This window comes from Rhinolophus sinicus, chromosome 4 (assembly GCF_057876585.1).
Source record: "Rhinolophus sinicus isolate RSI-liver-muscle chromosome 4, RSI-T2T, whole genome shotgun sequence".
In the NCBI taxonomy this organism is placed as follows: Eukaryota; Metazoa; Chordata; class Mammalia; order Chiroptera; family Rhinolophidae; genus Rhinolophus; species Rhinolophus sinicus.
In genome coordinates, this window is record NC_142504.1 from 32,474,881 (window position 1) to 32,546,969 (window position 72,089).

Sequence of the window (72,089 nt, forward strand, 5' to 3'; positions counted from 1 at the left end):
ATCAGCCAACCTCTGATTTCATAGGTATATGCTATATAAGGGCTGAGGCTGCATGTTTAGTAAGCAAAGCGGTTATGGTAGTTCTTTTGGTTATTATAAAAAAGAAAATAGGGGCTCCAAAAAATAAAATGGCATGTGGGTCTCAGGGATGGGATGCCTCCTCTTCCTTACCCCACGTACCCTGCATCACAGCATGGCCATCCATTATAGCACACCTTTCTCAATGTCCTAGTATAATATGACACATCAGAGTGTCCCGCAAATGGAGTATGAGTTGGATTGTACTTATCAGAAATTTAATAGAAAACAAACCAGAAAAGACATAGAAGTAGCTATATAATCTGCGGGGGGAAAGTCATATTCTGTTTTTATCATGGTATAAAAATGGAAAAATATTATCAAGTTAGAAATTAAAAATAAAGGAAAATGAGGAGCCTCACTTCATGAGGTGACCAACTTCCCATTACAGATTGTGCCCCCTCATCATTTTTAAGTTATTCCTTGTCTCTTCCCAGAAGGTTTCTGTGTAGCCATGCTAAAGAAGTCAAAGCTTTTCCATCCTTTAGCCAATCCTAGTCAGTATAACATGCTAACGTTAAAAAAGAAAGACATCACTTAAAGTCAGATTTGGGCCCCCCAATTTTGTTTTCTGAGAATCAGATATTTTGTTGGATCTTCAGAATAACTAACCAAAGCATTCTTGGCCTTGTCTTTCAAAATGAGCAGTAACAATCCCACCGTCTATATGTTCATTACAGCCCGACCCCCTGTAGAGAGTTAGATGCCGTGCTGACCCACTGCTTTTTCCCAGCCATTCTCAATACACAGTGCAGAGCCATGTCATGCCCTTATTCCAGTGAGGTCCCTCAGCAAAACCACAGGCCCCTACCAACCGTATAATCTGCCAGATCATGACTTTGAAAGAATGCTCCTTTAGGGATTTACTACAAATGATTTTAAAAGAGGTTTTTTCTGAAAACAGGAAGGTTTAGTTCCAAAAGACTGTCTTCCTTTTTGTAAACATTCTCAGAATTTTTATATGGAAATAATCCATACCAGTTTAATGTTCTCAGCATTTATTTATGTTTGTGGATTTCCTCCCCACTCCCACACACATTTCCCATACCTTGCTTCTCCTAAAAAGTAGAATATGCTAGGTTTGCTCAGTGTAGAGCATAATGGAATAATTGTTTCACAGTTCCTGTAAACTTGGCTTTCAAGTGGGTCCTCCAGACTCTGCCCTTAAACCATGGTCTTTGTGGTCTCTTGCAGTCCAACCAGACTCAGATTCTTCTCTCACACGGCCAGTTGCCCAGCCCCTGACCCCCACCATGTATGGCTTCTCTTTCTCTTTCCTTGCACTTTCCAATAGTTTCTTATGCTGTGTGTTCTGATCATGTGCCAGCTCACCATGCTCAGTTGAATTCTAATCCTTCCCAGAATGAAACTAATGAGCATGTTCACATCAAATGTCTTAAATCAAGAGCTACTCCAGAACCCAAAAGGATAGAGGTAAAAAACTAAGGCAGAAAAAACTCACAGAAACAGTTAGAAATAGCAGTGCAAAGGCCAAAAGAGTGACCCTCTCTTATTTGAAAAACATCTTGTCTTTCTCTCTGTTTCCCCCATATATTTAAATCTAATTTATTTTCCCTCAAAAGGTGGTGAAGCTTTTAACACTTAGCAGAATTTGCTTCTAAGGCATTAAAGTCAATATTGGCAAACATTGGAAATCCAGCTTTACAGTTTATATACATTATTTTATTTGATATTCATAACTACTTAAGTAGGACCCAGACAAATATTTATTCAACAAAAGATGCAATGAAAATTCCCGATGTGCCAGAGGAAGGGACAGTGATAAAAGGCCAACAATTTGGGACGCTCTATGGAAAATGGATTATAGGGTGCAAGAGGGGCTGTGGGCAGAAGAAGCAGAAGAAGCTGTTCTGGTGTAAGTGCAACACGATTGTGGTGTGGGCCAGAGTGGTATTTGTAGCGGTGGTGGAGAAAGAAAGGAGAGGCAGCTTTGAAAGATATTTTGGATGTAAAATCAATAGTCCATGTTGAAGAACTGGATTTTGGGTTTGGGTAGGATACCATTTCCAAGTGTAGGCTGTCAAGGTTTCTGGATGCGTTAACTGGGTGGATGAAAGTATTGACCATGAAACTAGGAAACGGAGGAAGAGAACATTTAGGTGAAGCAGATCATTACTTTGGTTTTACGTAGACAGATTGAGTTTGAGGTATGCCTAAATTATCCCAAAGGAGGTATCGGATAGGCAGTTAGATATACAGGTCTGGAGTTGAGAGGAGTAGTCTGTTCTGGAAATACAAACATGGGAGTTGCCACGTATGGCTGTTATTACTATGAAAATAATTGTGGTCATTGGATTAGAAATTATAGAATGATAAGAGTTCCTAGGAAAGTGCTTCCAGGTAGAAAAACAATAAAAAAAGACTGAGAATATGACCGCAGAGCTAGACGGCATCCGGGGAGACTGCAATAAAACAGATAATAAAACAGATGCTATAAATATCAAAGAAGCAATGAAAATGTGTCTAATGATACTGAGAATTCACATAAGAGTTTTTTGTATTTATGGGCATGAACTTAAAAACTGCTGCTTTTTGTTTGTTTGTTTGTTTTGTTTTTTTGTTTTTTTGTGACATATAAGTTTCAGGAAACTAGAATGGACAGATGAAGAGTGGAGTGGCTGAAGTAATGATGTTCCAGGCAACTTCCAAGTTCTTTCCAGACATAATCTTATCTAATCGTTAACAGTAACTCTTTCAGGTGAGGAAACTAAAGTTCAGAGAAGCTAAGATGACCTGCCCAAGCTTGCTCAACTCTGTGAGGCAGGAGAACTAGAACTCAGCTCCCAATGTTAAAGATCCATATGAGTATCTGATTCGAGTTTTGTTGTTGGTAATTGTTTTTAAATTAGGAAGAAATGCTTCTTTCTAAGAGTGAAAGTAGAATAAATTTGCAAGTTAATTTTGAAATATTTAAAACAAAGAAATAAAGCACTATAGTCTTTATTTTAAGCCGTTGTTTCAACTTATCGGTACATGGACATAGCTTAAAGGCGTTACTATAAAAGCACCTGTACCTTGACCCATCCAACCCTATTTTCACTCACAGAGCAATCATTTTGGATCCTTGCAGCTGTGTGTTTGCTCTTGGTTATGTTGTTGCATTTATTTTCATATTCCTAAATAATATGCTTATGTTATAGTTTCTGAATTAATAACTTTTGGATGCTAACTGTGCACTTCCTGTTAGGGTAGCTGTAGCCCAATTACACATGCCCAATCCCCCGTCTCTTCCTAGCCAATATAATTATATTGTGATCTTAGTTATAGAAAATCATATTACATGTACATTAGTGTAACTTTGTAAAAAGTGTTCATTAGAGACATGTTGTATTATGTTTATTTTTCTCTTGAGTTAATAATTGCATCATTTTAACTTGCATACTTTTTTATAAACCTATTCCTAATTTTCCACCTTACTTCCCTCCATAAGTCAATCCCTACGAAGTTGTTTCAAAATGCTCAAATTTGTCAGCTAAGCCCTCCTGTTTCCCAGCCTTTTCACACCTAGTTATGTTTTTATTCTCCCTCCACTTTACTATCTGTCTTCTGGCTTCCCCTGGAGGTGTACTCTTCTCTTAGGCTCTTAGCCCATCCTCTTTCAAATGGAATCTATTATCAGAGGACAAAACAATCTGATATTTGTCCCAGGTCCTTGACACTTGGAGGGTTGGATCCCTCAACAGTGAAAGGTAAGGATATGTTTCCTGCAGAAGTTAGGTGACTAAAGGACAGAGTGATCCTTTTTCCACCCACCCCAGAAATCAGCCTAAAAGGCCACCATGTGTCACTGTGTGAAGTTGCCTCATTACTCACAAGCACTGGCATGTTGATTTAAGACAATGACCTAACTTTTCGTGAAGACCCTCCCTCCACAAGACTGGTGCCATGATCACTCTTAATTACAGAAAAATTCCAGTGAAAGCTGACTTCAAAACAGTCTATAAACTCTACAATCTTAATCTTGCATTAAACAAAATAATTCCTTAAAATGTAATTTATGTTCAGTAAGCTCTTTTTCCTCGTTGTTAAATCACATTATGAAACATTTTATAACCAATTTCTGTCACTATGTCAGAAATATAATAACAACAGGGAATTTTACATTCATCTTAGGAAAATAATTATGCATTAAGTTGTAGAGCAAAGCAAACCGGTTTACAGTCACTATTCACTTACTTATGCAAGGACTATTGTTGTTTTAGAAAACTTAAACAATCCTAAATATGTACAAATGAAAACTAGATACTATTTATTTATTTATTTATTTATTTATTTATTTATTTATATTAGTTTCAGGTGCACAAGACAAAGCAATACTTAGATGTTTATCATTTATATCCCTCAAACTGTGTGAACTCCCTTCCCCCATCCACTATCCCTCTGACATCGCACAGAGCCATTACATTTCCACTGTCTCTATTCCTAATTCTGTACTCTGCTTCTTGTAAGTATATACATACATCTATATACATATATGTATATATGTATATAGATGTATGTATATATTAATTATATATATATATATATATATATATATATATATATATTTATAGTTGGCATTCATTATTGTTCAGCTTCAGGTGTATAGTGCAGTGATCAGGTATCTACATCATCCCTGAGGTGGTCTCCAATATGGGACAAGTGTCCATCAAATACCCTACAAAATCTTTACAACATTATTGATTACATTCCCCAAATTAATTTTCAAAACCCTGTGGCCATCTTGTGGTTACTGACTGTTTTCTAATCCCTTCACCTTCCCCCTTATCCCCATCTCCCGCCCATCTAAGAACCCTCAGGAAAACTAGATACTCTTAAATGTATTAGTTGGGTTGTTCAACCTAATTGCCACTCTTAATACTATAGATCTAAGCTGGAATGTATAAAGGGCCGTATTATCTTGCTCTAAAGACAATGACAGCTCCTGGTTAGGATGACCCTTAGGCCACAAAGCAGTAAGTGATACAGATTGTTTTAGTTGTGAGATTTCTGCTGGTCAAATTTCACTGACAAAAGTTATTAGCCTAGATCTGTTATTCTCAAAGTGAAGTACCAGCAGCAGCAGAATCACTTAAGAATTTGTTAGAAATGCAAATTCTTAGGTCCCACCCTAGATTTACTTAGTCAGAAATTCTGTGAATGGGGTCTAAAACAGTAGTTCTCAGACGTTAGTGGACACCCCATATTGAGGTCAACCCGAATTCAGTAGTGTCCAGGTGAGCTGGTGCTGCCACTCAGGGGGTTACACTTGAGAGCTAATGACCTAGGAAAATGAAGCCATGTGAACTAAATGGGTTACTAAATGGAATGTGACAATCTTTGTCCTATGATCTTGTTTGGGGGAGTTTATCTGACTTTCTTTGGATATATATGTATGTAGGGAAGAGAAAGGGAGAGTCATCCCCAAACATACATTTATTGACACCTACTGTGTGGCAGGCATGAGAAAGACAAGGAAACTATCCCTAGAGTTGACACAGCAGGGGACGCAACAATACACCATAAATAACACGACAATAAATTTTAGTTATGGTTGTTTTACATGCTTTGAAGTGCTAAAAAAATTAATGCTGTGCAAATAAAGTGTCTAAGAGGGGGAGTTGACTGACTACTTGGGGAAATCAGAAAGTAATTTTCAGCTTTAAAATTAAATCTGAAGGGTGATGTAATAGTTTCCTATTGCTGCTATAACAAATTACACAAAGGTAGTGGCTTAAACGACCCACGTTTTTACAATTCTGTAGGTCAGAATTCTGGCATGGATCTCACTGGATAAAATCAAGGCATAGTAGGGCTCTATCCTTTCCTGCATGTGCTAAGAGAGAATCTGTTTCCTCACTTTTTCCAGTTTCTAGAGGCTGTTCTCCTCCTTGGCTCACAGTCACCTTCCTCTATAGTCAACACCAGCAACATTGCAGCTCTGTTTCTTTCTTCAGAGTTACATCCTCCTCTAACTGACTTTCCTTTCTCCTCCCTCTTCTACTTTTAAGGACCCTTCAGATTACATGGGCCCACCTGGATGATCCAGGCTAATGAAGGCCACTAATTAGCAACTGTAATTCTATCTGCAAATGAATTACCCCTTAACATGGATGCATTCACAGGTTCTGGATATTAGGACACTGACATTTTTAATAAATAGCATTCTGCTTACTACAGATGATATGAATTTCACAGAATTAAAAGATGGGAAAGAATATTCTCAATACATGTTGTCCCATTAACAGCATATGTGGCAACCCAGGGAATGACAGAAGCATGACATTTAAAAGGGTTAACATTCATAAGGTATATAAATGCCTAATCACTATGTTGTACACCTGAAACTAATATAATATTGTATGTCAACTATAATTGCAAAATAAATACATTTTTAAAAAAGGTGAACAAATTTCAGTGTGACCTGAGGAAGTAAGGGACAATATAGGAAAAGCAGAAGGTAGTGATTAGGACGTAGGGTCTTCAGAAGAAATAAATTTGCGAACAAATTAATGAAGATTATAATTTTGGCAGAGGAGATGACCAAAAACAAAAGTAGTCACCAAAAATACGCTGAAATCATATTAAAGCAAATATGCCCCAAAACTTTTATCCAAGCAATCTGCAGACATATTGTCACGCGGGGTGTCAGACAGGGTCTCAGCTCCCACTCCCCACACAAAAACACAGGACATGGTGAGGCCAAAAAAGAACACCCACGGAGCCATAGATAGGGCAGTCATGCCACTATATTCTCACAGGCGGCTGGGTTGGAGACACAGGAAGCAAACATCCACCAGCACCCCAACAAGGGGTCTTCCTGCCCGCGTTCACCAGTTCACCAGTCTCGCTTGAAAGCTGCAATCCGCTCTCTGCAATCCGTAATCCACACTCCACCACGCCATACCACTACACCACCGCTTGCTAGCTCAGCCACCATCTTCTTGCTAGCCCCCATTTTCTGCTAGTGTAGCCACCGCAGTTATATTAGTGGCCAATGGCTCACTGGTTACAGCTGACATCCAACTATCCACAGCTGATGGCCATGCAATCACAGTTGATGGCCATTTACTACCTGAGCCAGCACCTTTCTATGTGAGACCGAGAGCCTGGAAACTGCTCTCTGGGGCTCTGTCCCCACACATATCCAGTCCTCAATTTTAAAGTGAATATTTTGCTGTATAATAATGATTCATGTATTTCTGGGAATGCTTAAAGTTATACTCAGGTTGCCTAGATTTCTGCCAGAAATAGCAAATAAAAGAAAGGTCGCTGTTCTTGAAAGCTACGTAATAGATGGAGAGCTTTTAGCAGGAGAAGAAAATGTTTCCATGTTATCTTTCTTATCCACTCAAACTAACTTTTATCTACTTGACGTGATAATTCTTAAAGGATAATTTATCATTATCAGCCAATGTTACTTGGAAATTGCAATGTAGACATATTATTTTCCTTCTGGGATATAAAATGTCCTGAGAGATACTTGGAAAGATCATTAGTACATAAGATAATTTTGCCTTTGGAAAGACCCTAGAAGGTAATACTGCTTTGAGTCTAAATTAATTCTCTGTGCTAGAGCAGGTTCTGAAAGTCCTGACATTACCTGCAAAGTTACCCGGTAGGTCCACTTTCTGTGCCCATCTGGGGTGGGAGTGGGGGGAAGATGATTGTGGCTTTAATCAAAGAATTATCTGACTTTAAAAAGTGTAAGATTGTTAAGGCAGTGAAACTCTTCTGTATGATATCATAGTGGTAGATACATGTCATTATACATTTGTCTAAACACAAAGAATGTACAACACCAAGAGTGAACCCTAATGTAAATTATAGACTAAGAGTGATAATATGTCAATGTAGGCTCAAAGAGGTGCAATAAACATGAAAGCAGAAATACCATCATGAGTGATAATCACTGTTCACATTTTGGTAAATATCTTTCCAGAGTCTTTTCTTTCGTTCTCTAAATGTGCACATATGTGCGCGTGCACGCACACACACACACACACACACACACACACACAGCATGTATATATGTTAAATGTATGTATTTACACATGAATAAATAACTGTCATAAAAGTAATCATTATGATACTAGCACAATTTATGTATTGGTTAATCTCCCTGTGCTCTTTTTCTTTTGGCATTTTTTAAATAATGATAAAATGAACATTATGGTGCTTACATTTTTTGACACTCATTTTCTCCTGGGAAAAATGTCAGGGTGTTATTTCTGACTCAAAGTATAAAATCACTTAAAATTTTGATACTTATTACTAAAATGTTTGCCATCCAGGTTTTATTGGTTTACATTTCCATCAACAGTATATTTCTCTCTTCAGTCAGCCCCAAACACTTCAATTAAAATTTTTTTTTTTTACTAATCTCACAGGCTACATATCACACCCTGTTGTTAATACATGATACATCTGTAGCTAGGTTGAATATCAGTAGTTTGAACAGTATACCTTATTTAGAGAATTGCCTTTATCCTACTATTTATTGAAATATTTTTTTTATTTGTTGAGCTTTAAAACTTATTTCAGATTATAATAATTTATTAATGTATTTTGGCAATATACATTCTCAGTTTATAATGTGTATTATCTAGTATAGACTAATTTATTGCAACAACTAGAACCCTAAATTGATAATGGCTTAATTTAATGAAGAGGTTTTTAGGCCGAGATGCCTTTGATCTTATGACTTTCCTGTCTGCTCCTGCCTTATCATCATATACATCTAGCTGGAGATGAGAATACAACATGGAGGAAGCATGCTTACCTTTTCCTTGGTCCAGAAATTACCATGCATTACTTATACTCATATTTCATTGGTTCTACTCCTACTGGCAAATGAGAAGAGGAAATTTAGCCCTTAGCTGGGCTGTTTCCCATATACAACTATATACTGTAGAAAGGATGAACAAAAGTTCGTGGACAGATACAATTTCTGATATAACTTGTTTGAGATGTTTTCGCAAGCAGAGGTTTTTAAGTTTTATAAGGTTAAATCAATCATCTTTTTTTCTTGCAAATTATTTTCTGATCATTGTCTGGGAGCATGGAAACTGAGCAGAAAGTGGTAGCCTAGAACCTGCAACAGTCTTCTTGTTGGGCTGGGAGACAGAAATGGGAGTCCAGAGCTTCCAAGACAACCAGGACTTGTAGGACCAAGGTCCCAGAAAAAAAAGGGACCTGCAGAGAAGTGAGCCCTGTCTTCTGTGTGTGATCTGCCTTCAGTGCATTTGCTGACCCCTTCCCAGTGCAAGTGTGGTGAGGTGCTCTGAGAAACCATGCAGAGAGCAGCTTCTAAAAGGCTAAGCTTTAAGCAGAGAACACAGTGTTTAAATGGTGCCAGGAAGACAGAATTTTGAGTTCACCAAAGAGAAATGGCCCAGGTCCAGGAAGAATGAGGGCCTCAAGGGGCTATGCTCTAGGACTAATGGCAGATCAAAAATAGAATAGTTTAGTTGGATATAACTGCCTACAAGAATAAAATTAAATCTCTTGAAAAAAATCATATCCGGCTATTCCACTGAAAAGCTCTCCATATCTATTTATGACTAGAGTGATAAACTAGTTACAGGAAACCCAGAATGACACAATATTTTTCTCTCTCCTCCCTTTACCTTTCGGGTTTACTTGGAACACTGAAAGAATGCTGGCTAACTGCCGTGGAGTGGTAAGGTTGCTATTAATTAATCATTGTTTTTCTCCCACGTATGCTTGTTCTACCATGAGTTAAGAAGCCTCTGTGGGATATTAGAAAAATGTTTTTCTTTCTTTCTTTTTATCTTTTGTGGGCTTTGGAACTCCTACAATTCTGGAATAGTTGGTGGTTCATGTTTGACTTGGCTTTGGTTACAAATTGGAATTTTTACAAACGAACAAATTATTTGTGCCATTTAAAAACAAATTGTAGAACAAGCAATCGATTTAGGTACTTAACATGAAAATACAGTCCTGTTACTTTATTTTAATGTAGTTGTACAACTGGGGACAAAAATACATTCTGCTTCTCAACTGTACATGCTCTGTACTTGCTCTTTGTCATCAACACTGAGTGTACTAATTTCCGTTTTTAAATCACATTTTTTAATTTAAACAAAAACTGACTTTTATTACTTACTGCAAATACCTTCCATTTAATTTTTTTTAGGAAAAATCTAGAGAGGGAAAAGGCCATAGAATCTAAATATTTTTATGCTCCTAACAAATAAAAAGGGAAGAAGCCTGCCTTGTACAAGATGGTTTGTTTGTTTTTGTGTGTGTGTGTGTGTGGGGGGGGTTAATTTCTAAGTATATTTTAGTAAATATACTTTATTTCTTGAGCAAAATGGGTTTTTAAAAAATATAATTGAGATTCTGGAAATGAAAGGTGCAGCAAAAAGAATATATGCCCCTTTCTATCGTTATGTTGGCATCCTATTTTATTTCAGCTTGTGTGCAGATATTGTAATTAAATTGTGTGTGCATGTGTTATGTGTGTAGAAAGTAAGGATCCAATATAAAATTTAGGCTAATTAGTGGTATCAAAACAAGTTTCCTGGTCTGAAATGGAAACCATTCCCCATACCTTCACACACAGAAATTAGAGTATCCAGGCATGTGAAATACAGCTTAAAATAACTGGGCATTTACATAATCATAAAAATATGTTCTATAAAAGTGGACTAAATCTTCTGGGGCATGAGGGTAGAAAATAACTACTTTTGTTTTATACTTTTGCCTTAAGGATATTCATGAACGCGTTTTTTTTATTGTGAAGGTATTTGAAACATTTCATAATTAGTTTCTAAAAGAACCGTTAAAGTCACCATAAAGTAGAGAAAATAAATACATTCTTTAAATTGTGGATTTCTGTTAGATTTAGATTTTAAACGTCTAAGCATAGTTTGACAATTTCACTCCATTCTTTAGGTAACAGAGCCAGTTCAGAAACTTGTGGTGCACCCGTTCCAGAACAGTTTCATTTTACCTGTACTGATTTCAAGTTGATGAGTATTTTACTTTTTAAAATGTATTATAAATATGCTCTGTCTTTATACTAACTTGTTCCATTTTAATTTTAACTGAGATTCTCGTCTGTTTACCTAAATCTTTGGTGCTTCAGGCCCATGATATTTCAAAGCAGAGCTCATTTTGTGTTTTAAAAGCATTCAACAAACCAGAAAATGAAACATAGTATATACTGAGATGGAAAATGTTGAATTTGTGTGCTGTTTTTAGATAAAAACATTTCAGATTTTATGGTGTGACATTACATGTACTCTATAATTCAATTAGGAGTTAATAGAGATGTTAAGAAATAAGACCAATGACTGAAAACAAAGAGAAAAAAAAGACAATATAAATAGACCACAAGTGATTCAGATATTGAATCCATACATAATAACCCAAAATGAGTATCTTCAAGAAGATGGATGAAAAATCATCAGAACTTGATTTCACCAATAAATGCTTCCAAATATGTAACCTTGATTCTAAAACCTGACAGTCATTACAAAAAGGGAAAATTACAGGCAAATTTCTCTCATGAATAAAGATATATAAATCTTTAACAAATATCAAATCAAAGTAAATAGTATATAAAAAAGAATACTATATCATGATCAAGTTGAATTTATTCTGGGAATGCAGAGCTGGTTTAATATTTGAAAATCAATTTAATTCACCACATTAAAAGAAGCTGATCATCTCAATAGATTAAAAAAAAGAATAAAATGATAAAATCCTACAACCGGTAATGATTTTTAAAAAACCCTCTTGGCAAACTAGAAACATAAACTTCTTTAATGTGACAAAATATTTATAAAATGTCATAATACTGAAAGTTTTCACCTTGAATTTGGAAATAAGTTCACCACTGTTCAACATTGTACTGCAGGTTTTAGGCAATACAATAAAGGAAAGCAAAAAAGGGGAAAATAAGTGAGTACTAGGGATTATAAATAAAGAAATAAAACTATCCACTTTTTATTGAGAACTTACTTGAATTAGTAGATAATCTACAAAAATTTACTTTTATTTCATTTTTGTATATCAGCAACAATTAGAAAATGAAGTTCTTAAGAAAGACACCATTTATAATAACATCAAAATATGTATCTGGCAAAATTTTTGCAAGATCAGTACACATAAAATTATAGAACCTTATTGTGAGAAATTGAGGAAACCCAACATAATGAGAAGAATCCATTGTGTTTAGAATTGAAAAACTCCATGTTTAAAGATATCATTGCTTCCTGAATGCAATGCAATCTCAGTCAAAATACCAATAGGAGTTTTTTTCAAGTTAAACTTGACAAATTGCTTTGAAGTTATACGGAAATGCAAAGGGGGCATATTTAAGACATTCCTGAAGAAGATGAACATTGTAGGAGGACTTGTTCTACTGAATATTAAGTCTTATTATAAAGTTATTTAAGATAACATGCTGCTGATGCAAGAATACAAGAATAGAGCAATGGAGTAAGTACAGAGTTTATTAAAAGGCCACAGGTATAGATGTTCTTGGTTTATAAAGAAGAATTGGGGAAAGGATAGTATTTTCAATAGTAATAATAGTAGATAAATTGGATAGTCACACAGAAAAAATGCAATACGATTCCTATCTCATACCATACACAAAACTAATTATAGTTGAAGTATAGATAAACAAACAGCCTTTCTATGCTACCCAGAGAGGGACCCATGTGGCATGGTTCTCAGTTCCCACATAACTTAAATGGAAAATTTCACAATGTCCAGAATGCTTGATGTCCTGCAAATAAAGCAGGAAGATGTTCTTAAATTCCTTGAAGCAGGAACCCACTTGGGTGGCACCAGCCTTGACTTCTAAATGGAACAGTACAAGGACAGCTCCAGCTCCCGAGTTCCTTGCTGCTCAACCTGAGGTCCCAGCCCAGTCTGAAGGGGTGCAGGCGCCCTTGTGTCCATCCAGCAGTTCCCTACTGAAGACTGGCGGGCCCAGCCAGCTCCTGAAGACTGGTCTGCAGCCCCCACTGCTCAGGCCACTGAATGGGGAGGAACAGCCACTGAGTGGCCTTATGCTGTTCTTCCACAAACTCTTAAACAAAATGGAACTAAGATTGATGGAAAATACTTTCTAAAAGTTAAACAAAAAGGATAGCTATAAATGTAAGTAACAAAACACTAACAGTTTAAAGGGCTGCAAGATTCCTATGTCTACTACATTGTTCCTCTAAGTGGGACTAGTGATGGTCCCGCACACAGGCCACTTTTGGGGAATCTCCAGATGCCTTCAGGGAAACGAAAACATAATTCTTCACCTCTCCCCATGATAAATCATGGAGAGTTCATTAAATGCCATGAAATCATGATCACATAAGATTCGAGTTCTGGACATTTTAATCTGGTGTGTTTGAGGGGAGTGGACCTAAAAGCAAATTAAGAAGCCCCAGCGATATTTGAGGTGTTTAACACTTATAATAATATTGTTTGTTTGGGGATGGAAAGAAAGGGGCAAATCAAAAAGATATGTCAATGGGGCTTGGCAGCTGGGCTGACGTTGTGGGCAAAGTGGGAAAAAGTCAAAATGACCCCAAGGTTTTCAGCCTTGCTAGTGTCATTATCAAGGATAGAAAAATCAGGAAGACAAGCTGGTTTGGGAGAGAAAATTATTGAGTTTGAAGTGACCGTGGCATGTTCAAACAGAAATGCCCCCCCCCCCCCAAATGGTAGAAATAACTTATTGGAAGCAAAGAAAGGGGCCAGGACTAGAGTGATGGAATAGAATGTCAGTAGTGTCTGCGGATAAATGACACATGGCTACTCATTGTCTGTCCCAATTCTCTCACATCCGTTTGTTGAATTACAATTGTGGTGTCATCTGGCTGCTTTTGAAATGGAGGGGGAAAGACAAGTGCTGATATTCACAGAGACTAACGACTTCTGCTGAGGGCTGCCTGTGAGTAATTCTTAAGTCACACAGAATATTGAGAAAATTCTGAATTAACTTTGTCTTAAGAATTTCTGGATGAAGAGATGTTTCGATAGACTTGGCAAGCCACTCCATTATTTCACTAGCAGTAGAATTTTTCAGGTACTTCCTTTCATCAGTTAACCCTCATCCTGTAGAATATTAGTGAGGTATGATGTCACACCTTGGAATTAATCTACCTAACTTCTTCAGTTGCGCTAAGGGAGGACCCGGTCATCTCCTGTGGAAGAAAATCCTTTTCATAACTCTTTTTTTGTATTCTCTCTAGTACAGGGATAAGTCACTAGATAAATATTCATGGCCATGTGTGATGGATGTCATTAGCCACCATCCTTCTAATAGATGGCACCTGGATGCCAAAAAAAAAAAAAAAAGTTATTCTTTAACGGAATAGATCCAGCATGAATATTTATATAACACATTATCACTTTAAAACATTTTTTTTTCTTTTTCAAAGCTTTCTAATTGAGCTATAGAAGTTCATGCTAGCCTAGAATTTGGCACCCATGCTAAGGGCCCAGGTGCCTCATTAACACTTTAATGAAGTTTAGGGGGTGGGGGGTAGGGGTTGGGACTGTGGTGGCAAATTCTCCTCTGTTCCTATGAAATCAATTTTATAATTCTTTCTATAAGAATTCTTATTCCTACATAACTCCTTGTTAATAGTTACTGATCAAACTACCTTTTTGATCTTGGGACCCTATTTAAGAAAATTTTAGAGGGACCAAAAGGACTTTGACAAAAGAAGAAATCAAATGTGCAATGTCTCCCATTTAGCAATAAACAGTTTTTATAGGTGGGTAAACAATGAAGCAAAGATGACATTTACTTTATAACTGTAGAGTATAAATTATGACTCCATTTTATGCTAGAAATGTGTTCTTATGGAAAACAAAAGCAAAAACTTCCTACAAAAGAATTTAAAATTAATAAAACGCTCTGTTTTCATTAAAATGTGGGGATTTGATTTCAGAGTCCCTGTTGATAACTATTGGGCTACTAAAGAGATATGAGTGAATGTGGACGGTCTCTGTAGACAGTCTGTATGGAAGTCACAACTTGAGAGTCACCCGCCACTACAGGGAGTATCCGAGAACTCAGTGTGCTTTATGCGAGATCAAGTCTTGATCCTTGCCTCCTGAGAGAAGATGGTCTTCTTTCTAACTCCAGTAAAGAAAATTCAAAGAAATGAAATAAACAGGAGTGAAACTCACCTGAGTTAGAAACACAAATCATTGCCCTTACTAACAAACCATAATATCTATGGCCAATTTATCACAGTGATAAAGGCCCCAGTGATGAGAGTGAGCACATAGCTTTTACTTTTCATGAAAGTAAGCTAGTCCATGAAATCTGTTTCTTGCTCAGAACAGAGACCAGAAGCTTTTATGCAAATGCTCAAACTGCACACATGCTTTAAGGTACTAATAAATAATATTTTCCCTACCCCTGCAACACCTTCTTAGAGAATCTGTTCTGCCCAATGTTCTGGAATCCCGGGCACTCAGCATCAACTTCTTGGACCGACCAGGGACAGACACCTTACTCACATTTGACCAATCAGGTTTTCTCTTCTAGGAAACTGGGACTGGGAAACTGCCTGAGATAGATTGTTACAGGGACCAAATTGGAGAGTCAGAGAGACATGGGGCTATGGTTTTCATTGTGGGACAGTTATGGGAACCTAGTCCACACAGAGAAGAGTAAAGTAGACGAGAGATTCAGAAAGGAGACACAACATAGCCCCAGAGAGACAAAATTGGCTGCATTACGGCTTTCCAGAAGTCAGGCTTCATTTTGTGTTGTTGAGTTCCATGATTTCTCACTTGAAAGTCTTTCTTTTTCCTTCCTTCCTTCCTTCCTTCCTTCCTTCCTTCCTTCCTTCCTTCCTTCCTTCCTTCCTTCCTTCTTTTAACATTTAGTGTTAAAGTAAATTACAAAAACCCTTTAAAACTTTACACATATAAAATATTTATTTAATGCAATTTTTTGCATTTTAATATTGGAATTAATATTGGATTTTTATATTTTTGAGTTGGATGGAGCATCCCAAGATAACAGAGTTTAGGGTCCATGATAGTTTCAAAACTTCCCTGAAGGTTTCAAGGACCACTCAGCTGGTATGTGTTACATACAGAGTGCTGTGCCTGAAATGACCTCTGTGTTGCAGTGCCCATTTCTACTATATATTATCCATGGAAGGTGAATAACTCATTTGCCCCTAATCATAGGTTTCCTCATCTTTAACACAAGAGGGTTGGTTGAAGTGACGTGGAAAGTCTCTTCCAGGACTCTGGATACTGGATTCCACATGTTTTCACTAACTCATTCACATATTCAGGAAATTTTGTTGATTTTTTAATTATTTGCCCCAAAACAATAGATTCTAGACTCCACTTACAGACTGATCACTATCTCTGTGAGAACTATCTGCTTCTTCTCAAGAGAAATGATTGAGATAAACAAAATTTAGGCCCGTTTCATTGTATATGACAATGATTAATGAGTTTGACAATTACCATAGATCTCTGTACCCAAATAGGCTCACTTTACTGTCTACACCTCCCAAAATCTACACTTTCATCCTCACACTTAAAAACAAACACATAAAAATCTCCTATTTTACACCTGCTTCCCTTTATAGGTTCTTTTTTATGCTCTTATTTATGTATTTACATCTCTTGAGATCTTATTTTAGTTATGTACTCACATCTCTAGGAGGAAACATTGTAGACCTCCAAATGTGTCCCCATAATAGAACCCTCAGTCTTCCTTTTTCATTAAGACAAACCATTTCTTTGCACAAAGTTTGGAGAACACATCTTTTTAAAAAATATATAAATAAATAATTTTAATGTTTTCGTCAGGGATAATTGTTCCATAGCAGTTCTTCAAGTTGAATTGTACTGTTGGCAGAAACACTCTGTGGCAAAAGCACAGACACTTTAGGGTCGAGAGGCTGGCCTAGCCCACAGAGAAAAGACGGTGATGTCCGCCATGCTGCTTCAGGACTGAAGGACTTACTTCCTTCACTGGTGGGAGTGCTGCCCTCTCACATGCTTCTGCTGTCAGCATTCTTGGGGAATTGTCTTCCTCCCTGATCCTACAATAGTTGGTCTTGACAGCACTCTCCAAAGAACTTCCTGCCTGCCAATCTCTATTTTGGAGGGCCCAAATCTCGCTAATTGTTCTCCTCCTCTTTTTCTTAAAACTTTTGCATTGTTTATTATGCATTCCATATGGACATAAGAAGAAGTTTAATTCTGGGGGTTTCTTTTTCGTAAACTTTTTACTGTTGTATAACATATAAACAGAATGCACATAAATTCTAAGTGAACAAATGAATGACTTTTCACAAGGTTAATACTCTATGTAACGTACTAGAAGTAAATATATAGTACATTTCCAGTGTCCTAGTTAGTCTAAAAGTTATTTTGCCTGTTTTGAACTTTATGTCAATGAAATCTTACTTTCCAAATGCACTTGTTTCATCTAATTTCTTTCACTGAATGTTATATTTGTGAGTTCATCTATGTTGTATGTTGTATGAACTTTTCCATTCTCATTCCATAAAATCCTAATGTATACATTTATGACAGTTTTGTTATTCATTTCTTCTGTGGATGAACAACTGCATTGTTTCTGGTTGTAGTGCAACTATGACCTTTTTTTTTGTTTCTATGTATGCATAACTTTCTGTTAGTGTATGCCTAAGAAGTGGTGGTCCATATTTCCCAGGTATATGTGTACATTTCAGCTTTAGTAGATATTGTCAGTGACCAAAATGGCTGTACAGATTTACATATCCATCTGTAGCACTTGAGTGTTCTGGTTGCCCCCCATCCTCATCTCTATCAGCAGGTGGCAGTATGTATAGTCATTTTGGAAGAGATGTAGTGTTATCTCATTGTGGTTTTTATTTGCATTTTTCTGATGTCTAATGATGTTGAGCAACATTTCAAACAAATAACTATTTGGATATCCTCTTTTGTGAAGAGTTTTTCAAGTTTTTTGCCCATTTTTGTATTGAATTGACTAACTTTTCCTTTTTAATTTGTAGGGATTCTTTATATATTTTTCATATAAGTCCTTTGTCAGATACATGTATTGCAAATATTATATTCCATTCAGAGGCTTTTTTTTTTTTTTCACTTTCTTAATGATGTTGTTTAAGGAACAAGAGTTCTTATTTTTAATGTGGTAAAATTTATCAAGTTTTCCTTTTGGTTACTTCTTTTTGTGTCCTGTTTAGGAAATCATTTCTAGCCTAAAGATGTATCTCTTTTTTTCTTAAAATTTCATTTTACCTTTCATTTTAGGTCTATAATACATCTCAAATTAATTTTGTATAAGAAAGAGGTAGGGGTAATTATTCTTTCTATCATGTGAATATATTAATATAATTGAATTAGTGCCATTTATTGAGAAAATTACCTTTGCTCCATTCTACACCAGTATCATCTTTGCGTAAGTCAAGTGACCATATGTAATGTGCATAACTGAGATCTGTTGATATAGTTGCACCATAAAGTAAATGAAGAAGAGAAAGTCAGTGCAAATCAGTTACAGGAAAAAATTACCGAAAGCACAAATAAATTTTAAAGGAAATACCAATCTTGATACTCCTGAAATGTGGGTGTCAAATAACAATGATTCTTGGTACAAGGATTAAGTCATTTCAGTGCTATCTTATACTTTGGAAACTGTAAAATTCAGTCTATAAGCGTAAAGAAAACCAAAGTACTGAAGATATAAAAATTTGACTATCTCAGGTGACTGTGGGATTATGGTTAATAACAGACAAGGTGACAGACTGGATCTTTTGGGCTCTGGCTACAGAGTACTTCTGAGTCAGTAAACTACGGCAAACTGAGATAAGACAATTTGGATACATCTGTGACACAGTCTTGGCCCAATTCTAGAAATCAAGCATTAATGAGCTCACTGCATGCAATAAAATAGAAAAATTAGGTGAATGTCTCCTACATAAAAAAAGATAGCATATTTCAAACCCTGGATAGCTTAATTGAAATATTTTGTCTCTCATAATTGTATATACATAATTAATCTGCACTGATGGGGAAAAAGAAGTCAGTGAGTGGGGTAATAAAATGTCTGTTGAAGAGTCTAATAGCTATGCAAATAAAACTAAGTTGTGTACTTCATTTTTCCTTTTGTACTTTGTATGTATCAATATGATAATCCAATATATTTCTTGAATAATAAATGCTATTAAAATAAAATGACTATCAACTTGACTAAATTAGTCTTGAAAGATAGGTAATGCAAAACCTTTTAAAACATACAACACCAATATTTCCTAGGCAATGGAAATTAAACCCATCATCTTTAATCTAAAATGGTGTTTTAGAAATGTCAAAGATGTCTCTGAAATTGGAATATTAAAAGGGCAGCCTATGCAAAGTGTTCATTTTGAAATTTAGCTCTACTGTGGGTCCAAATATTCAGGGTGAAAAAAAATCAAAGCTACTGATTAACTGACATTAAGGAGAGAATAGTTTCCCAGAATGAGGTCTTAGTAACACATGAGAATTGCTGAAAGAGAAAACATCTTGGAGAAAAACACAAGAAAAAGTCTCATGCCTGCAATCACACCCTATCACTCAGGTTTGCTGGGATCACAGCTGTCTTGAAGTTTTTTCTACTGGCGTGTACATGCCAAGTCAAAAGAATTTCACTCATTTGTGGCTCATTAACCACCTGCTGGTGACAGAAACCAACTTGGTGGGTTGTTTGGGAGAACTGTACAGCTTACAACTGCTTCCCTTCCTTCTTTCCTTTCGCTTGCAGCATAATGCTGCAAGCAAAAGGAAAGAAGGAAGGTATATTCTATTATGTATTTGTAATTCTATTATATATATATATATATATATATATATATATATATATATATATATATATATATATATAATAGAATTACAAATACATAATAGAATATACCTTCCTTCTTTCCTTATATATATATATATTCTATTTTCTTGATTCCCTGTAAATTTCACTGCTCAGTTATTGCACCTCTCTGTGGATATATATGTCCTCTGTATTCACTCACTGTTTTCCTTTTTCTATATCCATGAAGTCCCATTACCTTGGAAAATTTATCTCTGAAGACCAGGGCCAGGTTCATGGGTGTGCAACATTTGCAGTTGCATAGGACGCCTTGCTAGAAGAGCATCATGCTTGCTTTAATGCTCCGTGGTCACTGTCTTGAAATTCTTAATTTTATCTTGAACTTGTGTTTTGTAAATGAAGCCCAATGGAACAATGGAGCATGCATAGGAGCAGAGGAGATATGTGCAATATGCATGTTTATTGTTCCTTGCCTCCTCATTCACGTGTAACATTTGCAATGCCTCATGAGGACAGAATTCCAGTGGACCCATAATGCATAGGAAATCAGCAAAATTCACAGTAAAACGTAAGTGTGTTAAGCATGTGACTGAGGAAGAGTGGGCACTGACAGCCCCAAAAGGCAACATGTTCCTCTTGAACCTGAACTTCTGCAGAAAGAAGAAAACATCAAAGGAACCCTATCATATCTTCCTTTCTCATCTTACTTCTTTGTATTAGCCAGTTCTATTGAAAATGATGACATAGAAGAAAAAGAAAAAATGGGCAACCCGTAATTCCTTTTCTTTTCAGTTCCTCTTAACTCATCAGTAAGCTGAAGGTAAAGTCTTGGTAGACCAAGATATAGTGCATATGAGTATCAAGATGTGAAATAAAAACAGTCACGTTAGTTTTGTGCATTGTTTCCATAAGATACATATTCATGTATGAGCTATGAAATACAAATTGTGTGATTTGGGTGATTTCACATTAGTTAAGTGCTCTTATGTTTGTACTTAAAACTGTGTATGTCATTGCACAGTATAAAGATAAATGGTAAAATTCATGCTAATAATTTTAAATTTTACTTTACTTAGAAGGGCATTAAAACGCAAATAAAACACCATGAAAAGTTGGAGAGGTGGTGGTTGCATAAGAAAAAAGCTTTATTTTTAGTATCTTTAACTGTACTTTACTCCTGCTTTTGAACGAGAAGTATTGTATTTTCATTTTGCACTGGGTCCCACACATCATGCAGCTGGTTCTGCTAAAGACTTTTCAGTTGGAACTGAGAGCCTTATTTTTACTAATTATGGCTGAGAAGCATTACATCAGTGCTAGTAATATTCCTGAATTTTGAGAAGGGAAGATCAAATTGGCGGCTCTTTGAAAACTCCTTGTAAGTTTTCTTAGCATTTTCAAGAATTTTTAGTAAAACTAATTCTTCCTCAAATAAAAATAACCAAAATATTTTAAATTACATTTCTTCTTTAATGATATTGCTTTACTTTAAGATGAAGGTTACAAAATTATCTTTTTCTACTGGTTTTCACTGAAAATATGAAGTATTTCAGCTGCAATATGGGTTACATAGACTTTGGCCAACATTGGAACCACAAAAACCCTGCCTTTTCTGGGCTGTGTTGGGAGTCTTACTATCATTTCTTTCTTCGCAGAAATGTGTTTTAAGTGCCAAATAACTGACTTACAAACTAATTTTTGTTTCATAGCCTGTTTGTAAGTTAAGAGCTATCTGATTTTATTTTACATTTTCTTACAGTTCAAAGATGATGCTTGATATACTGAATTTGCTTCATGATTGGAAAAGTTGTTAATGTTTATTTAGCCAATTTTGGGAGCTTTATGTACTATTTTCCCTTGGATTAGCCCTGAAATTTGCTCAGGAAGATGCAGGACAAATGGGCAGGAAACAAACAAACAGGAAAAAGAAAGTTTTATATCCTGTAGCAAGATTTAGACATTTCCTGCTCATATTCTTGCTGTCGTAATTACTATAAGGGATACTTATTTTAAGTCATATTTAGTTATCCATTTCCTAAAGACCCCCCAAAATTAGATGTTTTCTATGAAATTATCCTATGAGATTAAAGAAAAAGTTATAAATGCTATTAATCTCCAAGAATTTTTTAGGTCTTCAATCAGTAAGGAGAGTTAGGAATTTTAGCTTCAAAAAGCAAAGAAAAATAGAAAATAATAAAAAAAGAATTCCCTCTAGTCTCTATGTTAAATGTAACCACATTTAATAATTATTCTCCTGTGTATTAAATCCATCTTCTCCACCTCATCTTTTGAATGTAAACTCTTCTCAGATGAGGTAATTGGAGACTGGCAACAGCAGCAATAAATAATTATTTGAAATTTTAGGTCACAATTTCAACATAAACCAGCTTTGCCATCTTGAGTTATATTCTTGCTACTCTTTATTATTTTTTCCTTTTAACTATGTTTTGTTCTTGTATCTCCCTACCATGTAAAGGAAATCATTTATAAGAGGATGAGTATATATGTAATTTAAATAGTCTGTTTTGGTAAATTTAACATTAGATTTTTAAGCATTGCATTTAAATGAAAAAGACTTTTTAAATAAGATGATTTTTCTGACGTGTTTTGATTATAGAACACGTGTACTTTTTACAAAAGAATAGACTGTCACCAACTGTAAGGAAAAAATGGAAGCCTTGCTATCATTTCTCTTACTAAACCTTCGGCGTTTATTTGCAATAATTGTCCTTGATGCAATCTTCATTTAATTCTATTTCTTTTTGAGAAGGGTGATTTATTTTATTTTTATGAACACTACTTTTCTCTCAAAAAGCTATTGGATTAAGCTTATTTCCCAGGTTAATAACTTTTATTAAAAATTGTTTTCGTGTGGATTTTACAGAAACAACCTGAAGGCAGAGATTTATCCACCGCGGATATACTCAATGTTTGTATTGGAAAGCTATGAGGGAAATGCTCAGAGACTGCATTTTCAGAAATCTCTAGCATGGAGATTATGCCACTGCCCTACAGCAGCAACAAAACCACATACACCCAGTGGTTTTTGAGCATTTACTGTGGATCAGATTTAAAAAAAACAAAAAAACAAAAACCAAAAAACAAAAAAACACACACACGTTGTTTCATTTAATCATGATAATCGTGTGAAATAAAATGAAATTCTTGGAATAGCCTTCATTCCAATACCACCCACCTCCACCAACAAGCTTGAACCCTTAAATTGGCACATTACCATGTGTAAATATATTTCAGCATCCTTTGTTTAAGTTAAAAAGGTCTAAGGAATTTAGGGTTCCTCCGGTCCCTCAACAAATAATAGCCAGGGTTCTTTCCAGAAATGCAAGCAATCCATTAACAGGGAACTTGACGGGGTGACCCAGCACAAATCAGTTATCCTCTTTCTTTCCTTCTGTGGGTCTCGGATTACTTATGTGTGATGACATCAGATACTTGGATAAAGTTTTCTTTGACTTTCCCTGAACTGACTCTGGAGGTGAGAAGTGAAAAGGGAATCAGGAAACATAAGTCAACCATCCTCTCATAGTCTGGGAAAGGCAGAGATCTACAGGATAAACTCTGGGGCTGACAAGCTGCGACCAAGGTTCTTGGGGAGCGGGACGAGGGCGAGCCCAGCAGCGGAGATTCGGAGCTCGTCACCCGAACCCCGGAGCCGGTCCTCTCCCGAAGCCCAGAGCCGGGTTCACGCCCCGCCCCGCCGCACTCCCTGCGTCCGCGGCGAACTACATTTCCCAGAATGCCCCTTAACCCGCCTCGCACAGCGCCAGTCAGAGCCTGGGTGACGCCATCAGCCAGCGCGATGTTTAGACTCCACTGATGTCGTGGCGCTTTAGGGGAGGAAGTTGGTGTTTGGCCGGGCTCTGGTCCTGAAGACGCGGTCCGGGTGACCCTAGCCCCTTCCTACCCACCCCTCCGCCCGCCTTTTCCCTCCTTCCTCTGGCAGGATGAGGCGTGCAGGCCTGGGTAAGAAGAGGACTGAGGCTCGAAGTTCGGGGGCCCTGGAACCGGCCGTGTGGGGCGCGGGGACGGGGGAGGAAATCGGACCGGTCTTATGTCACTGGAATCTGGGCCAGAAAGCAGGATGTATGGAGGGGTCTTTGGAGGCGGTGCCAGGTGGAAGCACATCTTTTGTCCCAGATCCTAGGGTTGGTTCAGTCCCAAGTTTGGACGGTAGGTTTAGAGAGTAGTGGAGGAGTGAGGGTGCCAACTCAGCAGTCGAGTTTTTTAGAGTTATTGACTGAGCGTGATGATGGAAACTGCTAGTTTCCTGACGTCTGGCTTCAGTTTCTCCTTTGTTGTGAGTTTCTTCAGAAGCGAAAATTAAAGAGTGTTACATGCGAAGCACAGTAACTAATAATCATACTAGTCTGGTAACAGTGAGTTACATAGGTAAGCGTACGTGTCATTACTGTCAAAGGCCATGATATGTAACTGGGATCAGAGGCCATTTTACACAGAACATTTCTTATCTGAGCCTTGGTCCACTGTTAATGCAGTAGAATGTAATACTTGGTGACTTAGCATTTGTTCTTGACCTTTTGGCTTGGGAAGCAGGTTCACCAAGCAGCAGGAATAAGTTAGGCACAAGGAGTTTTAATGGGCCATTATAATGAGCTACTGAAACAGCATTTTCTGGTCCTGATATTCTCTATTAAGAGACGATTAAAAAAAGAAATAGGGCCCTGCTGAATCAGCATACAGTATACCTGAGAAAATATGTGAAATATTTGAAAAAAGATACTCTTTTTCAGTTATGATAAGATGGACAAAAAAAAAACACGTTTTCAAAAGTGTCAGGCATTTAAAGTTAGTAACTCTAGACTTGTATATCGAATGATAAATTGTAGTATGAGAAACAGGTTTTGAAAAATAGTTTTTATGAATACTTGGATCATACAAAGTTGTCCCGGTAAATTGCGGAGAAAAAATAACTAATTTGGAGCAAGTTGCGTTTTATATGCCTAAATGTTTTTCCTTTGTATCACTACTAATGACAACAACCACTTATTGTGTCATTGAGTAAGCGCTAGGTATATAGTTGTTTGTGGTCCTGTTTGTGCTCCCCAAAGCGTCCAATCTAGTTGGAGAGTAGGAACATGTGCAAAGAAAAAGTATATTACAGTGTTGTATACATCCAAGCACCAAGTAAGTTCTACAGATAGTGAATATCTAGGGATTTGTGGAGACATAGGAACTTAACTAGAACTCAAATAATGGACAGTGGGAGAGGTGAGTTCCAGTTGGAAGGATGACATACCCTCCCTCCAAAAGTTGCAGGACTAGAATTATGAATGATATGCCAAGGGGTTATGATCAATACAGTTTGATTGAAGTAAGAGGCATGGAACGAGAACCATCACACAGTGGAGATCTTTGAGTGCCAGGCCAAGGAGTTTGGATCTTATCAGTAGGCCCTTTGGCGCCTTTGAATATTTTGTGTAGCAGTGTACCATGATACATTTCAGGAAAGAGACTTGAGAAGTGGGGGTTCTTAGCCCTGATTGTACATTAGAGTCATTTGGAGAGCTTTTAAGGCATTGATACCTGAACCTCAGCTCAGACTAATTAAATTTGAATTTCTAGGTAGAGCCTTTTTCTTTTAAGCTGCCCTGTAGTTGAGAGGAAAGGTGATTACTTAGATGTCTGTTGTAATCATTTACATTGATGTGATGTGATGAGGGCTTTTTTTTTTTTTTTTTTTTTTATAAGTATCAATGTATATTGAAATGGAATTTTAAACCTGGGATAGAGAATCTGATAGATTTTCATGTGGAGAAGCTACCACACTTGACATGAATCTCTAAATGATTTGGCTCAGGTATTGATAAAAACTACCCAAAAGAAGTAAACTTTAGCTGGACAAATGGACAAAGGCTGAGAATGGTTAACTTTGGCACTCACTAGCTTTCTTACAACTTTTCATAGCAGTAATTCACACAAAAAGCACTAAGTTTGGAATAGCAACTCTTAGCATTTTATTTTTTTCTTTTTATATTGGGGGTGGGTGTGGGTGATAGTGTGAGGTAAGTGTAAAACTCTAATAGAAGAAATGTGCATTGAAATATTGCTGGGTGATAAAATGAGAATTTTGCTTTGGATAAGTGGAACAGAAGAACTCTAAAATTAAAATTAAAGAAGGCAAAAGAGAAAAACAAAGAAAATAAAGCAAATAGCTGTAAATTTAGCAGTGAATTCCTTGGTGGTTTTGAAATGAAGTGATTAAATTTAACCAGTCAGCATTATTTATTGGCAAATGTTATACATTCAGAATCTTCGTCTTGAAATAAGAAGACATTTTCCTCTTCTTAAGGATTTTGGTTCTTATTAGAGTTTTCACAGAGTATCATGATTGATGGAGAGAAAATGCATTTTTTTAAATGGTTATTTTAATTGGGGGAAAATATTATGCCTAGTCACTTAAGTTCTTAACTTTTATGATAGCACATTTAGAGAGCTTTATGGATAGTGGTCAGCAGTTGAGGGAAAATTTTGAGAATCCAACTCTTTCTCCTCTGGAACATGTTTAACATTTTGTTGTGGTTTTGTGGTGGTGGAGATTGTTTGAATGTCTGCTGCATATAAAGGACCCATTAGGTACAGGGGATATAGTGTTAATGAGACTGTCTCTGCCCTCAAAGAATCTTTTAATTGTGTTTTTGACAAAGGCTGGCATATTCAAAGTTGAATAACAGTGAATTCAGATTCTATTTTACTAGTGTTATTGACTGTCCTGTGTGTGCGTGCGTGCACACACACACACGCATTTGTGGAAGATATATAGCCATTCCACACACATTTGTGGAAGATATATAGTGAAACAAACTTAGTTTCTGCATTTGGAGTGTAGTTTGGAATGGAATATTAGTGTTATGTAAAGTCAGAGCTGTCAGAATTCAAAAGAGGGAGTTTTGCTTTTTAGAGAAAGAGATTTGTGTTGTGCCTTGAAAGAACTTTCTATCCACACCTTGACCATCCTTCAACTACCTGTGCTGACTGCTGCTTCCTGTCCTTCCATCTCTTACTGTCACTGCCACTCCATCTGCTTTTTGAGCATAAGAGACCTGTAGTACCTGTATCATCCCTTTTCCCCATATTCTCAGGCCTCTGTTGAAATTACTACAATCCCTGTCCAGTCTAGACCCTGCCATCTCTATCTTTAAGCACTCTTCTGGCAAGCAGTCTCAGCCTCCTGGGGTTCTGTCCTTCGGCAGCCCCAATGCTATAAAACTCCAACTCTTGAGCAGTCCAACCATCCAGCTTCTCATGGCCTAACTCAGGCTGATGAGCTCTTCTTTCACACAAAGGAGAGGATTGAAACCACTACTGTATATTGCCTCAGCCAGGATTGTTTCATCCCCCTACTAGCCGTCTGTAATCCTAGTCGGTTTCCTCCATTATTCTCTTTACTTTTTTCCCCAAATGATCTCGATTCTTCAGACTGCCTTTTCTGTTACTGAGAAAATTGATGGTATCGATTGTTTTTTTAAAAATGTGGTTAAAGAACATCTTCAACTGTGCTTTCTTCACTCAGTCCCCCCAACACAGTTATCTGCGTATTCACTGTCCAAGGTTCACTCTACCTGTTTGACGGCCGAGTACTATATAAGGCAGTAGCCAGGAATGTATTCCTGTATTCTCAGTGCTATTCACTAGAAGATACACTCCAAAAAGTAGCACCTAGAAAGAACAATGGATCTGACACATGGTAGTTTCTCAAATATTTGTTGAAGAGTGAATCCCTCTCTTAACTCTCAGCTAATATTCTTCATAAGTTATTCCCACTCTCTTCTATTTAAGAGAAAGAGATACCAGCAAAGGACCCTCCCTCTGCCGTGGGCTCCCTCGTGCTGTATTATCCTGTTTCTCTTTTTCTCTTCATAATCAGGCTTCTTCAATGGGGAGTCGATGTCACTACTTTTAGATCTTTCTCAAAATGTGTAATTCTGTGGAGCAGGACATGTGTCCCGAATATCCTTGTATATCAGTGTCTATTTTAATGTGTTGGGGGCAATCAATAAGCAATCAATAACTGTGTATTGCAGTGAATTGAATATTCTTTGCTTAAGAGAGGGCATTAGAATTGTTCTGATCTCTATTTGGTTATTTTTAAAATTCATTTGAAGTGTGAATATTATAGACATACGTGGTCTGCAACGCCCTCCAGGGGTCTTTTTCGGTTCTTTCCTATCAAGGTTTCAAAAGTGGCTTGTGTTTGCTACAACTATACCTGTGACTGATCCTTGCAGGTGAAGGAGTACCTCCTAGCCACTATGGCTATGCCAATAGTGGGTATAGTGCCTGTGAAGAAGAAAACGAGAGACTCACGGAAAGTCTGAGACACAAAGTAACTGCTATAAAGTCTGTAAGTATGTAATAGATACTATATACTTTTAAATTTGTATATTATATGCATGTGTATTATATTCTTATAAACTGTATACTTTTATTGGCATCGCACTAAGATATTCAGTTACCCAAATAGTGTAGTTCAGTGAGGTTCAAGTACACTCAACATTTAGACATCATTTGAATAGAAGGTTAGAAAACGTGGCCAATCAAAACATATGGTACATTTGTTGATTTTTTTTTTTTTTAACTTAAGCTCTTTTTTTTTTGTGGTTAAATCTAAAATTCTGTATGTTGTCTGTAGTAATGCCTCCAAGCACTCTGTCTTCCGCCCCCAAGCAGCTCTTCTCCTCACCTTTTCTTCTTCCAGTCTCCTAAGCTATAAATCTCAGTCTTTGTTGTTTCTACCTTTTACCTCACAGGAGTCACCGAGTCTTATGCTTCTTTTTACTATTTCTCTCTCTCTCTGCTTTTCTACTTCTAATGCTAGCCCCTGGTTTTCTATTGGGAAAGCCTCCTATCTGCTCCTAAGTGTTTGCATGTTCTGATCTGAGCTACATCCACTCAGCACAGTCATCTTTTTAGGGTATTTACTAAATTGCATCTTCCAATCTGAAAAGTCTTCAGTGTCCTCCCATGATGTAAGAAAGTTCACACCCTGTAGCTTGATCCAAGAGGTTCTTTAAAGATTCCCCACAGCTTTTCAGACCTTACCTCCTGCTCTTCCAGAGTGTGTATATGCTTTCTGCCAGAACAGCTAGAGTGCTGTCTGTGTCCTCTGCACTCGGTCACTTTCCCACTCCTGTATCTTTGATCATGCTGTCCTGCTTTAGGTGTCCTCTCCCTCCGTATATTGGCTGAAGTCCTGCCCATGGAAAAGGCTCCACTTCATTGCACCCCATCCTGCCTCCAGGCTTCACCTGATTTCCATATCAAAAGTAACTTTTTTCCTTACAAACATGAGACCGTTTGTGCCATTGTGCCACTTATTACATAGTGATCTGCATTGGATTTAGTTGTACGTAAAAGAAATTTATCAGAACGTAGGGTTTTCTGTTGTACTCATTTTTATATTCAACACAGCACTGAGTGTAATTCCTTATCAGTTGTATTGAGTTGCTATGTATGAAATAAAGGAATAAAAGAGACGGTTTTAACAGTGCGTGATTGATTCTTCATCACAATCCACATGCTATACACTTAGAGAGTATTAAGTAGAAGCTCATGTTGACAGAATTTAATTGGTATTTCACTAGTCTTGGAAAATAGAATTGTATTCAGCCTAGAGACTATTATATTCGGAAATGAGTATTGTTTTCAAAGCTATATTAAATCAAAAGGAGTTGATCCATGTACTAAGCAATATTGTATAATGTTATTTATTTAGAAGTTACAACATTTAGAGGAAATTAAGAATTAAATGACTTTTTAAAAACTCCAATGTTGATAAGCTTTTTTTCGTATAGAAATTTCTTTCCTTGGCATGAATGAAAGTTGTAGACAGTAGTTAGGTGATTTGGGCTATCTAGCTTGATAGTTGATTTATTATCTCTGTTAAATTTGGGGGGAAAGCTCATACTGTGATCAGTAGACTTCTAGTATGGTTTTGTGTCAATAATATCCCTATATGTTTTCACACAAAAGAAGCTGAGAATAATATTTGCAGTGGTTAGCCAAGATTTTTAGTAGTTGATTGTATTTATTCAAATGTCTTAGAAGTAAAGCCTTTGATGAATTTGTCATATAAAGTATTAGGTAGGCTTTGGTTTGAATAGCAGCCATAATCATGTGTAGTATTTCTTCTGGCTCAACCTCTTTTCTGCATAGCTTTAGAATGTGGATAACACTAATTTATAATTTTTTTCCAATTTATTATCATATTTTAAAGAAAAAAATACCTTAGAATTGAAATAAATCAGTTTAGACATATATTCAAAGTAATGTCACATTTTATTAGGAGAATATTAAATACTTTTATCTGTATTTGAATTGATAATACGGGTACTTGTATACACCTTTTAAAACATAAAGAAGGAAATATAGAGATAAATTCTGTTGTATGAATAATATAAAGTGAGAAAAAAGCATGCAAGGATAAGAGAATGTATCCAAATTGAATATTAAGAATTGAATGTTAAGATGAAATCAAAATGAAGAGCAGAGAAACAATATCCTTGTGGAAAGGAGTAGAAATTCTAAATTATATTCCATTAATTTCAGTGGAAATGTATCAGAAGATGAGAGTATATTTTATATTTCTAGAATACAGTTTTCTTTGAGGAAATCTATATGTTTAAAATGGCATTATTTTTGCTTTGTAATATGAGTACTAATGTATTTGCTTTCTTCTTTATAGCTTTCCATTGAGATAGGCCATGAAGTTAAAACTCAAAATAAATTATTAGCTGAAATGGTAAGAAGAATTTTAATTTTGGGAAATTTGATCTAACATTCTCAAATTTAGTCTGTTAATCAGGAATAATATCGTTTTAAGTTTTATCCATTTTGAAATAGAGCTAGAGATCATAAGTCCTGGATTCCCATCTATTTATATCTAATTGGTTTGGAATAACTACAAGGTTTATTTTTACCATATTTTTACATTTTTCATCTTGCCTAACACATATAAGTAGGAGGAGGAGGTGGAAGCCAAAGCATCTTTAATCCTGTGTTTAGAAACACTGTTAAAGACTCAGGACAACTGTCTATTTTGAGTGTTCTCAGAGATTTCAATGGCTATAGATTACCAAAAAGCACTTTACATCCAATCAGCCAAATGTCTTGCACTTAATGTAAGCTGATTTCTTTTGCTTGATGTCCTAAGCATCACTTGTGAACAAATCAATAAGATTTGAGCATAGTAACATCCCAGAGTCTTTTATCTCTAGTCCAAACAATCTCAAGCAACATAGACCTTTTCTTGTTAGAGCCTCTCTCTATCCTGTAGTATTTATTTTAGATTTCAAACTTCTCCAGACCTTCCCCGTTTCTCCACATGCTTTTAAAATTATACTCTTCAAAAATGAATGAATACAACATTGAAAGCAGTATCCTATGAAGGCTGTGCGTTAGACTCACCTGGGGAACTTTATGAAAATATTTACGCCTGATTCTCACTCTAAATACACTGATTCAGAATTTCAGGGCAGGGACCTAGGTATATGTGTTTTTTGAAAAAAGCATCCCAGATGATTCTGATGCATAACCTGATGAAGAACTGTAGGTAAGTAAAGTGCCTGAGCTACAGAGAGCCTGAGCTATAGCCGTCGTCATGACAGCCTTTCCATCTCAGGGCACCGAGAGTGCTAGGAAAGTGCAGTTTGCTAATCCATACCTAGTCCTCTCATCGTAAGGACTTTTCCAGCTGTGTTTCAATATGGCCATTTTCCCTATCCATATTTTTGTCTCTGCTACATTTTACCATTTCTACTTGATGTTCTCTTAAGTTTTAATAGACTTTACTGTTCTTTAAAGTCAGCTATCTAAATTAAAGGGTCTTAAAATTAAAGGTACATTGGACTGCTAACCATAGAAATTTTGAATTGCTGTATGAGGAAGCAACCAACCATTTGACTTGGGAGAGCGTGCCCCAACAAAAAGTGGGGAAAAACCTGTGTGGTAGTAGACAACCTACTTACCTTTATTGTTAATGTTTTTTAATCCACATAATTGGAATAGGACCTAAATAGTTTGGGATTTTGAATCACTCTGGGGCTGAAAGAAATGTGTATTGGATAATGAAAGAGCTTTTTATTCACTGAGAGAATTATTCTACTTTGCGTGGAGTAATCAGGCTGATTACCCAAGTTATAAACAGGCTCCTAAGTTGATTAAGTATTGAAAATGTCATTTAAAATGTATTCTACTAGCAATATATTCACTTACTTAAATGTGCATATGTAGAGTATTAGAATCTAAGTATTATGGTTTTTTTAATTTTTTTTCTAGGATTCACAGTTTGATTCTACAACTGGATTTCTAGGTAGAACTATGGAAAAACTGAAGATTTTATCTAGAGGGAGCCAAACAAAGCTGCTGTGCTATATGATGCTGTTTTCATTCTTTGTCTTTTTTGTGATTTATTGGATTATTAAACTGAGGTAATGCAAGTTAAGTGTGAGTTTGGAGTTTGTCCCAACTTAAATAGCTTGGAGAACCACTTTGATAAAAAATCAGCATCAAAACATTCCTAATTTTCAAACACTATGGCTTTTTCCATTGAAGATTACTGGATTTTACTTGTTTTATAAATCACATTAGATAATACAGTGCTCTTTGAATACTGTTTCTTAATGATTCATTTTTGCCCCTATTTTCAGGGGTATTAAGATGACCTAAAGTCAGTCTGGCCCTAACCATTGTTTTCATGTTGTTTGGTGTCAGATTAAACAGCAGTATAATATTCCGTTGTTAGCATAAATGTAGGTTTATGTTCCATATAAATAAACTTTGTGGGAGAATAACAATGCCTGGAGAGCCTGACGCTGAGCTCTTGAGCTAGTGAACAAGTTTGTGATGGAATGGTAAATGTATTTTTTTGAGTTGCCATCAACCCTAATGATGTATTCCCCTTTCCTCTTTTATTTGGTTAAAACTGTAGGCAGATCTTTTTACGTACAATTTTTCTAATAATTTTTGATGATATGACACCCCTATCCCCTTTGCCCAAGGACCTCATTCTTTACTAAAGCTTGTGATTATATTTTGGCATATTTCTAGTAGAGTGCCAAACAAATGTGTACCAGTCTAATTGTTGTTATATTGATTTTGTACATACCATTGACTTGGCTTATAATAGTTCTATGATTTTAGCTACTTAGATAGGCCATTTGGTTATCATTTGTGACAGAATAATGTGAAGCTAAAGTAATTGCTAAGCTCCAAATGGAAATAAAATATTCAAGAAAATTAATTGCCTCTACTTTATTATATGCTCAGAATAGATAATTGAAAGCACTCAGCATTGAACTTGGGGTTAAGAGTATTGTTGCTTTTATCCATTATATTTGTTTGTAAAAAGCAAAACAAAGGTGGACTTGAGTAGAAATATTGAAATTTTCTTAAATACTCTGTTACCAACATTTTGGAATTTATCCTTTTATGGGTTCGAAAAATAAATTTTTAATGAAATGAATTAATCGACTTTGTTGCATCTTTATTCAGGTCTCTTATTTTTTTACTTAGAACCTGAGAAATGGTCCTAAAAACTCAGATTCTGAACAAAATTTGGAAAAGTTGATACATTATTTCAGAATTTAATTCAAACAAATGAGAAATCATAACTGCAGTTTCAAAAATCTTTAATTTTTAAGATATTTTTAGTTATAAATCTTTTATCTTTGATTTTGCTTAGTGTACAATCCTTTTTGCTTATCCCCAATTACCTATCAATTCAGATCCTATCTTTCTGGCTAGATTTGTCATTTGGGCCTCTACTGACAGGTAAAATCACTAGAACTGAGAGTGACTTAGCATTAAGAGATGGGCCTGAGGTCTGATGAGTAGGACACTGGTTTGAGTTAGATGACCTGGGTTCAAATCTCCATTCCTTCACTTGCTCAGTGTTTTGGGGCCTGTTTCTTCATTTAAATCACCTATTTCATAGAAGTGTTGTGAAACGTAGATAATATATTGGAAAGTACCTGATACATGGTAATCACTCTATGTTAGTTCTCCCTATCCTTAACAGAAACATCAAAAAAGGGAGTTATTTTAAGGGCAAGACAATGAGTTGGTTTCAGGCTTTTAGCTGATGTGACCTCCAAGTGGAAATTTCTGTCAGACAATTAGAGATTGATTCGTTTTTTCAAGAATTATTTACGTACACTGTGCCAATTATGTGACATGAGAGCTCAGGGAAGACTCAGACATCCTTTCAGTAAGAAAATTGCAGTATTAAAACTGCAAAAAGAAAAGAACAGAAGGCCAAAGAGAAAGAACTGGAAACAGAAGAGAATCAACAAGAAATAGATGAGATCAAAGCCTTAGGAAAACCAATGACCGCAAGAGAAGGATGGATTTCAAGATTAACTTTGGCTACTATATGAAATTACTTGGTAATGTAAACACTATTTAAACGTTGGATGTTATCAAGGAGGTGGGGATTTCATGACAACGGGTTTGGAGTTATGTAAGATACTCATCATTGCATTGTCCAACATTTCTTATTTTACAATTATTTTTATAGAACAGTTCCCTAACCAGCATTTCATATCACCCCCCTCATCACTTCCTTTGCTGAGATTCCTGGCAGGTAGGCAACTGCTCCGGCAGGGCCTGTCCCTGCCCTATCAGTATCCTTCTGTTTGGGGAGCCCCTAGGAAAAAGTACTCCCATAAATAAAATGTTGGGGAAACATCAAATGTGGAAAAGATCTAATCCTTTATAATTCTTTATAAGCTAATTGTTAACTCTGAAAAGGAAACTATTGCTAGGTGTATGGGAAGTTGTTTATAATAATTGAACAGGCAAAATATTTATAGTTTTTATTCAAACAGCATAAGACTTGCAGATGTTTAGATGGTAGGGACACACTATAGATTCTATATTTTAAATAGTAAAGCAGATTTAGAAAGCAATTTTTAAAATTCCTAAATGTCCACATTATTCTGCAAAATAGTCCATTTCAGTAGGAGTTGGTCCTTGGAAGCGTGCCAATGCATTTTCAAATAATAAAAACTAACTTATCTGCACCATCCCCTACAGATAATCAGACATAGGTTTCTACAATGAAGAAAGGGACAATTATACATGCTATTGTTATCATTTAAATTAGCATGCAAATTAATTCTTTGATACTGCTTGAGCAAGGCAGTTAAATCTAAAACAAATATGCAACATTTTAAGCATCTGAATGCTGGAGCGGAAAATCCTGGCATCTGCACCCATAGAAAGCTTCTGGTTCTGTAAAATAAACTAGTTTTCCTAATTTTTCAGTGGTCTTAAACTTCAAATGATGTGTGTTGAATATGCTTCCTTGTAGAGAAAGTGGAAAAAGTGCTTGATAATTTGGGTTCACTTGGTCAGCAAATAACTTCATCAGGCCATACTGAAGAATAAATTGAGTAAATATTTACTAGAAAGCAGATACATGATAGCTAAGACTGAAAACTGAAGTCACACTGCCTGAGCATAAATTTTGGCCCCACTACTCACATTACAGTTTTGGGCTGATGACCCCTCCACCTCAATAACTCTTTTGTACAACAGGAATAAAAATTGTATATAGATAGCAGTAATTCACTCGGAGGATTCTTGTGATCATTACATTATGTTGCTTGTAAAGAACTTAGAATGGGTTGCTGGTACTCAATGTTACTGCCTTCAAGGTAGTTGTTCACAGGTGTCTTCTCAAACTTTGCAAATTTTATTTTTTAAAAATATAAACTACAAAACTCATAAAACAACAGCATTCTAATATTCAAATTTAAAGGCTACTATGATTTTAATATATTTGCTTAAGTTCTTTGTACCTTCATGTGTCTTAGAGTAAATCACCAGGAAGTTCTCATGTAATAAGGTTTAATGTAAGTTAAATATTCGTATGTGAGTGAGAAAGTGAAAAGGAAATATATATATATATATATATATATATATATATATATATATATACACACACACACACACACACACACACATATGGTGGCAGAGAGTGAGTGTGTGTGTGAGAGAGAGAGAAAGGAAAACTTTAGTCATATATATATATATATATATATATATATATATATATATATATATTTATATTCTTCACCCTAAATTATATTAAACTTTTTTGAAGGATGTAGGCATTCTAAGGACAGGTAGTATAAAAATTTTATATGTTAAGTAGTTTGCTTTTTAATTGTGTGCAAGTGTTTTATTCAGTATATAGTTTTTTGCTTTTTTGTTCCTAGTCATGAAATGATGTAGGTTTTCAGGAAATTTAATTTCCAATTAAACAATTCCTACTGGTACTCTTCTATGCCAAGTAAATTCAAAATGGGTTATCTTTTCATATAACCATGAATATTTACTCATGACTTAAATTTTTGTTCTAGACTTACAAGAGCTGTTTAAATATATTCCCCTTGGAGCTGTACCATCTGGTATTTTTTCCTTACCAATGAGGAAATTTTTAGAAACTTACATTTTCAAAAAATATCAGTATGGTGTCTAATGACCACACATCCTCTATACTCAGTTTTTCTATATTTTAGAGAAATGAATTCCTACTAACAAAAGACCATGAAAATTATTCATAGAAAAGAAAATTTTAATTACCAACAATAAAATACCTTTGTTTAATTCATTTGGGAATGAAATATTTGATGCCTATCAATATAGGACCTTACGTTAAACACCTGTGCTTTCCCCCGGATCACTTGGCACAACAGCAGATCCCAAGAAGTGATTGGTGAATAAATTAATGTTTCCTACTAGAGAACACATTTTTTTTTTTTTATAATCTTTCACTAAAATTTCAGTGCTGAGACCATAGAAGGCCTTTAAAAAATGTGTGGCTTGATTAATAATATATGAAGTTCAGTTGCTAGCTGAGCTTCTTTGAGTATTGGAGGCACAATACTATAGCCATTAGGTTAATCAGGGGCCAAAAATTGTTGCTAATTTAAAATTCTTATTATAGTTTTCCCTTTTATAAAGCTAAGGGAGGGTGGGTTAAAACTGAATGCTCTGCCTACAGGGTTAAGAATGGATGCCACTTAATCAGGCACAAGTGGCAGAAGAGCTGAGGAAATCTGCTTAATATTCCTCTTCTTCCATCACCATTCAGATTTCAAAACATAAGAGGTTTATCAGCATCTCTGACCCAAGGTGATCAGGTAAGGAGGGCATTCCTTTCCAAAAAACCTAGGTTTTTTGAAAGAATTTTTTTTTCCTGTTTCTGTTTCTAAGTAATTAGACTTGACTTCTGTCCTTACCCAAAAAGTCAGCATTTCACTCAAAGCCCTACAACAAAATGTGTAACCCACTTAGTCAGCGATGTAAGCTCTTCATTTACTGCGGAGTTTCATTGGCACATAGATGAAGGGCTTATTCAGGTCAGAGAGTGGGGTATTACATCACTGGTGTAGGCAGTTAGGAACATCCAGTCAACCTAGGGTTAATGGGTTGTCCACATTCTGCTGCCACTGACGATATAGAATAGAAGCTGTGTAGATATAGATATATCGGTAAAGATATAGAGGTTTTACTTTGTACCTTTCAGAACAGGCAGTACATTCTCATTTATGAAAGACAAGTGATAAATATTAACTTAGAAACTCAGCTCCTTAAGTCTACCATGGGTTTTCAGAGCTAAAAATTTCTAGTGTGTTCACAGGATTACAGAATTTTGAACTGGAAATAAGACACTAATTCCAAATATTGTTTCAGAAAGGCAAGTTCCTGGTCTGCATATCTTCCCAGGTAACATTGAGAGATGAGTGAAGACTAATGAAATCAAGAAAGAACGCGTAAGTAAAGTAACAAGGTCAAACAGATTTGTCTTTCTGGTCTGGCTACCTTCATTTGTCATTATCAACTTTCTAATCATTAACTTTAGCTGAGGAAATAGCAAAAGAAGGCTGGTTTTGGGGGAACAGAAAAAAGGTAAAACATTTAGATTTCCACATCACAGGAGGATCACTGGGGTCCACTGCCAGCTGCACAACCATTACCTAAGACGTTCTAGGTTCTGGGTATATAGGAAGGAATGAAAGAACGCAAAATCTCCTGGTGGCAGCATTTGAACAAGCTATCTAGAATGCAGCACAAAGAGAGCATGAATAGAAAACTGAAAGTGAAATGAAAATATCTAAAATGAGGACTCCAACATATATCTAATATTCCCAAAGAAAAATTGGAAGAAAATGGAAATGAGGCAAGTTTTGAAAAGAGAATGGATGAAAATTCTCCAGAACTGAAAAAATACATGAGTTATTTGATTGATGTGAAACACTATAATGCAATCAGAGTTATAAAGAAAAAAAAGACGCCCCACAACTAGCTGCAACATATTAAAAGTGCAAAAACATCAAAGATGGAGGTCTTAAAAGTATTTCTTCAGTAAGAGGAAAACTGAGAGTAGAAGGAAGAAGATGAACATAAGAGCAACACTTTTAAGGGAAAAAAGTACCTAATTTATCTGTCCATATTCTTGCAAATGTAAACTGTTCCTTGCCTTATTCTCAGAGTTTACAGACCAAGAAAAATGGGGGGTCGGGGGGAGGTAGCAATGGCTTGTGAAATGAAACTACTCCGACCTATGGAACTCCATAATGGAGCCCAAAGTAGCACCACATCAAACACACCGAGGTAAGAACTAATAGGAACACAGGTCTGAGAGGAACTGAGCTTAAATGTATGCCCCAAACTCATGTAATTACGTCACACCTATTATTACATGAGGAGATAGTATGACAGTATGACCGCCAGTGCCCTGCCCCGCTTCAAACCTTGTATCCACTAGTACAAGGAATAAAATCCTTAAAAACAGTAATAAACACAGCTGGAAAGTCAAATCTGGGAAAACATAAAGGATTATGGTAGATTAAGACATTTCACTCACTTGTAACTTCAGAAGCTGCACCACCAGTTTCACTGATGCCCAGGCAAGTGAAGTCTCCAGCACAGATGGAACAAGATCTTGCTGTGTAGGTTCCACACTCCCACACCTGAAGTTGAGAGGCCAAAGGAACACAGAATTAAGACGTGCCAAAGGGACAGAATTATTGGCAAAGTGATTGATCACCCCCATGAAAATCGGGGCTGTTTGTTGTGTGCCCTGGTCTATTCACAGTGCCCATGTGCTCGATAAAGATTTACCGAGTTAATGAATGAAAGTAATCAGAAACAAAGGAAAATATAACTTTAATAGGTAGTTTAAATTACTCTGAAATACATCATACTCTGCCAAGATAAATTTTTAAAAAAACCTAAACAGAATCTAGCTACTGATTCTCTGTGCAATCATATTTGAAAGAGGACATAGTTATGGACATTAAGAGAGAATGTTAAATCTAAGTTCACAAATTTACGACCTAATCTTAAGGAAAATTTCCACCATTTTCAGACAATAAAAGCATATTCTTAAATAAAATATTTATAAAGCATCTTTCAATTGGTTGCATGTCCTTGCTATTGCACTGAAAAGTGGCACAGTTAGGCTTGGGTGGTGGACATTGCTTATTTGTATGTACCCGGCACCCAAGCAACTCTACCTATTACAGGCCATTCTCTGATTGTATGAGTGTTTCTTCCCACCCCAGAAGCCTACAGGGCTGGAGACGCTCTCTTCCTGCCGTTGTGGTACCCTGGTTGTCGTCTCAGAATCCAGGCTTGACCAATTGGGTACGTCCAACCAGGATGTCAAAAGATGAAGGAAACTGAGAAATCATGAATGGCATAAGCCACAGAACCAATTGTTCAACAAAGATAAACATGGAGCCTGTGGCAGCAGCTTAAGTGTCCCATATGAATAGTCTGGCAGAGACAATAAAACCATAGCCTGGATGCCACTAGTGGCAATGCCAGTGGCAACCAACTCAGAGGGCTCATGAGTTATAACTGGCTGTGCCTCTTGCTCCAAGGCTAGCCTTCATTTTCCATACTCATTTTCTGTTCTCGAGTCCCTCACTTCCAGAATCATTATGTAGACAACTTTCGAATACAGTCATTTTTCCCTTCAAGTGAGCGAAAGCCACTTTCTTAACATAAAACTCTGACTGACAGACCTTGCCACTCGTGGTGCAAGTTCATATATTAAAGTAATTTTAATATTCCTAAGAGAAAACACACAAGATAGGCATATAGTCTCTTACATTACATATTTGTCACTTTAATCTGGAGCAAAAAAGAAGTTGTGAATTGTGGGGTGAATTGACTAATGTGTTAAGAAGTATTTCTAACTTGACTTGGTGCTACATAACCCACCATCTATGTAGACAGCGCTGTGTGTGGACCATAACAGCAGCAGATAACTCCATACTCAGCTCAAAATCTGACTGGCTGGCTTGTACACTTTGTCTTTCAGGTAATACATCCTTACTACAAAGGCATGTTTCATTTTTAACTAGGTAGCTTACTTCTTGGGAGTATTATGTTGATGATTTTTTTCAGTCTATACACTGATGTTACTTTCCTGTGAGTCATAAGCAGCAGCTGATTAGGGACATGCTGATGCTAATTCATCATTTGAACATCCTTTTGAGTCATACATAAACATAAAACAGACTAACTTGTCGATGCTAACATCATCTAAAAGGCTTCATCCCATCATCATAATTCTAGAAGAAGAAAACTGGATGCTATTCCAAATGGTCTTTTGTTGAAGGAGAGGGGGAAAAAAAGAAACTAGTATTACATACATATGGGTATACATTCTATCACATAAAAATCTTCTGATTCTACATACACTACAATTGCATTTTAATTTCCTTTCACTCACTAATTCAGGGACATCTTCATGTCAAAAGAAATTTAAACTTTAATAATGAAAAAAGAATAAAAGCATTCCCAATCTTAAATGGAAGGAATGAAATAAATGTTTATTTTTCCAAAGGGCCCAAATGTAAAAATATTGATTGTGATTCCTACTGGCAACACAGTGGGATTTTTGTCACACAGAAGACTTTTTGTTCTACAAACTGTTAGGTCCAATTTTTTATTTCTAAGGGGAGGGAACATGGGAAGGTGCTACCCCTTAATAATCTCCTACAAGCCTGGATATTGTAAAATGACTTTACCTCTGTGTTGCTTTTTTTTTTTAAGAAAAAGAAATGCCTTATTTTCAGTGGATTCTCAGTCCATCTTTATGAATTTGTGATTCTAGGTACTAACAGAGAAGGGAATATGTTATTTTTTTTTTAATTAAGGAAGGATAAATTGTTCACTGGCGCCAATACTCAATCCAAACAAAAAATGGACTCTCTACTTTGACTTAACCCTAACTGCCTTCAGCAGTTATTAACATCTGAACAATTCCTATCCAGTAACTGTCCTTATGTACTTATTTACAACTATTTTATGTACATATGTGTAATTATTTAACAATCACCACTTAACTAAATAATAATTGGCACACAGAAATAACTGGTAAAGATCTGTTTAGGAGACAGGGGAAATACAACTTTTATCAAAATGTTATAAATGGCTACATGAATGTTTGCAAGTCCAGTGGTAGTCCAGTGAAGCTCATTATCTGAATAAATTGCTTTTTAAAAGTTGAGAACTATAAAATCTATGAGAGATTGATGTAACTTCTTGACTCATATAATATGTCTAGTAAGTACAATATCAACATTTAAAAATTCTTAAGTCTAAAACCACATAGACAGCATAAAAGATGTATGATTAAGAAAAATTAAAGCCACAATAAATTTCTATTCCACAAGAATTAGTTTATTTTAAATTATTATGTCTGACACCGATGTGCTTCTAGTATCACAAGAAACAGTAAAATAATTTTTTTAAAAACTAATGGTCATGAAAGAGATTTTAGGGGAAATGTGATCCAAATCCCCATTTTTAAAAATGGTAAAACTAAGAGCTCATCATCACATGAATTGAAAGAACACAGAGGTAGGCAGTGCTAAAGTTGAAACTAGGGTTTTTTTTGTGCTTTTTTTTTTCAGGAAAGCACAGGTTGTTTATTGAAACAAAAGTATACAAGTACACACTTGAGAGAGAAGTACGGGTGAACTCAGAGAGCCAGGAGCTCTAAGGAAGTCCTAACCAGGGGTATTTCTCTCTCTTGGGGTGGGAATTGGTGACTTCCCATTGACATTGCTCCTCAGTTTTTCCCCAGTAGATGGGATCCTCACATTCCCTCTTTTTCTTCCTTATTTGGCTCCTCCATCATACGTCTGTCATGGCATCAGATGTATGATGGGAGTTGTAATAACCACAATGTAAGTAAGATTATCAAGTGCTTTTGTCCACATCATGACCTAGACTCCACCTCAACCATATTTGCTGCTCGATCACGTTTGTCATGTGAATGTTCCTCAAAGGAAATATACTTAACAGCAAGTTTGTTTCTTTTAAAGTATCTGAATATATACATCAGGCAAGAAAGGTTTGGTTATGCTACTGGAACAAACCACAGAAAATTCTCAGTGGTTTAAAATGCAAAAGCGTATTTTTCACGCTGTTGCTGCATGCTCAGTATGGGTTGGTTAGGGCGCCTGGCTCTGTATTATCCTCAGTGCTCGCACTGATGGAGGTCCCGTATCAGGGCTTATGATCACTGAACGAAGAAAAATGAATGCTGCAAACAGCACTTTATGCTTGTGTCCAAAAGGGACATGTGGCGCTCCTTTCATATTTCACTGCCAAAGTCCATTTCATGGCCACCCAAACTCAAGAAGGCAATAAGGAAAATCTACCCATGTGCCTAGATAAAAAGAAATATTTGGTGGACAAGCATTTTTTGTTATGTTATTTATATAAAACAGCTATTCCTTTGAGCTTCGCAGGGAAAATATTCACTTCATTATACATTCACTGAATAATGAATATTCATAAATCTGTGAAAATGCTACGAGAAGACAGAGGGCTAATGAAATTTGATATCTGATTATATTTACCTGCTTCGTGAAATATATTATATTACTAAACAGATTTTTTTTTTTAAGAGACAAAAAAGTCTAGGATTTAAAACCAGATTTTAAAAGCCCATTGTGATTTAAAGATTTAATTCCTTCAAAAATGTACTGTTTATTTATTAGGCAGTGCTACTTTTCCCCTCAATTCAGTTTTACCCAATTTAATGATGAAATCAGTGCACAAAATTATGCTATAGGTATTTTTTTTTCTGTTTTATTGAGAAACCATCATGGTTTGCCAGAAGTAATTAGGAAAAATTGACATACCCTGAGTGTAGAGAAGTTCTAAACATCTAATGGGATTATCAAGATTGTCACTCAAAACATCAAATGTTTCTAGGGCAAAGAAAGTTAGAAGCCAAATAAATTGCACCTTTACTGTGTAGAATGTATGTGCTATATCAGTTCATTTAAACATTTTTTTTCCAGGTGTTGTGCAGCTGTTCCAAGGTTAATCTATGAGAACAATTTCCCGCACAATGGTTAATGACATTACGACAATTTTAAGAAAGTAGTTTAAGATCTTAAAAAGCCAGCTAAGTGAAGATTTGATGGAGCAAGAGAAACTCTCAAGTCAGAAACGCATAGGTTTAAATTGTAGCTTTTCCATTTTTAGCTGTATGGCAACTTTTTATAATCTTTCTGGCTCTGTTTCCTTTTCTGTGAACTGGGGATACTTTTGTCTATATCACAGTACTGTTGCGGGGAATCAGTCATTTACTCATTAAACGAAACATTTAATCAGCCTATGCACTTTACTAGGCATCAGGGACACAATGAAACACAGAGCAGGTAAGAGAGAAGCTAATCCACAGATTAATGAAACAAGCCTATTTTGATAAAGAAGTAAATAAGTAGAGTAATCAGAGAGGGAGTTAGTGGGAAGACCACTTTAGACAGAATGGCTAGAGAAGGCCTCTTGGAGGAACTGAGAAGGGGAGACTGGGGACTAGCCAGCCAAGCAAAGAGCTTCGGAGAAAGGCCAGCAGGGCAGAGGAAGTAGCAAGTGCCATGGTCTAGAGGCCGACATCATGAAATGGCACATAAAAAATACCCCCAGAACATCCAGTGCTTCTCCCTTACCACTGTCTGACCTGCTCCCACCTACACACACTCTGGCAGTCATCCTGCTTTGCAGGCAAGCACTTCACCAGACAAGCGGTAACAGTTGTGAATTTCAATGGAATAACATGCAGTGAGTAAAAGAGAACCAAAAAAAGCCTTTGGGGAAATGCATTATTAGGGTTAATATAATCATTTAAACCTAATTGCCTGAGACATTTTCAAAGAGGAGAAAAAAAAATCCTGTTGAATTCAGTTACCTAGGAAGGTATAATCTTGGAATTGGTCGTCAATGCTAAAACTATAGATATAGATATAGATGATATAGATATAGATATAGATATAGATAGATATAGATATAGATATATATTCAGGGGATACAGAGTACAGCATAGGGAATAGAGTCAATGGAATTATAATAGATATATACGATGTCAGAGGGGCAATAGATTGGGGGGGTTATCACTTTGTGAGGGGTGAAATTTCTAACTATTACATTGTTTTGTACACCTGAAACCAATAATAAATAAATAAATAAATAAATAAATAAATAAATAAAACATTCAAATAAAAGTAAATATGGTATTTGCCTTTCTAAAATCTAATTAATAGTTAATTGTACTGCATTAACTTTTCACCAAAATAATTAATTTAACAATATATTCCTGGTAGTCAAGACTATATCCAAGTTCAGATACTTGATCTTACAGAGTGGTCACCAAAGTTGTTAAATTACCCAGGCTGAGCTGAACAACTTTTATCTTACTTATAAAAGCTTTCATCTTGATGCCCCTGGAGGTATTTGTACATTTTCCGTGTCTCGTTAACTTTACTGAAAAATTGCTCTGAGGAAAACAGACGATCACAGACTATCCAACTACAATCACCTCTGAAAGACCCAACACCTACACTCCACCACTAAGCTGAATGTAACTTTTTGATCGAGTACTCCTGTCAAGCACCAGGCAATAGACTTGTTAAAGAGAAAACCACAGGCCCCAAAGGCATCACTTGTGCTAAAGCCCATGATGCCAAACCTAGATTTCATACTGACCTAATTGCTGTTTCAACCTCTCCCAGAAACATAATCAACCAGTCTGGAATTTTCTGGTCCAATGAGGTAATCTGTCACATGGCTCTCTCCACACCCCATAGAAAGAAGAAGCAATCTGTATACATAATAAAAACCCTTTCGTTCCATTTCCCCCTCCCAAAAAAAAGTTGTCCTGGTCTAAAAATAATCCTTTATTTCCTTTTCTCGTGCCCCACCCTTCTTCTTATGAGAACCTTTGGTTTTGTACAACCCCTCCCAGCACCCTCCTAATTGCTAAATGAGCTGCTGCTCAATTCATGAATCACTTAATAAGGCCAATTACCATGTTTCCCTGAAAATAAGACCTAGCTGGACAATCAGCTCTAATGCGTCTTTTGGAACAAAAATTAATATAACACCCGGTATTATATTATATTATATTATATTACATTACATTATATTATATTATACCAGGTATTATATTATATTTATTATATTATATTATAAAGACCTGGTATTATATTATTGTATTATATTATATTATTATATTATATAATTTGACATGACATGACAGTGTAAGACCCGGTTTTATATTATAGTAAAATAAAACCGGGTTTTATATTAATTTTTGCTCCAAAAGACACATTGGAGCTGATTGTCTGGCTAGGTCTTATTTTCAAGGAAGCACGGTAGACCTTCAAATGTATTCAGTTGAATTTTACTGTTTAACAGCCTCCTGACTCAACATACATAAAATTCATACTTATGAGGATAAACACGTATTAAAGACAAGAAATATCCCAAGTATGATCCTAGTTTATATGTTACAGCACATTGTAAGTCACTGTGAAGGAGAATTGTTCCAAAACCAGCTCTGTGATCAGTGAACAAATCTGTATCCTGTTATGAACCTTTGACAAATGATCTACAGGAGACCAGACAGACATGTCATCAAATGAGGATACTTTCATTAAGAACACAAATGATCAAGATGAAATAAAATGTTCAACAAAAAATCACTGTAATGCTAAAGGTAATCTCTATTTCTTAAATTGCAATAAAATTAATTTTTTCCTTTTATAGTTACCCAGAAAACTATTGTTCTGAAATCCTGCCTGCATTCAACTTGAGTAGTAGATAAATAAAGCTGATGGCATTAAAGCATTCTTATTTTAAATTGTTTAAATTGTCATTACACAGGTTAATGTGAATGTTATATATATATACACTCTTAAGTAGTAAGTATATACCATAAGTAGATACCTTTCAAATGTACCCTGTTTAGTAAAGCTCTCAAAATAATCTTTGTCATATTTACTCTACTTTTCAAAGTAAAAACTTAACATCCTTTTTTCAAAAGTGAAAAATTGTTCTGAATATAAGGGTGGGGGGCGTAGGGAAGAGCAAGGATAAAAGAATGATTTGGGTTTTGTATCACATAAGCCTTCCATTATATCCACTGATTCTCTCTCTGCTCAGTTTTTCTGCAGCTCTCCTGAAATCATATTTACTTCAACTTTAAACAAAACTTTTGAGTTAGTTAGAAACTAAGACATAGGTTTTTTCACAGTGGATCCTTCAGACTCCAAGTATGACAGTGTAAGTCTGTTTCTGCTAATTTCAGCTCTTCCTTGGCATTGTCCAGAAGCCTAAAAGGAAATAGGCTTCTTTTCGGTCCCATCTATCACAGCCACAGAATTATATAATAACATGTCAAAATAATGAAACCCTGCAGGGCCTTCCAAAAGTTCCAAGAAAGATGTAAGTTTTTTCTTTAACAAGTATATTTTGTAGACTCATACTACTTTGAAAACTGAAAATCAATATATGGCATTGTGGTTGAGCATAATATTAAAAGACAGTATCATGACGTTCTTCAACTTTTCAGGGGAAAGCAACATTTTTCACATATGCTCATTATATCTGGGACCATTTCAGCTTTCAGAGATGGTAAGCTGTCTGCTTATAATTAGATCATAAAGAATGATTCAATGACAATTGAAGTATCTATACAAAAACAGCATTGGGATGGTATTTCTCCTATCAAAAGCCAAATTTCTTTTGCTGTTAAAGCTTTCAGATACTTTCTAACACAATGATATAACATTCTACATTATCTTATTAAAATAAAACCCAATTTGTTATTTTTTTTCCACAACCGAAGTCACATATAAGGAATTTCCTGACCAAAAGTGAAAATAACATATCTTTTCCTGACTACACTGACTATTATAGAGATTTTAGAAAACTGAAAAGTATGAAGGAGAAAATAAAAATCATTTATATTTTCACTTTCCAAAGATATCTGGTACATTTTGTCCCAGTTTAAAAACTTTTTGTTTTGAAAGAATTTTAGACTTACAGAAAAGTTGCACAACTAGCACCGAGGGTTACCTCAAATCCTCCACATAACTTCCCTTAAGGTTAATACCTGGAATAACCATAGTAAAATTACCAAAACCAAGAACTCAACACTGGCACAATCCTATTAACCAAACCACAGACTTTATTCACATTTCTCCCATTTTTCTATTTATGTCCTTTTACTGTTCCAGAACTCCGTGTTGCATTTAGTTGTCATGTCCGTATGGTCTCCTCTGACCTGTGACGTGTGATGAAGTTGACACTTCTGAAGAGTACTGGTCAGTTATCTTGCAGAATGTTCATCAGTTTGATTTGGTTGGATATTTTCTCATGATTCGATTGAGGCTGTGTATTTTGGGCAAGAATACTACAGAGGTGATGTGTCTCCCCCCTGCCCCCCAGTGTATCTTATCAAGGAGTATATGATGTCAACATTTCATGGGTTATGTTAACCTTGATCACTTTGTAAAGGGGTGCCTGCCAGGTTTGTCCACTCCAAAGTTACTATTTTCTCCTTTGTAATTAATACATGTTTTGGAAGAAGTACTTTCAAATGCAAATATCGTGCTTTTCCTCAAACTTTCACCTAATAATTTTAGTATCCATCAGTAGATTTTGCCTACAATAATTTATTGTGGTATTCTAGTGATGATTTTCTATTTCCCTCACTATTTCTTCATTTACTAATTGCGATTCTTCTCTAAGGAAGAGCTGTCTCTTCTCTATTCATATATTTACTCAAATACTTATTCATATCAGTGTGGCCTCATGGGTGCTTATTTTATTCTATGGGTTATAGCCCAATTCTACTTTTTTCTTTTGTAAATTGTTCTAGCTTTGACCTTTGGAAATCTTTTCAGTTTGGCTGCTGTACCGTTTCAACAAGCTCCTATCTTTTTTAGAGCATTGCCTTACATGCTGCCACTGCAAGAGATGAGAGTCTATCTTATACATTTTCTGTCCCAGCCCTGCAAACAACCATATCCCTGGAAGAGGCCTGGTTCCTTTTATTAATAATGACATTATAGACCAAGGTCTGTGTGGCATTTATGCTCATTGCTATTGGGGTGTCACTACTTTTAGTCCCTCTCAATGGACAGAGCTTCAGAATACATGTATGTATGTCTACTAACCCACATACACACACAGATCTAAATTTATTTCTATATTTATTTTTATATATATTAAAAACCATGAGCTCATATTGATGTCTACAATTCCAATCCAAAACTACAGGATTTATTCTAACCTTCTCCCTTGCCTTGTATTTCACTTCTTTTTACTACAGACAGTGAGAAAACTGACTCTCATTGTTTACAATATACTCGTATGTAGGTATTTGTCTAACTCCAGTATACACAGAAGTAGTTTCTAAATTATGAATCCATACCCACATGAGAAACAAATTTACTAAGCTAAGTACATTATTTTTATATGGTTCTTTTTATCTTTAGTTTCACATCATTCAGTCAAAATAATGTTTTGCAAAGTTAATTTGATTAGTTCTTTCCTCTTCTACCTCCCTCAGTGTTATGTTACTCATGTGTAATATAGTTAGAGTCATTTGCTACAGTTTCTATACGATTTGGGGTTCTTTCTTCATCCTGGTCAATTTAGAAAACATTTTACATTATTAGGTTGGTGCAAAAGTAATTGCGGTTTATCGGGTTAAAATAAATGCAAAAACCGCAATAACTTTTGCACCAACCTAATACATACTATACAATTCATTCTTTGTGATGTGAAGTTGTATGAGTTTTGACAAATACAGAACACACAGGTACCCTCAACCTCCAGTCTCTAGAAAGTTGAGAAGCCTGTGTGGCACTCCCCAGATCAGCCTTGCTAAAAAAAAAGAAAGAAAAGAAAAAGCACTTCTTGCTCAGCTTTTGCTTTTCAGTGTCCTCATCACAGGGCTCAGAAGCCAGGTGTTGAGGTGTGCATGGGAAGCCTGAAGACCTGTTTCATCTCTCTCTGTGACCTTACCGCTGAATTCTCACGATCAATAGTCATCAGCCCCTTACATGTGGTTTTATGTGAGTATGAAATCATCCCCACCCCCACCCAAGTTCCCTCATAGGCTAGTTCCAGCAGTCAACCCTGAAAATGTCTTTTGTTAAAATGCCTTAGCCAGCATTTGTCTCCCCAGAGCTAGTTCTGGTGTGATGGGAATTCTGTGCTCCTTTGTAGTTCAAAGAGCTACAGGGAACTAAAGCTCCCAAAATCTCCCTAGAGGCAACTGAAGCTTTGAGCTTTAGTCATCAGGCAGCCCTGCAGGAACCATCAGTGGATATGATCCAAGGAAGACTATTTAAGCCTGTTGACCAACGTGAGAGGCCTTCTGAAGTGGCAGGCTTTCGGACAGCAGTAAGACTGTGGAGTCTTCAAAGGGCCCTGGGTATTCTTGGTCCAAAGTATGAACAATCTTTCATGCCACATGGGAAGAAGTTATGACATCTGTGGCAGCCAGGAGTTCAGGTAGCCCAGGGCTTTTTAAACATCTGTTAACTATACTTCAAATAGCTCTATAACCAAATGATTCATTGATCCTGAAAACTAGATGAAAAGAATCCCCGTTCCTCTTTGGATTCCTGATACTCTTTAATTTTGGAGCCAACTTTTCAGTTTTGAAATTGAAAAGACTGAAGAACTTTGCCAGTTTACAGCTTCAAAAAAATAAATGAAATGTAGACGATAAGCCTGTCTTGAGGCAGTATAATAATAGTCTTCCCACTGAAATGTACAATGGCTTTTACAAAATTGTTAAGGGCAGAACGAAGAAGGAAAAAAGATAAAGATGATGCTGTCTACCTTTTTTTTTTTTCTAAAGCAAGTGTTGAAGATTTTTCAAGTAAAATAGGAATACTGAATTTTACCTCCATGTAGGGATTCTTATTTTAGTCTAGAAAGAAATGGTTTTCTACCAATCTGAAAAATTCGCTTCTCAGCCAACTATCAAAGACTAGAGCTGGAGATGTAAGCAAGGTGGGGCAGAAAGAGCACCCATGCTGAATCACTCAGCCTGGATTTGAATCAACCTTCTATCAATTACCAGCTAAGTCACTTCAAGGAAGTCATTTAATCTCTCTGGCTCTCTATTTTCCCATCTGTAAAGTAACACATACCTCACAGGCAATTAGAATCAAATAAAAAATTTGTGTCGACATGCCTAGCGCATAATAGGTTTTCTATAAATGTTAATTGAATCAGAAAATAACTGTGGTTATATGTGGTTCTGCATATTTTCCTTAAAACCAACTTGAGTGATAATATTGTGTGCATATTGGCTTTGTTGCCTAGCTATCTGGGCATGGTCGTGGCTATTATAACACAGGGGAAACAAACTTTGTCTCTGATGGAGGGCAGCTCACACTCCAGACCTAACGTTGTGCCCTCAATAACACATGAACAGAATGATACATTAATGTCTACTGCAGAATTATGGCCAAATATGTGATGGAGAGTGTCATTCTCTGGGTAGGAAGGAAGTCAACCATTGCCTGATGCCTCAAATAAAGCCATGTTTTAAGACAAACAAAGAGTCTTCCAGGAATTTTCTCAAGACTGCTTTTTCTTTTTTTTTAATCCCAACTGGACTTAAAAAAAAATTTGAGCTGCTGAAAAGAACTGCAAATTATAAGTAATTTTATTTAATAAATCATTTTTTTGCCCCTTTATAAATGAGCTTACTTCATGGAAAATGGCTATATGATTAAAACTTTCTTAGTTAAATCTCAATAGCAACAAGCCCATATCATTAATAGAATTTCCTATTTGTTGCCTTAACCAAGAATAATGTAACTATATAATTTATTATTCAGACTGAGACACTTCGGGGTGTAAAAGTAGGCTTCAATAATAAGCATGCTGGGACCATAAAGCAAATTTAGGAATGGTTTTAGGAAAACCTGAACAGAGGGTCACTCTCATTTTCCAGAAAGTTTGACTAGCCTGACGGCTGCTATCTAAGAGGACTGATGCGTAAAGGAACTGCTGAAAGAAGTGAAGCTGTTTAGACTTAGAAGAAGCATATCATTCTTTTTCTCCCTGAATTGGAAGATTTTCATGTCATTTTCATTTTAGCATTAACTGATTCTAAGAAAAACTCTGTATGCCTGAATTGTCACCGAATTTCAAAGCAGGACTAGACTTCCTATTGAAGGCCTGGACTATGATCTAGTGTTTGCCAATGCATCAGAAACAGTATGCCAATTTTGTGATTATTAGATTTGAACCTCATCATACGGCACCCCTGTCACCTGTAAAAGGACACATTGTTTTCAACAGGTCTGAGGATATGAGATTAAAAGAGAAATCTGGGTTTTCAGATTATGTGTGAATGGAGCAGGAGGGCCGATGTATATATTATATTCTATAGAGATTTCTGTTTAAATATTACTTACAGTGTCTGCAGTATATATTTGAGGCTATTAGATTTATCAATTAGGTACAGTAGAAGTTGTCTTAATATTGTACAATATTCTTTTTGCGAAACAATTTGCTTAATAATATAACATAAATATTATCATTAATTGTTATTATAAGTAACTCACAGTTACTTACAATGTTTTTATGATGGCATGTTTTCTTTTTCAGGGATCAGACAAGGCCTATCTGTTTTACGTCCTGTCTTTTTCCAGCTTTCTATATTCACTTTGAAAATTCACTTAGATATATCTTCCAGCTAGTATATTACTGGAGACACTAAAATAGTATTTTTTTTAAAAAAGTGAATGATTGAATAAAAAATAAACCAAATTAAAGTTTCTTGCCAAAAGCCAGATACTATATATTTAACATATTTATCCCCAGTTGCATTTGTAAATTCATTTTTCTCTTCTTCTTTATATGATTCATTTATTTTGTAATTCAAGTAGCATTTTTGAACAATTTTCTCTGCGATGAGCAGAATGATCATTGTGAGTGTGCCAGCCTAAGGCCTGTGCCCTGTCTCAAGGTGCTCACTATCCCATTTTTGTTATTTAGAATAAGATAACAGGGTAAGGATTATTACTATATATTTGTATTATATGTGCTTGGGGTTCAGGAAAAACATGCGCAAAATATGCAAATTCTAAAATTATGTTGAAGTCTAGCTATTTAAAAAGGTCAAAAAAAGTGTTTTTCCTCTTCCCAGCTAATAGAGATGGAGGGAAATCTGCCAAGCAAAGAGGTTCAATTTGGCCATGCATTCATTAGCGTCTTCGTACACCGCCACTCTACCCAGACAAGAGGAGGTACTTACAGAATGACATGGGGATTGTCAAGCATGAGTGCGTTTCCCAAAGGGGAAGCCTTATTTTCCACCAGTATTTCATTATTTCTTTTCGCTCTCTCTCTCTGGTAAACAAAGGTCTTTGCAGAACCCACCTATTTACTTCCTTCGCAAATGTTAGGTTGTACAAAATTTCATTGCAGAGTAAAATATCTTTAATGCAAATGCTCTTGTCTAACACCACTTCTGTATGAGATTGATGACGAATTTAGATATTTCATTTACAAAGAACCACTGGCTGAGAATGTTTAGGAAATTTTACTCTGCTTACGAAGACAAAAACAGACTTGTAGAAATTTACCAAATTAATATTTGACTAATAGGATTTATCCAAGGTTGATTTAAAGTAATGTATATTAAATTTCCTGTAGTTCAATGTTGAAATTCATTGCTAAGCTCAGTGAGGCTAAGGCATTTAAAATCATCTTAAACAAAGTAGGAATAGAACAAACTGTCATTTGAATCAAGGACTGAGAAAAGCAATATTATTATATATATATATATATATATATATATATATATATATATATATATATATAAAATTAAAATAACCACAGAAATAAAATATAAAGATACATTGTGTGAGATTTTAGTAAGTGTTACAAACTGAAGGAAGTAGGATAATACCCGCATGAAGTCAGCATTCCCTCAGGTGACTGTCCTAACTGTTAAGACTCAGGGTGTCTGCTTTCCAGACAAAAACATCTCATAAATGAGTCTTTCCATCCAAGCAAAAAAGTAGTCGAACATCTATGTCTCCTTCCTGGTCACTCATATCCACCAACATTACAATAACAAATTTTTGAACTCACTTGTTATATAGACAGATGGAAAGTGATTACCAAGTTACAATAGTTTGAGGGGAGGGGGGGCAATTATTGGGAGAGCAAGTTCTTTTTCCAGGAAAGTCAGATCCTTACTGAAGCTGGTCACTGTTGGAGTCCTTTGTTACCAAATAATCACATATTCCTCCCGTCTGAGTTCTGAGCAAATTGAGAAATGGGCTCAAAAGTCACATAGTGATTAAACTATCTACTGAAATTTCATTAAAGCTGGATTAGAATGTTCCTTGGATCCAAGAACAAAAATATGCCTCCAATTCATCCTCCTGTGCATTTCCAGGGGGTCTCATCAGGACGGGCCAGTCCTATGGGGCATTGAACTTGGAGGAAAGAGAAACATGTGAGGGTCCTAAAGGAAGCCAAAGGGAAGAACAGAGGGACAGAAAGACAAGTGACACATGAGCCCGGCTTTTACATCTTAATTTGCTATCACATCAGTTAGATAAACCATCCTCTTAGAGAAAAGGAGCTGTTTCTACCGCATGCTTCACAGAAGGCTGAAGTCACTGGTGAATGGGTGGAGAAGAAAGTGAGAAGACAAGATGGTCAACTTTATAGCAGTTTGGAATAAAATACAGGTCCTCTAAACCAAATGAAGGAAGAAACAAAAACCTCTTTAATTACATCTGTCTACATTGTACTTATTTTCCCTGACTATACACCTGCGTATACACACACACAGGACCATTTATTCTGGCGCAAAATCATATTTGGCCTTTTGTTGTTACTTAAATGTCTCACATGTATCTTCCTTCCCTGATTATAGATTATAAATTCCAAGAAGAAGACAGTATAGCGCAGCAAAAGCATATGGGCTCCTGGATAACTTGGTGCAAATTCCAGGCCTGCAATTTACCAGGTGTGTGACCTTGGCCAACTAATTCAACCCTTCTGAGGCTCAATCTCGTCAATAAAGTGGGACTAACTCCTAGGATTATTGTGGGTCATACAAATAACAACGCATACAAAACATCTGTTGAATGTGCTTTAGACATATCACTACTCGTATTCTTCCCCACAGAAGACATCTGTTATCTCTTTTGAATTCTGCACATAGCATGATTTTCTATACATTGTTAAGAATGTCAAATGACTTAATGAATATTAAGCTCCCACTGCCCTGCCTTGGAAGCCACTACTGAACAAATACTACTTTTGTATGTACGGTTTTTGGAATATTTGTATATTTTCAGTGTTTGAATATTCTATACTTGTACATTAGGAATAATCTGCTTTTCAAGTTAGATGTGTTTTGTAAAACTATGCCAGCACATTTTGCAGTCCATTGTTTCTAAGAATAATCGAAGGCTTATTACAATGGGTACGTAGTTTCAGTTCTGCAACATGAATAAATTCAAGACATCTAATTTATAGTATGGTAATTATAGTTAACAACATTGTATACTTGAAATTTGCTAACAGGGTAGATCTTAAGCGTTCTCACCACAGGAATAGGTAGTATCACAGAGGTTGGAGATAGAATTGCACCCAAAGAAAGCTTGTACAATTCAATATTGCTGCAGATTCTTGAATAAAGTGGGTGTCCCTGGGTCTGCAGGTGTCTGGGACAGACTATCTCGGAGTTCTCTGAATTGACTTTTGTGTAAAATACAATGTTATTAAAGAACAAGTAATAAAACTATGCTGGTTTGAAGTAAAACATATTATTGAAACTCAACAGTAACCAAAGCAATTTAGAAATTAGATTAACAAAGTTTTCTTTTCTAGTAGGAGTACTTTATCACCCACATTTTTAAAATGGCCGGTGAATGGTAATAATAAAAACAAGACAGATCTTTGCTTGGTTAATTATTGTGTTTAACTTTTTTACAGACAGTGCCTAATCTTTTCAGCATTCCCTTATCCTGGCATGCTCTTTAAGCTTTGGGAACTTCCACTCACAAAATAGTAAATACTATTATGAGAATATTTTGATGAGTCAAAATATTATAAACATAAATACACATATAATACATATATGTATCCATATATAAATTCACTATAAGGTTAAAAATATTTTTTTGTTGGGGAGGATTATCCTCTTGTATTAATTAGTGTGGTAGCCAGCCTTCGAGTTGGCCCCCAACAATTCCCACCTCTTGATATTCACACCTTTGTTTAAGTATCACCTTTGTGAGCTGGCTCCCATTTGCAGGGTTCCATTCAATATGAGAATAAAGGTGTCCCTAGTTCAAAAGCAGAAAACAAAAATTGCCATGAAAGGTACTCAATTATAAAGTTTTTCCTTTCTTCCATGGTAACTTCCTTTCTTACCTTGTCACGGTATTTTTTATTTGTAATTTGGTGTCAACCATATTATTTATGCATGTGTATAAAACTATTTATAAATTGTCTGATCAGACATCACCTACAAAACATAAATTCCACTATAAAATTATTAAGATTTGCAAGATCAGAGAGCATTAAATCAATTGTGGTGCCTTTCTGAACACAGGGTTCTCTACAGCTACATACATTGCAAGCCCGGGAAACTAGTCCATCCCCTTCTACATTGTACCAGGGATAATCTGTGTGATGATTAGTATTTAACAGAAGTGATGTTAAGTCACTTCCATGATTAGGTTATACAAGACACTGGTGCCTCTCTCTCTGCACTTACTGTAATAGAAGCCAGCTTCCATATCTGAGGACACTGTGGAGAGGTTTACATGGTGAAAAGAGAGGTTTCCAGCAAGCAAGAAACTGAAGACTCTAGCCAATAACTATATAACTGAGCCTTCTTAGAAACGGTTCTGTCAATGCAATCATGGCTTCAGATGATGCAGCCCTTGCAGAAATTGTGATTGTAACCTCACGCAAGACGCTGAGTCAATGCTCTTGAATGCCTGATCCTCAGAAACTGTGACAATAATTATCTTAAGCTGCTACATTTTAGAGTGCTTTGTTATGCAATGATATAACTAATACAGGGCGAATTTCTAAAAATGAATAGACTGCCCCTAAATGTGTGACTTACCAAACACAATAAAAGTGTACCTTTTCCTTACATTAACAGTTCTGAGCACGTGAATGGGTTATTGAAGCAGCTCTCTTCCACGAAGTCATTCACGGACCCATTCTGACAGGGTTTGCTGGCTTCAACATGTGGCTTCCAGGTCACACTCAATTAAAAGGATTCCTTTTTCCAACAGAAAAATGCAGTATCATCCAGATTTTCACATTTATTTATAGCGAGTTGAGAAAAGCAGTTTCTTATTATTCTTTGTATTTTCTCTGATGCTGTAGTTATTCTCCCCTTATCATTAGATATTTCTAGCATCTACTTTTTTTTTTATTTTTTTATTTTATTTTATTGAGGAACAGTGTGTTTCTCCAGGGCCCATCAGCTCCAAGTCATTGTCCTTCAATCTAGTTGTGGAGGGTGAAGCTCAGCTCCAAGTCCACTCACCGTTTTCAATCTTTAGTTGCAGGGGGCACAGCCCACCATCCCACGAGGGAATTGAACTGGCAACCTTGCTGTTAAGAGCTCAGCAGCAGCTCGTTGTCTTCAATCTAGTTGTGGAGGGTGCAGCTCACTGACCCATGTGGGAATCAAACCGACAACCCTGTTGTTCAGAGCTCGCCCTCTAACCACTGAACCATCCGGTTGCCCCTCCTTTTTTTTTTTTCTTGCTTGTTTGTTCTTTATATTTTTCAATAGTATTTGAAAAAGAACAGTTTTTGAATTTTTCTTGCCAACTCAATTCCACTTTTATTTTGTTAATGCCTTATTTCTGCTTATTTTGTTTCCATTTCAACTCCTTTATTTGAATGTATAAATTATTATTTTATTTTTATATTAAGTGGTTATAAGTATTTAATGTATTTAACTCTGAGCAATGCTTTACTAGTATGCCACTAATTCTGACATATAATGGTTTCACTATTGTTATAGATATTGTGTTATTTTTATTTGTATTTCCTCTTTGATCCAAAGTCATTTTAGAAATACTATGAATAAATGAAGTGACATTTCATATTCTATAATACAGTGACGTGTTTTTATTCTTAATTAGTGACACAAAACCCAAATCTTGAAACACATGAACAAGAAAAACTTTTCATTTGTTTTCACTATGGCTACTACTACTATTCCTAATACTTTTGCACATACATATGTTTTAAATATAAATGAAGCTACATGGTATCAAATTTAATATACGTGGAATGGAAAGAAACAGTATTAAGTGTAAATGCACACTGCAGCCCTGAAACCCATTATTGTCCCCTAAATAGCTCTCCTTTTCACTTTTCTGTGAGTTAAAGGGTACAACACACTTCTGGAGGCCCTACCCCATCTTCCTTCAAAGAGCATATATGAAATTAGGTACCTGTTTAAATTTACTACATTTGTAGTTTTTCAGATAGGGTTTTCTTTATATTTGAGGACACTTAACAGCATTTTTCTCGGGTGAAACTTGAATTCATTTATGGAACACATTATTTATTCTGTTTCAAAATAGAGAAATTATGTATCTAACTACTAATGGGATATTAAGACATATTTATTCTTAATTATCTATCTAGTCTCTCAAGCATCCATCTTTTTGTGGCTCAGATTCTTCACATTCTTCCCCCTTAATTTAGAGAAGTGCAAACCTGGCAGCCATGTTGATACTGAAAAGCTGAATGTCTTCGCTGTAGATGCCCAGGACTAAATAAAGGCAATTGAAATATTTTTCCAGTATGTTAAAATTAGGACAATCCTCTCTCTCTCTCTCTCTCTCTCTCTCTCTCTCTCTTTCTCTCTCTCTCCCCCCCTCTCTGTCTCTCTCTGGAGGAAACTATTATCTGTGCAACAATTTCCACCATGTAGATGGAAAAGCAGCAGAGAACACTGGCATGCAAGAAGAAGTGGAAAAAAACAAAACAAAACCAAACCCCTCAGCAGAATGGTCTGGGGTGAGAGTATCGGAGAGACAGTCTGGAGGACGCTGTAGTTCGTTTTAGTCTTTATCTATCTTTGGCATCCTTGGGGCATTTCTGTTTAATGATTTTCTTTTTAGCTCAAGTTCCTTTCTCTCACTTATAATTAAAGCAGTCCCAACTAATATGATCTCCCAGTCATTCCCACTGGCACAAGACAGCATGGATTGATTGCCGGTATTTTGCTCATACGCTGAGACTGGTGTGCATAACTGCAGTTTCCCTAGAGAACCTCAGATTATACCTCTGTGGGGAAATGATCAAAATGGGGGCTCTGCCCTTTGCCTTCTCCTGCTTCCACTTTATTAGCAGTGGCAGTAGCCGTACTAGATCTTCCAGGCCTGTTTTAGTTTGCAGCCATCTCGGGCTTGGCTCATTTATCACAACTGTCTGGTTTTCTGTTCCCTGCCTGTCCAAAGTTATTTTTGCTACTTTGGCTAGAGGAAGGTGGAAAGGAACTAATGGGCAGCAAATTAGGAAAAGTTGAAAAGTGTGGCGAGCAAGAAATACCAGGAAAGCAAATGAGAAAAGGAAGTAATGCCATAGCAACCAGAAAGGGTGGGGTTGGTCAGAAGTAAAGGCACACAGGTGGAAGTTACAAGAAAGGGAAGTGAAATAAGTAAGGGGAGAGAATAATGTAAAAGACTGCATCTGTCAGATAGATATTAAATGACATTTTCATTTCTCCTCATTTTTTTCACTCGAAAGATATTCCTCAATGTCTCTTTATTCTCAGTAGGTGTCATGCAGGGTCTCTGCTCCCGCTCCCCACATAAGAACGCAGGACATGGTGAGGCTAAAAAGGAACACCCACGGAGCCATAGATAGGGGAGTCACACCACTATAGTCTGGCTGGCGGCTGGGTTGGAGACACAGGAAGCAGGAGCCACACTATCTGCAACCTGCCATCCACTTCTCTGCAATCTGCAATCCACACTCCACCGCTTGCTAGCTCAGCCACCATCTTCTTGCTAGCCCCCATTTTGCTGCTAGCGTAGCCACCACAGTTATATTGATGGCCAATGGCTCACTGGTTACAGCTGACGGCCAACTATCCACAGCTGATGGCCATGCAATCACAGTTGATGGCCATTTACTACCCGAGCCAGCATCTTTTCACGTGAGGCAGAGAGCCTAGAAACTGCACTCCTGGCTCTGTCCCCACAGTAGGTTTTGAAACCTTCTCTGCCTCCTTTACATATGGACACCCCAGCCTTTCTCTCTAGCCCATGGTTCTCAACCCTGGTTGAACATTAGAATCACTTGGGAAATATTTTAAAATACTGATACCTGGGCTCCACATCAGACCACACACATCAAAATCTCTGGAAGCATAAGCCATCATTAGTGTTTTAAAAAGCTGCCCAGCTGCATTGAAAACTGCTCACTTTCCACTTCCTGTGAGCAGAACCACATGATAAAAACCTCTTGCAATATTGTATTCCTTTAGCCTCAAATTTCTTCAGCAATGGTCATTCATATTTCTTTTCTTCCTTGTGATCTTGGAGGAAAATTGTCCTATGTGCTTTCCAAGATAATGCCGCTATGTGTATTCCTCATTCCACTACCTACTCTTCACTATGTCCATTTGCTTCATTGTCACTTCTTTTTCTTGATTCAACCTCTCCCTTTCCTGAAGCTAAAAACTTCTCCAAACAGCTTCTCATTAAGGAAACCTCCTATTTACCCTACTTTCTTTCTTGGTATCAGTCCTTCTTCGTTATCTTCACTATCAAATTTCTTTTTCCACTTTCTTAGATACTGTTTTCATGGTTCAAGTTAGGTTTCACATTCAACTCCAATGGCACTGTTTACTCAAAGGCCACTGATGGCTCCCTGGTACCCAGATCCCGTGATTTACTTTAGTCCTCATTCGGCCTAATGCTACGACACTATTTGACCGAGCTGGTCCGTCTGGTACTCCTGATGCTCTGCCCTGTCTCTCTTGCCTGTGGTGACAACATTCCATCTGCCTACCTATCGTCAGTCCCCAAAGTCTCACCCATCTTGTAAACCTCATTTCAAACTTTCCCTCATCCATGAAGCTTTTATATCATAGAATTCTTATGCCATAGAGTTTACCTCTATCACTATTAACAATCGTCTTTCCCTTTATAATTAATCATTTTACGTGTTTTACAATGCTGCCTTAGAAAAACATATATCTATTTTTCATACTAAAATTTTCACAAAGAAATAACAATATGTTTGGGAGGACTAGTTGGATGTGAGGAGTAAAAGATGCATAAGGGTCAAGGTTGGTTCGCAGGTATATGGCTTGAGCAAATGACCTTGGACAAGGAACATGTTAAAGGAGTGAGAGCCGAAAAATCATTACATTTTAGAGCACACTGTGTGCAAGATGGCTGTGGGCCATTGGCTCAGATTGATAAGGGAGAGAAAGACAGAAGATTTTGTTGGCGTTGTGGCCAGGGAAGGTGGTCTCTTTCTCTACTGAAAGCATTCAAAGTGAGAAGAGGTCAAGGACAGAGCCTATAGACACCAGTATTTGAGAATTAGACAAATGAAGAAATTCCAGCTTCCTATTTAGATAAAACTCATATAATGGGGAAAACCAAATACTTTGAAATATTTGATGGCATGTTGATAGATTACAACTTTCATTATATTTATTTTATGTGCAAAACAAAGCACTATGTCATAAAAGGAAATTAAATCAATCTAATACGGGCTGTATTCTTCAGAACGCACTCTAGATTTTTTGTTTTGTTTTTTCCTTTTCCTGTGATACTTGAGTTTTTCTATTTCTTCTAATAGAAGCTAGTATTTTCAAAATATTTGGGCCTTTAGGATGGTTTCTGTCCATAGGAAAACCTAGGAATGGCAAGTGCCTGGAGCCTTAAATACCTGTTGAGGTGGTTACAGGTTTGCTAGAGAATTTTTGCCATCTAACAACAACTGACAGAAAAAAATTTTAAGAAAAGATGATGTGGGGAATACAATCACCTATCTGCGCAAGTATGACTGTATCTCCTTAGTTTTGAAGACTTGTCTGATATTCCATGATCGTCACCATCGTCATCATCATCCCTAACATTTTTGGAGAACACAGTGGGTGCCAGGCATTGTGCTAAGTGCTTTACTCCTTTAAAAAACTCAATTATGATAATTTTAAAAAGCAGAAACTGAGGTTTAGAACTAGATGCCTGAGTCAGTCATCTGAAGTGCCAAGACAGTCATCCTATGTTGATGTAAGCCAAGAGCTCCTAACCATCGCAACTGTAATATCCCTTCTTTTGTACGACCACAAAAACTTGTGGTTCACTAAAAGCTCTCTTAACCAACCTCCACTTGGCAGGTGGACTGATGCTCTCCATTCCCTCCATCACACGAGCTAACTAGCACCCAATGCCTGCTGCACACCGTTACTATGTCTCTGCACTTCAACTCCGATAAGGTGAAGCTGTACACTTATGGAGAGTCAGTTTGTCTTTGTTTTCAAAACTCTTTATACTGTTTGTAGATAGCAATCATGTGACTTAATTAAACATTATTTAAATCAATGATATAGAAGGGTCAGAGAAAGGAGGTTGTTGTTCAATGAAAACAATGTTGAATACATGTACAAATAACTTTGTATAGATGAATTGCCTACCATTGCTGTTGAATTAGGTGTCGGCAAGATATTAATAACATTTCTAAGACTTGATTCAGCATTCAAATTGCTTTCCAGGTCTATAAATTCTTGTTTCACTTTTTTAAAAGCTAGAATTGGACACTGTACTTTGCATGATGGTTGTGGTTTATGAGAAAAAGAAGTATGCATTCTAATCAGCAGATACACACTCAAAGGAAATATCTTGGCAATACAGCAAGTGAACGTGCCTGGCAAGTTTTAAATTTAAATAGTTACAGTATATAGGAATCACCTGTTTCGATTAGCTGACCAACTACTGGTCCCAACTATAGGGTTTCTACCGAACATTTTATACTGCACTTTTCACAACGTGAACACAGATGCTAAATATCTTTCTTTTTTCTAGCTTGTAAACTCCTTGATTACAGCATCAGTGATCTCCCAATCATTATATACGACTTTGAAATATACATTTGCATTTACTATTTTAATAAATATAAGTCTAGTAATCTGTTAATTTACCATATCCCAAAGATAAAATCAAGCCCTTTACAATCTTGATCCCAGGGAAGCTTAGGCCCTTAATGCCCATATTTCCCACCTCCATGCCAAGAACTCTTACAAATATCACCTGAAACACAGCTGCAATTTCCTTTTCTAAGTAATATTCTTCATATATGCTGAAACAGTAAATATGTGGCTTAATCTAATCTCCCCCACCATTTAAAATTCTCCATAGGTGATATACGGAAGGGATCTAGTATTTGTTATGCACCTACTACGTGGTAAAGTGGGCTATGTATTTTACATGATATTTACTTGTCATAGCAACCCATTATTACACTCATTTTATGGATGAGAAAATGAAAACTCCAAGGAGGGAAGTGTTCCTGAAGTGTTACACAGGAAATAAGGATTCAAACACAAGTTTGTCTAATTGTACATTCTACAATTGTTCTGATGTACCTTGGTATGTATGTCACCAAAGAATAATTACATAAGGTAAGTAAATAGCAATAAGAATGTGAAGGGAATAGATTTTTGCACAACCTGCTTGTTTTATTTATTTATTTATTTATTTATTTATTTATTTATTTATTTATTTATTTAGTGTCATTTAAAGAATCTCATGCTGTTTTAAAACAGGCCTCTAAAGGCTAAAGCTTTAAGACGATTTACTTATTCTAACAACAGAAGATTCTCCATCCATAAATGCTACAATTGTATAAACCTTATCTAAACAAAGAAATAGGTGAGATAGATACATTAGATAGATAGATAGATAGATAGATAGATAGATAGATAGATAGATAGAAAAGGAAGGGAGGAAGGAAGGAAGGAAGGAAGGAAGGAAGGAAGAAAGGAAGGAAGGAAGGAAGGAAGGAAAGAAGGAAGGAAAAAAGGCAGGGAGGGAGGGATGGAGGGAGGAAGGAAAAGAAATTTAATTTTCAGACGATTTATAATGGATATACAATATACATACACATATATATACACACATACATACATAAATGTATACATTTCTACTTATGTTGCCATTTTTCTAGGCCAACTGATTTGATCAGAAAATTTTTATCATACTTAGATATTAGCACATGTAGCTCTCTGTAAATTTTCTACCTGCAACTTATTTTCAGTATTTGCTATGTGTTACATAAAATACATAGAAATTCCTGAAAAAAAACATATATATATATGATTCCCCCACTATGTCTCATATCATGCCAGGAACTCCATCTACTCCTCTGTTTTTCGTTGGGTTCACTCAATTTTGTTTACAACAAAAGTTGTGTCATGTACTCATCATGCCATACTGACAGTTCATAAAATAACTTATTCTGATGAGCAGCCCATCTTTTCACATCTTGCCAATTCTCTTTATCCTTTCTGTGACTCTGATGAACCATTGTGAAAACAACAAATAGCAGCTTCCTGGTTACACATTTGTATGTTGTGGAAGAGGAAAAGAACATCCAGGCATAGAATAAGCTCTGCCCTTTTCCATGTTTTTCAAACCAACAACAGGTATGGCCCACTAACTCTCCATCAATGTTTCTTTAACAAGGAGGGGGAGAATTTCTCCTTTTTTATTCTAAAAGTTGTAATCAAAGAAGCACTCCATTGAGAGTAGGTCTACATATTAGGGCTACCTGGTTTTGCGCCTCTTCAATATGCATATTCTATTAGTAACGGAAAACAAAAATATATTTTAGAAGGGTAAAATTACAAACCCCCTAGGGAAGAAAATTACTTGTATAATGAAAATGCTACCAGGCACTTAACTAAAGCAGCTCTGGCGGGGACAACAATAATATAATTTATCACCAGAAAGCACACTAAGATGCAGAATACATAATCATCTTATCAGTACGCTGAGCGCAGTGGCAAAACTCATTTGAATTAAGAACCAAACATGTATATCTCAAGGAAATTATAAGGTGTCAAGCAATCAGTAAAACTGAGATGAATGCTAACAGTCTTTCAAGAGGTAGAATTTGGCGGGGGGGGTACAGGGGGGGGACTGAAGTCTGTGACTATACAAAGGGTTAAAAATGTACTGCAAGGTGAGGAGTAAGAATGGCTTGTTAGGGAAGTGCACGTACTTGAAACAGAATAGAATTTTTTTCCTTTTATTTTTTTCTTCTATAGAACTATCTATCAAGGTACCACAACAATAAAATTAAAATTATTTCCATTTGCTGAGAGCCTGAGAGTATAATATATCATCTGGAGCAGATACTTCATTAAATGCACAGTGTTTAAGTTTTTGCTGCTATCGTTCCAATTTCATTTTGTTGTTAAGGGACTCTGTGTTGTATATAAACCACCATTATGCTCTTTTAGACTGAAGCCATCCACAGTCAACTGCACTGAAAATGTAATATCTGGCACACTAAAATAGTACTTTTTTTGCAAGAGAATTGCCCTGGGTAGGGGAGGAAAGAGCAGCCTTTCTGTCTCATCCATTCCCAGAGAAAATGTAATAAATGCCCCAGCCCCAGAGGGTTTGTGCATCTCTCCCTTGATGTATCCTGGGACGCTGTGGGGCCCCATGGGCACAGGTGCCCCCTTCCTTTTGCTCCTTAGTGCAGACAAGCCCCCTCAGATATATATAGATGATAGATAGATAGATAGATAGATAGATAGATAGATAGATTGATTGATAGATAGATAGATATATAGATATAGATAGATATAGATGATATAGATATAGATATAGATATAGATATAGATATAGATATAGATATAGATATAGATATAGATATAGATATAGATATAGATATAGATATATTTCCAGATGGAACTATTCTAAGAAAAACAGAAAAATAAGCAAAGGAAATGCAAAAACCTAAAAATAAAATATAAAGTAGAAGCTTCCAGTCTAGGATGCCTAAAGACTGCAAAGAAGCATTGGAGGCAAAGGAGAAAAACAATGAGACTGAAGCAAATTCATCTTAATTTCATCTTTGTTTTGCCTTATACTGGAGATGTGCGTTTGGATATGGTGGGTCCACAATTTCTGCTGTAATTTGTTTGTTTTAATGTATAAAATGTGATTAGTAACTCCTACTTTACAGGGCTGTTATAAGGATTCACGTTACACCGGATGCTAACTTTTCTGTAAACTCCTAAGTGTGATCAAATGGAGGCATGTTTTAACCTTGTGAGGCAGTTGTGTTCAGGAACAGTTCATCATACACTGTTTCAGTTGGCACTGCCCTTCAGGGATGCAGAGATCGCTTGTTAGTTCAAAGCTCACAAGTAGATTCAGCCACGGTATTATGTGTGACCTCTCCAGTGAGAGTTCTGCTTTTTGTCTGAGACCCTCGCCCTGACCTACATGTAATAAATCTGAAAAACTAAAGTTTGCCTGGTCCAATAGCCCTGTGCCTTTTAAAGGTATACTCTCTCCCAAGAGCCTGCCCCTCCCCCATCCATTTTTCAATTTCTCTCCCAGGTGAGACTCATATTTACTTCATTTGAATAACACCGGACATCAGTGCTATATAGCCCCCTGAAGCCAGTCCCTCCCTGGTTTATACATAACTGGAAAACTCTTTTTTTCCCCTCTCCCATTCTTGCTGTAAGGGGAGGGGGAATGTTCTGGTCGAATGAGTTTAGCTTTCCGAATATCACAATATCTTAAGCATTTATAAATAACCCTATGCATATATTCACTTCTTCTTCTGCCTTAGATCCTTCCTATGAACAAAGCTAGGCACGTGAGTCCCCACACAAATCACCACCATGAGCAATGCAAGGCCTCATTAAGGGCATAAGGACTGGGGAGAGAGAGACAGCCCCCACCCTCACCACTGGGATGCAGGAGGGTTTGAGAGAACCAAGAAAAACTTCCTGCCGTTGGGCTTTGCACCAAGTTTGAGGTAGTGATGGTTTGCCACAAAGGGAGGGGCACGAGTGCCGAGAGGGACCCACCATGAAAGTGCAGGAAAATGAAGTCCTTTGTGTCTGAGGGTGAAAGAAAATTGACCAAAATTCTCCTGCACGCCATACCCTACATTAAGTGTAGTGGTCCCCACATATCCACGGTGTCACTTCCCATGGTTTTAGTTGCCCATAGTCAACTCAGTGCAAAAATATTAAATGGGAAATTTCAGAAATAAACAACTCATAAATTTTAAATTTCGTGCTGTCTTAAGTAGTGTGATGAAATTTCACACTGTCCTGCTCCCTCCCACCTGGGACGTGAATCCTCCCTTTGTCCAACGTCTCCATGCTCTAGACACTACCTGTCTGTGAGTCACCTCTGGGTTACCAGATTGACTGTGGTATCACAGTGCTTGTGTTCAACTGACCTTTATTTTACTTAATAGTGGCCTCAAACCACAAGAGTAATGATGCTGGCAATTAGAATGTGCGAAAGAACAGCCATAAAGTACTTCCTTTAAGTGAAAAGGTAAGTACTATACAATAGGATATTGAGAGAGAGAGAGAGAGAGAGAGAGAGACCACAGTCACATACATTGTTATACATTGCTTTATTTTACTATTAACTATTGTTGTTAATCTCTTACTGTGCCCAATTTATAAGTTAAACTTTATCATAGGTATGTATAGAGGGTGCCAAAAAATATTAAGAAAAGAAAAAACTGTATTAAAATTATACTGACAGTAACCACTTTGAGCACCTCTTGTAATTGCAGAAGTCCAATGTGACTTGTATTCATCTTTTGTTATCGGTATACATTGAGTATTACATTTTTCCTTTCTTAAAATGTGTATACATTTTTTTGGCGCCCTCTGTATATACAGGAAAAAAACATAGTATACACAGGGTTCAGCACTATCCAGGATTTCAGGCATCCACTGCAGGCCTCGGGACATATCCCCTGTAGATGAGAGGGGGCTTACTGTACTTGTATGTTTTCTTACACACAATGACCAGCATTCAATAAAAAAATATATAATATACATGAAAACACATCATCAAGAATAAACAGTCAATAGATGAAAATCCCGGCATGGAATAGATGTAAAAATGATCAGACTGGGACTTTAAAATAACTATTACTATAGACCACCAGCAGCAGCATAACATCAATAACCCCCTATCTATTCAAGCAGTGGTTTTGCAAGTTTGTTTGGAAGACCACCAATGGCAGCATCTCCTGGGAACTTACTGGAAATGCAAGTTTGGGGGCCTCGCCGTATACCCACAGAATTTTGGATGGGCGTCCAGCAATTTGTTTTTAAAACCTGCCAAGTGATTGTGATGCATGCTAAAATGTTAGAATTGCTATACTAAAGAAATTGAATTCACTACCATAAATAAAGACAACAGAAGACCCAGATATCTCCACTCATAAATTCTATTAAAATTTTAGGATGAAATAATAGCAATGCAACTCAAATATGTTTGGAGAATAAAGTCGAACAGTTTTGAACTCATTTCAGGAGGTCAATATAACCCAGATACCAACCTGATAACAATATTACAATAAAAGGAAAGTATAGACCAATGTCCCTCATAAACTATTAAAAATTTCAACAAAAATTAGATAATTTAATCCAACAACATATAAAAAGGATAATACATCATGACCAATGAGATTTATCCCAGGAATGCTAAGTTGGATTCATGACATTAACTAACTAAACTAACTAAATGCTAAGTTGAAATTCATGACATTAACAAAATAAAAAGGAAATATTGTAAGGTCCTTTTAATAGATGCACATAAAGCATTTGACAAAAGTTAACACCCATTCATGTTAAGAATTTCTATCCAAGTAGGAGTAGAAGACAAAATCCTAAATTTGATTAAAGGAATCTACAAAAGACCACCAGCTAACTTCCCACTTAATTGCTAAATGTTATGCATGAAGCCCTTAGAACAATGCCTGGGACAAAGAACTGCAAAAGGTTCTGCAAAAAAAAAAAATAATAATACATGAGTTTTTAATTTGTCTAGGCACAAATGCTATAAGTAACTACAGGTTGTGAAATTTCATGATATCATATTAACTTTTATCCTGGCAAAAATTAATATTAAATTTTATTAAAATGTTAATAAAATTTTAATACAATATTTAAAAAATTAAAGAAATCAATAGACGTTCTTTTACTTTTTTTATTACTACTATTTTTGGGGGAAACTATCTTTACAGTTGGTTTCGAAAGTTAATGATGTTCTGAATACGTCAGCACAGGAAAAGAGATTTTGAGTCATAAAATTATTTTTAAACGCTTACTATTTTCTTCCTTCCTAAAGAATGGATAATGTCTTTTTTATTTCATAGACTGAAAATCTTTGCAGCAAAGATGCAAGTTTCTGATGGTGTGACTGTGTGTTTCTGAGAGCGAGAATGTATGTGTATGTATTTGATCTGTTCTGCATGCTGAGGTCCCTTTTTAGCTTTTCCTATTTTATGTGTCTGAACAGAGCTTGCAGTTTACTTTCAGCATCAGCTATCACTAAAGCACATACATTTAGGTGGCGGTTCAGTGGTTCCAATAGGACCTAGTGTCCCAGTAATTTTCCCAATACAGATCTTAAAAATCAAAAGCCTATTCAGAGAAGTGCAGTATTTCCCTATTTCTCTTTAGTTTTCTGAAAGATAGAGGCTTTCTGCCTTTAAAAGCTGCTTTAAGAGCTTCAAACTGCCCTAACTCTTTATTTCAACTCTCTAAACTTTAGTCCTCTCTCATTAGGACAAAACAAACAAACAAACAAAAAAACTTTATTTATAACAATTCATATCTTCACTATAGCCTTGTGATATGATACTAATATTATCTCCATTTTATAGATGAGACTGAGTCAAAGTGAGATTAGGCAATTTAAAGTGCTGTACACCTAGTTAGTGGTAGAGCTAAATTGTGAATCCAGGTAGATGGACTCCAGACTCCAGCCCTTAAATAATACATATACTGCCATTCAATTTAAAATTATTGGCTTGATGTCTTCATTAAAAGGTAGGTTTTACAAAGACACCAACTATTTACCTTGCTTCCAGGGCCTAGCATATAGTAGATGTCTAAGAAATAGACATTGAATGAATGAACCATGCCAGGTAGCTATTTTTGTCTCTGATTTACTGATGAGAAAGCCAAAACAGTCTTCTAGGATTAAAGAAGCCAAAGTAATCTACTCAGAATCAAGCAAATAGACAATATATCCAGGATTTGAACCTGGACCATTCTGACTCCAAATCTTTTCCAAAGTCCTCTTATAGCACACCGTCCTAACTCTTCTTTAGAAATCTGGAAATCTTCAGAAAATTAAGACAACAAAAATGCACTAGGGAGAATTTATCACTTTGAGGAATTTGTATTAAATCACTGTTGTCATGAAGCTTTTATAAAAGGAAGTACTCAGCCATCACCTGCTTGTGATGGCAGTGGCCTTCGGGTACCTGACGACAATGATTCCTACGACAAAAATCAGTCTTAGTACCAAAAACAAAAAAAGGAGACCAGAGTTGTACAACTAGGACATAATATTGTTTACCTCAATTAGTCCATTAGGCATCAGGTATGCAAACTTCTATATGTTTTGTAAAAATGATCTTCTATTTTAATGGTTAAACATTATCTGGGCAAATGAAAAATTCACTCAGTTTTGTAATAAAACATCAGATATTGATTCAGTGCTGTAATTAAAATAACACTACACAGCCTAGTTGATTATTTGAAAAATTGTTTTTAACTCTTTACGTTTTAATGGTATCTTTCACACTGTATGAACTATCCTTCAACAGGAAAAGGGTAAAATAAATTTAAGGTAGGCAGACTGACCTAAAAGATACCAATACAATCATAGTAAAAAACATAAAGGAAACAAATCAAATTTACTTGTTTTCTTTACAGATACAGAGGTGAAAATGGAAATTTTACAATTAAGTTCACGAACTAATCCTAGAAAAAGGGTTACAGGCCTCATTGCTGAATGTCACTACAGTCACCTTTGAAGTACTCCCCTTGGGAAGCTATGCACCAATGCCAGTACCTAGTCCACCCTTTAAAGCAATTTTGGAACGCTTTTTCTAGAATGGCCATCAGAGCTGTCATCATATTACCCTTGATATCATGAATGTCATCAAAATGTCTTCCTTTCAATATTTCCTTTATCTTCAGGTAAAGAAACAAGTCATTGGGAGCCAGGTCAGATGAGTAGGGAGGGTGTTCCAGTACAGTTACTTGTTTACTGACTAAAAACTCCCTCACAGACAGTGCCGTGTGAGCTGGTACACTGCTGTGATGCAAGAGCCATGAATTGGTGGTGAAAAGTTCAGGTCATTTTCGTCTAACTTTTTCACTCAGCATTTTCAGCACTTCCAAATAGTAAAGTCGGTTAACTGTTTGTCCAGTTGGTACATATTCATAATGAATAATCTCTCTGATATCAAAAAAGGTTAGTGACATCTTTGCAACAAGTTCATGAACTCACTTGTTACACCTTGTCTATTTTAGCAGATGGCTAATGATTAGTCTACTAGGAACAGCATTCAAGTCACCAACATCAAAGTCAGAAGGCCTTTATCTTAACAGTGATGTTCAGTAAAGTTCTATCCTTACAGCCAATTGTTTTCTTCTTAAAGGAGGAAACTAAAAGAGCATTGGAAAAGCAGCCCTTGTCACCACTCAGGGCCAGCTGCAGGCATAGCCACAGTGTCTACCCACATAAATCATGGTCTGCTACTGTCCAGACAAGCTGGTGACTCATTCCCAGACTTGCCCTCTGGATAAAATTGTAATTACTGGAAAATTTCACAATTTCTGCCTCATGTTGTAAGTAATAAGAAAGCACAAATGTATGTTTAATGAACAAATAAAACATTTGTTTTGATGGTTTGAGTGACCTAATCTAGTGTTTGCATCTTTTGATCAATACAAGACTAAAATACCTTCCACTAACTCTTTAAAGTAGCAAGAAAAAGAAATGGTATCAATAAAATATATGTTGACAACAACCTGTGAATAAAGGCCACACTAAAGTGTATTGTCCTTACTTTTTTTCCTTCTTTCCTACCGCACTTCTCTGATGCTTTCATGCACCAAACATTTTTCGAGCATCTATCATGAGCAGGCTAAGTCTGTGGCTATATATGCTGTGCCACTAGCGCACTTCTGGAAGCTAGGACACTGTATTGATATATGGAAGTATACAATGGATAACATTAGAAAGAGTGATAAGCAGTTCAAACCATTGTGATAAGTGAAGCTAGATGAAGAGAATTTCTGGCTGGGGTAATCAGATAAGACATCTGAGACCCTACTCGACTTTCATTAGGATTACCAATCCATTTACAACTCCTCTTTAAAAATACACTAGTCTTCTGTTTTTCCTTAGTTTCCTGTTAATTGGAACGGATATATGCCATTATCCAACATTTCAATGACACTCTTAGGCGCCTCTAAATGTATTTGTGTTTTGATTTTTTTTTTATCACATTGGTCTTAAAAAATACCAGTTCTGGATAAACTTTTTTTTTTTTTCATACTACTTAGCAGTGACTGCTTTAAACCTTGTCTATTTTCCTGAAACTTCCATCTCTGCTACTTTCCATTTCTTCCTTGGTGTCAGCTGTTGACATTACCTATACTGCCTCAGAGGGAAAATAGACATCGTCAGTTAGACATTTCCTCATTCTCTAAATCACCAAA

General features: G+C 36.2%; 1 protein-coding gene across 1 annotated transcript; it reads left to right on the top strand.

The window, feature by feature from the left end:
• Positions 1–23,719: 23,719 nt before the first annotated feature.
• BET1 (Bet1 golgi vesicular membrane trafficking protein) lies at positions 23,720–33,413 on the top strand. The gene is made up of 4 exons (XM_019729716.3): positions 23,720–23,896; positions 28,180–28,295; positions 30,636–30,692; positions 32,228–33,413. The coding sequence occupies exons 1-4, from the start codon at positions 23,878–23,880 to the stop codon at positions 32,381–32,383; spliced, it is 348 nt and encodes a 115-aa protein (XP_019585275.1). The 5' UTR covers positions 23,720–23,877; the 3' UTR covers positions 32,384–33,413.
• Positions 33,414–72,089: the final 38,676 nt, after the last annotated feature.

Coding starts and splice junctions, on each gene's coding strand:
- BET1 (XM_019729716.3), top strand. Junction 28,296..30,635: donor AAGTAACTGCTATAAAGTCT/GTAAGTATGTAA, acceptor TCTTCTTTATAG/CTTTCCATTGAGATAGGCCA. Junction 30,693..32,227: donor ATAAATTATTAGCTGAAATG/GTAAGAAGAATT, acceptor TTTTTTTTCTAG/GATTCACAGTTTGATTCTAC.